The sequence below is a fragment of the Sus scrofa genome, unplaced genomic scaffold, assembly GCF_000003025.6.
Source record: "Sus scrofa isolate TJ Tabasco breed Duroc unplaced genomic scaffold, Sscrofa11.1 Contig702, whole genome shotgun sequence".
Classification (NCBI taxonomy): domain Eukaryota; kingdom Metazoa; phylum Chordata; class Mammalia; order Artiodactyla; family Suidae; genus Sus; species Sus scrofa.
In genome coordinates this window covers 19,516-91,604 of record NW_018085293.1, presented here as the reverse complement: position 1 = coordinate 91,604, position 72,089 = coordinate 19,516, and the positions used below count along the sequence as shown (strand labels likewise).

At 34.9% G+C, this 72,089-nt stretch overlaps 4 pseudogenes; 1 reads left to right on the top strand and 3 right to left on the bottom strand.

Annotated features, from left to right (window-relative positions):
• Positions 1-3,267: 3,267 nt before the first annotated feature.
• On the bottom strand, positions 3,268-4,187 carry LOC100152174 (annotated as a pseudogene).
• Positions 4,188-5,447: 1,260 nt separating this feature from the next.
• Positions 5,448-5,767, top strand: LOC100522118 (annotated as a pseudogene).
• A 20,849-nt stretch (positions 5,768-26,616) lies between these two features.
• Positions 26,617-28,371, bottom strand: LOC106504902 (annotated as a pseudogene).
• Positions 28,372-40,023: 11,652 nt separating this feature from the next.
• Positions 40,024-41,009, bottom strand: LOC106504891 (annotated as a pseudogene).
• Between the last annotated feature and the right edge of the window lie 31,080 nt (positions 41,010-72,089).

Here is a 72,089-nt window from a genome sequence, read left to right as displayed (position 1 = left end):
AGAGAGAGATAAATACCATATGATATCACTTATATATGGAACCTAAAATATAGCACAAATGCCTATCAACAAAACATAAACAAGTCATGGATATGGAGAGCAAACTTGGGGTTGCGAGGAGGGAGGGGGGAGGAAGTAGGATGGACACGGAGATTGAGGTTGGTAAATTATTACACTTAGAATAGGTAAGCAATGTGGTCCCACTCTACAGCACAGGGAACTATATCCAATCTCTTGGGGTAAAATATAATGGAAGATACCCTGAGAAAAAAATATATATGTATGCCTGGGTCACTATACTGTACAGCAGAAATTGACACAACCTTGTAAATCAACTGTACTCTAATAAAAAATACTTAATTTATGGATCTCATGATGATCCTCCCAGTTCTTTAATTTCATATTTAAAAGAGAAAAAAGTATCCATCATAGGGTTCTTATAGAGATCAAAGTTATTACATTGTCATGGGTTTGTTCTTCTTTTTTGCCATGAGGCAGGGTGAAGTGTTGTTAAGTGAATCCAGAAATTCAATTTTTAGATATTGTGAGCAAGCACTAAACATTACGCTCTGCTATTCACATAGCAAAGTTAAATGGAAGCTATGTGCAAAGATATTTGACAGAAATTTTCTCTGTCATCTGTAAACTATGAATGATTTGAGTTTTAGTTATTATTGTAATGGAGTTATTTTGATGTCAATATAGGTTGTGAATCCTAGAGTTAAAAAAAATAATAGCATTCTTTATCAGATCCCTGTTGTGTACCTTTCACATCTAACATTCTACCAGCTTCACTCTTATCCACTGAGCACTGATTATCTTGACCTTTTCCACTTCATGCTGTGTCCTACACTTGGGTTTCTATACACGATTTTCTCTTTCCTTTTTTTTTTCTTTATTTTAAGGCCATACCCACAACATATGGAAGTTCCAAGACTTGGGGTTGAGTTGGAGCTACAGCTACAAGCTTATGCCACAGCCAAAGCAATGCCAGATCTGAACATCTGAGACCTAACCACAGCTTCCAGTAATGCCAGATTCATAATCCACTGAACAAGACCAAGTCTCAAACCTGAATCCTCACAGATACTAATTGGATTATTAACCCACTGAGCCACAATGGGAACTTTTCTTACCTTCTATGCTCTTCACACTGATGTGCTTAAGGATGGTTCTATCTCATCTTTCAGGTCTTGGTGTATCCTCCTTATCAACCTAACTAGAGCTAGTCACACACACATACCACTGAACTACAATTTTCTGGATATCAGTTATCACTCTATGATTTCAGCTTCCTTTCTTTTATTTTTTATTACTCAAATGAATTTATTGCATCTGTAGTTGTATAATGATCATAACAATCTTATTTCACAGGATTTCCATCTTATATTGTCTCCTCCATCAGAAAGCAGCTCTAGGACAAAAGTGAGAAGTATTGTCTAATTCATCTCTGTCTACCTTACTCCTGTGAGAGTATCCAATGATTCATACAAGTCAGCAAATATTCTTCAAAAAATCAATGTACTTCAGTTGTTGAAGTAAACCAGCTATAATAAAAAAATCAAAAAAAGAAAAACTAAAGAAAAAAAAAAGAAAATGATTGATGATAATTAATGTGAATTTCCCATTGCACATATGCTTTTTATTTAAAACTAAAAACAGTGTTTTAAATGTTATGCCTGTTTCAAATACTGGAACAGATACTGGTATATTATATAATATATATATATATATATATATATATATATATATATATATATATAATTTTAAATAAGAAAATCATAACAGAAACACAGTCTAAATGCTTCATCTTCCCATATACCTAGTTAGGGATACAGGTGTAAAAAAACATCAGTGTCTCTCTAGTGATAGCAAGATGCGGAAGAAAATAAACATCCTTTGGATTTAGAATCTCCACTCTAGGATGTAACAGCAGCAATTATTTATCTGATAGTTAAAAACAATATAGGAGTAGAAAAAAATCTGACTAGTATCCATGAGGATGCAGGCCTCACTCAGTGGGTTAATGATCCAACATTGCTATGAGATGTGATGTAGGTCAAAGACATGTTTATGTGGCTGTGACACAGGCCAGCAGCTGCAGCTGTGATCCAACCAATAGCCTGGGAATCTCCATATGCCATGGGTGTGGCCCTAAAAGACAAACATATATTTTTGCTCTTCTTTCATAAAGGATATATAGCTTCAAGATACAGACACGAGATTCTAAAGTGCATAGACAAGAGTGACTGTTATTCTGCTTCACTAAAGGAAGAAAAACAGTAGTAGGGAATTTTGGTAATGTTGTTGACCATATTAACTAGTAAACCACTAAATTGAAATTGTATTTTCTTCCAAAAGCATACAAAAAAAAATTGGCAGCATGAAAACTGGGAAAATTCTATCTCCTAAAGAGTTTATATTTATTTTTCTCTCTTAACTTTAACCCAATTTGTGAATTTGCAAATACTGTTTAAAAAACTGTTTCTTTTAGACTCCTATTCATTCGATAATATGTATTTAGCAACTTCTAAGTGACTGGCACAGCACGAATTAATAAACATAACCCCTGCCCCTATAATGACTGCAAGATTTTCAGGGGAAACCAGAGAAAATAAAAATTAAGAAATACATTCTTTTTTCTCACATTATCATGCTCCATCATAAGAGACCCGACGTGTCTAACTGGGTCACCATGCTGTATGGTAGAAAATGAACAGAACACTGTAAACCAGCTATAATGGAAAAAATAAAAATCATTGTATTAAAATAAAATTAAATATTTTTTAAAGTCTATCTTGTGACAATTGATGTTAAAGGTATAACCATACGAAGGCTTAGAGTATAACTGAGTGGAATGTGTAGGGAAAGTCGTTAGAGAAATTTGTCTAAAGAGGAGAGTTCTTCTGAAAGTGAAGAAAATGAGATGGAGCCAGCCAAGCAAAAACTCTGGAAAAGAAGTTCCAGGAGTTAGCAGAATAAGAAAAATAAAAACCCTGAAATGAGAAAGGCTTAAATTATGCAAATGACAGGTAAAAATTGAAGGAGGGAGAGAAAAAGAGACAAAGAAAGACTGGAGCCTCTAGAAAAGGAATGAAGTACAAAATGTACTTAAGAATTAGGCAATAACCTGATTTTAATGTATTAACTTGATTTGAAATCTTAATCAGATATGTGTTATTGGCTGCTGTGTCCCAATGGATTAGAATCAATGGGGAAGGTGAGCCCTTATTGTCCTTTAGGAAAGATTTGATCTTAGCATCTAAGTTAATGATAACACAAGGTATTTTGTTTCATCCACAGTTTCCTCATGGCATTATTCACCTCTGCATTCCTCAAGGTGCAGGTCAAGGGGTTTAACATGGGTGCAACAATGGTAAAGGACACAGCCATTGCCTTGTCTATAGGATAAGTGGCAACAGGCATAACATACAAGAAAATACATGGCACAAAGAACAAGACAACCACAATGAGGTGGGAGCCACAGGTGGAGAGGGCTTTATGCTGTCCTTCAAAGCTGTAAGACTTGAGAGAGCAGAGGATGACCACATAAGAGGTGATGAGGATAAGGATGATGGCCATACACATCACCCCACTGTTGAGGATGACTAAGATGCCCAGGAGGTGGGTGTCCATGCAGGCCAGTTTCAACAGTGTAAACAAATCACACATAAAGCAATCAATGACATTTGGTCCACAGAAGGGTGTTTGACAGATGAAGAGAAGTTGTATAGTTGCATGTATGGATCCCCCCACCCAGGCCCCTCCCAGCAAGAGGCAACACACCTGAGGCCTCATGATGGTCATGTAGTGCAGATGGCCACATAGTGGTCATAGGCCATCACAATGATAAGAATGATCCCCACCCCACCAAAGAAGTGCTCAGCAAATAGCTGGGCCATACAACCTTCCAGAGAGATTGCAGTGGTTTCAGAGAAGGAGTCCACAATCATCTTGGGGGCAATTACAGAAGAGTAGGTAACATACATGAGGGACAAGGAGGTAAGGAAAAAATACATAGGTGATCTCAGACTCTGACTTGTGACCATGGTTACCACAATGAGGAGGTTTCCCAAGATGGTGGACAAATACGTGATTAGAAATACAGCAGAGTGTATTTTCCTCACCTCTGGATTCTTCATAATGCCCAAAAGGATGAATTATGTCACATTGTTTGGATTCTCCATTTACTATGGTCTGATGTAAGGGGTGCTCTCTGAGATAGAAAATCTAAAAAAAAATATTATTTGTAATAATATTATTAGTAATTATTGCACATGTTGGGCATTTTTTTGCCCTCTGTCTCACACCCTCTTGACCTACAATTTCCTCTGTCCATCAGTAGAGCAACCAACTGCTAACAATTATGCCCTGACTACAGCTTGATCCTGCTAGTCCCCCCAACAAGACCATCTCCCACCAGTGTGTCTCTTGCTTCACTTCCTGAAACTTGCTGCTATAGAAACTTAGAAGACATTATTTCATCACTCACGCACTGTAATATGAAAGAATTAATATAAATTAAGTAAGAATAAATAGGGGTCAGTGCATGAATGGTATTCAGCTGAACACAATCTTAGATTCACTTTTTTCCTTCTTTTTTCATTTTCTCATTTACTGCCTCTCTTGTTTTCCAAAATAAACTACCTACACACAAGCCATTCCCTCAGTCTCTGTCTTTTAGGAACCTCAAGCTAGAAAGCTGACTTTAATTTATCACCACACAGATCTAATAACAAAGAACTCAGAACATTTCATATAATTTCTCATTCATTTATCACATATACTTTTTGAATCCCTAGGCTGTGCTAGTTGAAGAGTCTAAAAGGCAAATAGGTAATATTCCAAGGACTCTCTACTTGCTAAAAACTATACTCTTTCCACCTACATTTCTTCCTCTCAACTGGATTATTATCATACACTGTGACTATTCAATGAGTATCTACTACATTTCAGGCAATGGAGTGTTCTAAGAGATATTTTCTTCATTTTAGAGATAATATACTAACATCTGAAATGGGTAAACAGGAGTTCCCATCATGGCATAGTGGTTAACAAATGAGGTTGCAGATTCCATCCCTGGCTTGCTCGGTGGGTTAAGGATCCGGTATTGCTGTGAGCTGTGGTGTAGGTTGAAGATGAGGCTTGGATCCTATGTTGCTGTGGCTCTGGCATAGGCCAGTGGCTGAAGCTCTGATTAGACCCCTAGCCTGGGAACCTCCATATGCCAAGGGAAGCGGCCCTAGAAAAGGCAAAAAAAAGTAAAAAAAAAAATTGGTAAACAAAGAATGACACCTAGTTTCCATGGCTAGTAAATATTGCAAATCCAGGTTTTTCTGAATCAAATAAATACCTATAGCATGCTCTCTTGTTTCTCTTATGATCAGAGTCCTTGGAAACTTGTTTTCTTTTTAATCAGCAGCATTATATCACTGGTGTGCCCCATCATGTCAGATGTGGGTGTGGAAACCAGCTCTGAGATCACCACAAAGGACTTAAAAGAAGGAAGTTATGGAGGAGGTGGAGAATGGATCAAGGCATCTGCTATTGGGAAAGCTAATGAGAAAATTATGGAGTTGGAGGCTGACAATGAGGTAGAGGAAGAGGAAGAAGGTGGGAAGCAAGAGGAGGAGGAGGAAGGTGACAGTGAGGAAGTGGATGAAATGAAGATGAGGAGGCTGAGGCAGCTACAGGCAAATAGGCAGCTGACAATGATGAGGATGACGATGTTGACAGCAAGAAGCTAAAGACCTATGAGGATGACTAGAGAGCAAAAAAGGAAAAGTTAAACTTAAAAAAAAGGTGACACTGACCTATTCACACTCCACCTCCCTTCTCAGAAGAATCCTAAACATGGTCACCTTTGGGAGTAGAGAGTCCCTCCTGCCTGCCGACAGTGGGCTGTGCCACCCACAGATGACAAGCGCTCTCTCCACCACCCAACCAAAACCACAACATCTATTTGCAACAGGGGAGGAAAAAATGTACTCAAACTTCCAAGGCCCTGATTTTTTTTTTCTTAAAGTACTTTAGAAAGGAAAATTTGTTTGCATTTTTTTACATTTTATATTTATGTACACATCATTAGGGGTCAGACATTTTTAATGGTTTCATATGACCAAGCCAGATTTCAGAGCATTCTCTGTCCTACTTCTGACTTTACTTGTGATGTGATCATGGTCATTATATTCTCAAAGGATAAAGGAAAAAAAAAAAACTTGTTACAAAAAAAGCAAAAACAACAAAACAATCTTATTCCAAGCATTTCAGTAACTTTTCTTGTGTATGTATTTAGCTATACTGTAAGTTGTTGGTTCATGTGAGATGGTTAAAAAAGCCAAAGATGAAAGTTTTCTTCTTTTTCCTTCTTTTTGTCTATGAAATTGATCTTTATTTATTTTTTTGCCTGTTTGATGTATGTGTGAAACAATGTTGTCCAATAATAAACTGGAGTTTGATTTTGCCAAGTTGTTCTAACAAAAAAAAAAAAAAAAAGAAAGAAAGAAAAAGAGAAAGAAACACAAGTTCTTAACTGTTGGACTATACCACTGAAGAAGTGATCAATGGCCTCAATCAGCTAAATATAGTCAAATGATGTGGTAAAATAATCACTTTGACAGCAAACTCTCCTCTTCCAGGAATAGTTAAGTAGAGACTGTTTGTCCCTTGATGGGAATATAGTAGAGACCATTGCTTTAAATAGGGAGATAAACTACACATTCTCTAAGCCCTCCATAAATACCCACAAATTCATTCTTTGAATTACCACTCTTATTAAACAAAGCATCCAGCTTCCTGGACACTTTTTGCTAATTTACAATATGGATTAACTGCAACCTCTCCCATCTCCATCCCAGGAAATTAAAAAAAATATCTTGGACACTCTAAATGAAGTAGAAAGGACAACATTCTTGGAATTCAGGAAAGCTTGGTCCCATTCCAGGTTGTCTGGCTAACTCCTGGAATGTGTTTTTACATTGCTCACCACTCTGGTCACAGTTCCTTCATCTGTAGAAAAGGGAGTTGTGGTTGATGTGTAGAAAAACTAGGGCTTCAAAAGATCCATGTTAGGAACCCTGTCCTTTTAAAATACAGCAGCTCAGCTTTGATATTCATTAAATGTTCATGTTTCTAAGCAAGATTTCCTTTGTGCCCTTTCATGACTTAAACTATTTTAAAACAAAATACACCAGAATAGATAACAATGCCCTTTTTGTCTTAAAATCTATGAGTTCATCGCAAATCTCTCTTGACTGCTGGTTCACATCTCAAGTATTCTGTCTGAGAGTCAAGACAGTCTCACATAAGTGTCATCCTTATATTTTTTATGACTCCCTCCCACTGTAGTCAAGCCCACCACTTACTGCCAGAGCACTCCTCAGTTTGCTTTGTACAGTGGGAAAAACCAGGGGTTCAAAGGTGTGCAAACTTGCTTTTCACTGTAGTCAAGTCACCTACTGACACATAAGATGAGGAAATCTATGTCGTCATGAAGTAAAAAATATGCATATGTTTAAATTTGATAAATTCTATAACATTATTATCTTGAAATTCTGAAGCACCTTTCATTGCCATAGTGTATTAAAGAGTAATTTTCTCCGTAGCCTTACCTTAAATATTATCATTCTTGAATATGTTAACCAAACAGTAATGTGAACAATCATGTCATGTTAATTTGAAGTAATTCAATTATTCATTCATAGAATTTCACTGATGACATAATAAATGCACTATAAGTTTCAAGATAAAGTTAAATTAAATTCAATGTAATGTCTATACAGAAATATATAAATTATACACACATACAAATCAACCTAATAATACATCATTCAGTTTGTACTATGTGCCATATATTTTTCTCATACTTTATACATGTTTTCACACAATCCTCATACCTAGTTGTGATAAAACATATTTTATGATTGAGATAATTGCTTTATTTTTCTAATAATTGCTTTGCTTAAGACTATACAGTTACTAATTAATAAAGCCCAGATATGAATATAAGAAGATAACTTTACAGCTGACATGTGTTTATTAATTCTGAATTTCTGATGGAGCTAAATTATTTAGTCAATAAAATCCTGGATAACAGTACAGTGAGAGCCATGTACTCATAGAGAGCCTCTGGCTTGTCATTTTTAAGGAGCAACAATGCCTTGTGTTCTTCAGAAAACCTATGCCAAGAGCCCATGCATCATCAACAGACTATGTCTCTAATTAAGGGCTTTTAAAGGGTTATTTCTGTTCATTAGTCTTCTTAACTCACTGTGCTTTCCTTGAAAATTAGTGGGAATGGAATTATCTACAGTAGTGCATTTTTAGCATGGAAATTATTATGCAATAGTAGATACAAAAATCTATGCTTTCTTGGAATGTTTCCAGAGAGGGGCTTAATCTCTGAACAGCTTTCTTGGTTTCACCACCACTTCCTTGAGCAAATAATCAGCATCATTTCAGCACCAACAGCAACAACTGTGAGCAGAACTAATCACAAATAAATTGTGGTTTTTCATAGATAGCAAGATGTCTTTTTAAAGCCAATTTTTTTATCATATTTGAAAATTTAGAATCACTAGCTGATTAAAATAGAAAGAAAATCAATATGTAAAGTTGAGTCTTTCCCAAAGGTGATTTAAACAGAAATAAAATTTAAGGAATTTCCTCTGGAATAAGAGGAAAGCAGAAATATATTTATAATACACACAATCACACATACACACAGATAATGGCATAAAAGAAGGGAAATTTAAGATTGTCTAAAACTACAGATTTCTCATTGTGGCTCAATGGGTTATGAACCAGCTAGGATCCATGAAGATGTGGGTTTGATCCCTAGCATAATTCAGTGGGTTAAGGATCAAGCATTTCCATGAGCTGTGGCGTAGGTCACAGATACAGCTCAGACATGGCATTGCTTAGGCTGTGGCATAGGCCTACAGCTGCAGCTTGGATTTTCCCTCTAGCCTGGAAACTTCTATATGCCACAGGTGTTCCCCTAAAAAGTCAAAAAAAACTGTTTAAAACTATCCTATACATCAGCTACTCCTTTTCCTACATTTCTAAGACACACCTCTGAAACATAAACATACTCCTTTACTTATTAATCTCATGATCTGGATAGAAACAAAAGGTAGACATAAAATATTGATAATTTGCCAAAAGAGATCAAAGTAAATTAAGCTAAAAGTAGTACATAGCTCAATGTTCTCCATCCTAAGTTTACAAATTGTTTAAAGAGACCAATAATATGAACTACTGACACATTGCAAATATAATTGTGCATGAATGTGATTAAGTTATTTCAATTATTTCAAAATAGTAGTTCAAATTAATAAGACCATAATACTCAAAACTGTTGTGAAAATCATCTCCAAAACTCAGTCTCATGTCACCTCTGTGACCTCTAAAAGCAAGTTACCTGATGGTTCCTGTAAATGTAAGGCAGAGATTGTGTAAATAAATTCTCTAGGATCCTGTCAGGGTAAGCAAAGTTCTGGCTCCACCCAGGATGTACATATAGAAACATTTATCTGCAAAAGATCCAAGAACCATGACATATTAGAGTTTCAACTTGGCAAATCCAAGCATGGAGGCAATAATATCAGGACCTGTACTTGGATCAAATCATCCAATCACTTAATGGGGAGCTGTTTTGATATACCAGAGTTTGAAATGATTAAAAAAAAATTTTAAACATATTTCTTAAGTGTCCAGGGACATATATAGAAAACAACACTTGCAGATGGTGGAGGGATTCCAAGTTCATCTAAATAGGAAAGCTTGCCAAAAAAGAAAAAATAAGTAAAAGAAAAAATGGCAGCCAGATAAGCTGCTTATAAAATCATTTGGGAAACTGTTACTGTCTTTTAGCTGTATTTGAGTTTGATTTGTAAGTAGTTTGAATCCACATCTTAGAAGAATCATCATTACAGAAAGGTATTCCTTTGAGAAACAGACCTGGACTCAAAAAAGGCAGAGTGCCCTTTTCAAAAACACAGAACTTCAAAATGTGTAGACTTGCATCGTATCAACTGCATCCCTTTGAGGCTGTGTCTCTACTGACAGAGGCACTAATCACCATACCACTGAATCCACATCCACCCCTGCAATTTTCCCAGAAGCAGAGCTTCACTGGAGCCAGGACAAGCTGATGCTCCACAAACACAAAACCAGATCATGATATTAACCATTCATTTATTCTTCCTCTTCTTCCTCTCCTTCTCCTTCCTCTCCTTCCTCTCCTTCCTCTCCTTCCTCTTCTTCTTCTTCTCCTTCTTTTTCTCCTTCTTCTTTTCTCCTTCTCCTTCTTTTCCTGTGGCACCCAGCACATGTGGAATTTCTCTAACCAAGGATCAAACACATGACAATGCTAGATGCACAGGAAATCCCCAGCTATTTCATTGTTGTTCAAAAATTAATCTTTCTTCTTCAATAGAATTGTCACACAATGACTCATCTTTCTGAATATATAGATGAAGAAAAGTCAAGAGGACTTGTTCTTGCCACCCACCCAGTACCAGCCTGAATTTTTCTATTATTTAATCTGGTATTCTATACCTATTTTAAAACTATTGTTAAAATAGTAACACCTCTAACTATAGGAGAATTGTCATTAGAAAGGATTTTAAAATGTTCATTAGCCAGAAAAAATAAGGACTAAATTTTTCTCACTGCATAACAGTATTCTCAAATAATATGTTTTTGATTTAGAAATATTGGAAGTTATAAATTCCAATCTTTTTCAACTTTCAATAGTTAAAAATAACAATGTTATACATTTATCACACACATCATGGGTTACAACTGGTTCATAAACAGAGTTGAACATACACTCCAGGAAGTCTCCTTAGAAGGCAGTGTCTCTCAGTTTTATTGACTGTGATATTCCCAGGTGATGGGCCCAACCTCTGTTCTTAGATTACCTTTACAAACAGTCTGGTCACTCCATGCTCTTTCTTATCCATTCAGACATGAGATAGGGCATTCCTCAATCTTCTTTTCACTATTTCCCACCTCTGATGATTTTTTAGACATTCGGTCCCCTTAATCTTACCCTTTAAAATATTGATTCCAGAAATACACTACCCGTTTATGTGATTTGTATGTATCTGTGATTTATATATAAAAACAAAGATTTTTTGCATATTCTAAGAAACCAACTTTACTACTTGGGGAGATATTGTCCCCATTCCAAAGGCATGTGATAGAGTAACATATTTATTTTTTAAAAATGTAAGGTGGAATAATGTACTTATTTAAACTTGTCCCTAAATGAAAGTCAACCTGTGCTTCAAACTACACAAATCTGTACACAATTATCTCCTGCACCACCCTCTTATAAGATGTTTTTCATCAAACCCACTGCTAACAAAATTATATTTTTATTTGATTACTTTTTATTATCCACCTATAACCTACTAGTTTTTAATTAAGTTCTACTTAATTCCACTGGAATTAAATTTGCATCAGTGTCATTCAAAATTGTTCATCTCATTCCCATAACTCTTTGGATCACTTTAGGCCCTGCAAAATATCTTTTGGATAAATTAAATAAGTCAAAAATTCCTAGACTGAACTGACCATGAAGTCATTCTTCCAGTAGTAAATGTTAACACTATGGGATAATAAAAGGCAATTTCCTATGGAAATAGGGCCTAATTTACTCTTCAGTATACTGTCCTTGTGCAAAAACAGAGTATCAGTCTCCTGAGATTGAGTTACTTAATTTTTTTCCAAATACCTCTTATGTCTGAGTGTCACTTTCTTTAAAATTTAATCGTTTGAGTTTCTTGATCCCATTACATTTCAGTTTTCATGATGCTCATGAAGGCTACTACATCTGCAGAAATTAGATAATTAGATGACTTTCCATGAAACAAGAGGAATCAAGAGACTGCAAGTAGCCTGGAGGTCAATGGACAGTTGAAGAAGAAACCCCCACTCCCATCAAAAAAATAATAATAAGGGAAGAACCCTTCAATGACAATGTCCACACTGTGCCAATGATTATATCTGAGTTTTGGTATTTTTCACATCATGATATCAAGGAGTATTGTGAAATGGGTAAAGGAGAGGGTACAAGCGTTTAAAAGACTTGATATTATTGCTTAACTTGAGTCTCATTTTCTTCCTGTATAATGGATTAAAATATATATCTCAATAATTGCTGCTACATTAAAATAAGTTAAAGTATGAAAATAATGTATCAAAATCTATGCCTCACAGTTGGCCTTCAACAATAGCTAGCTCATTCCCCCCATTTAATGACTAATATTTTCACTGAATTAAATGTCTCTATTAAACCAAAATATCCTTATACAACAGATACAAACATTATTTATCTAATTAATTTTTATGAAACATATTTCCTTTTTTTTTAAGAATCAAAAATAATTAGGTGGCAACTGGTCCTCAGGAAATTCCTGATTAAGGGTGCAAAGGGATATCTTAACATTACTTCAAATTATTGACAAGGCAACAAAGTCCATCCTCTGAGAATGCCAAACTGCCTTCCATTTCATTCTTCAGTTCTCATACCCTCCATGTTTCCTGTTCACAATTTACAGTTTGTACCTCATTAATCTCACTGCTCTACTGAGCTCTTGTTATAGTCACTAAATCTCAACTGTTGCCTTTAGTTTCCCGCTTCAAATCCTCCTTTTATGTTAGAATACAAATGGCATTTATTCAATATATTTCCTATTCATATCGCTTGATTACTTCAACTCCTATCAAAAAGACATAAGGAAAAATGAACTATATGTCATTTAGTCTAGATGCTGTTGCAAGGTTGAACTCACACCATCAACTACAATCTTGATTATCTTTAATAGATTAAGTGATCATTATATTACCTTCCAAACCTGGACAGTGTTGGGGAATGTTTCTATTTCTGACGAATTGATACTCTTTGTGTAAGCTTAATAAACACTCACCCCAAAGGACAGATGTACAGTGCTCTAGCATAATTATATGGTCAAATTATGGAAGAAATGGCTCTGGATGACCAGTGAGTTTGAATATTTATGTGTAGTAACACGAGTTGGAGTGTCATAGTCAGAGAAGCTTTGACTTACAAAGAGTGATTTAATAATATATATGGACCTAGTATTCTCCACATGCATAGAGGAGCATCACAGTCATCACCTGCTTTCCTAAAGTCTGCATTATGCAAACTTTTGTAGAAGTTTACTTTTACAAAAAAGCCAACATTAGTACAATAATGACTTTTTCACAAAAGCAAAAATCCTTTCCAGTATTCTTTTAGTTAGTGAAAACAGGCCCAGATATAAATCTTTCCTTCTTTTTTTATTGTTATTTCACCAATAAAATTTTTTTCTACTGTACAGCATGGTGACCCAGTTACACATACATGTATACATTCTTTTTTCTCCCATTATCATGCTACATCATAAGTAAATAGACATAGTTCTCGGTGATACATAGCAGGATCTCATTGCTAATCCATTCAAAAAGCAATAGTTTGCATCCATTAACCCCAAGCTCCCAATTCATCCCACTTCCTCCCTCTCCATTCTGGCAACCACAAGTTTGTTCTATAAGTCCATGATTTTCTTTTCTGTGGAATGTTTCATTTGTGCTCTATATTAGATTCCAGATATAAGTGATATCATATGGTATTTGTCTTTCTCTTTCTGACTTATTTCACTTAGCATAAGAGTCTCTAGTTCCATCCATGTTGCTTCAAATGACATTATGTCATTCTTTTTTATGGCTGAGTAGTTTTCTATTGTGTATATATACCACTTCTTCCTAATCCAATCATCTGTTGATGGACATTTGGGTTTTTTCCATGTCTTGGCTATTGTGAATAGAGTTGCAATGAACATGCAGGTGCATGTGTCTTTTTAAAGGAAAGTTTTGTCTGGACGTATGCCCAAGAGTAGGATTGCTGGGTCATATGGTAATTCCATGTGTAGATTTCTAAGGTACCTCCATACTCTTCTCCACAGTGGCTGTATCAGTTTACATTCCCACCAAAGTGCAGGAGGGTTCCTGTTTCTCCACACCCCCTCCAGCACTTGGTATTTGTGGGCTTGTTAATGATGGCCATTCTGACTGGTGTGAGGTGGTATCTCATGGTAGTTTGGATTTGCATTTCTCTAATCATCAGGGATGTTGAGCATTTTTTCATATGCTTGTTGGCCATCTTACTTGGAAAAAATGTCTATTCAGGTTTTTTCCCATTTTTCCATTGGGTTGGGTTTTTTTTGTTTGTTTTTTTTTTTTTACTGTGGAGTTGCATAAGTTTTGTATACTAGAGATAAAGCCCTTGTCAGGTGCATAATTTGAAACTATTTTCTCCCATTCTGTAAGTTGTCTTTTTGTTTTCTTTTTGATTTCCTTTGCTGTGCAAAAGCTTGTCATTTTGATTAGGTCACATTGGTTTATTTTTGCTTTTATATCTGTTGCATTGGGAGACTGATCTGAGAAAACATTTGTAAAGCTGATGCAAGAGAATGTTTTGACAATATTCTCTTCCAGGAGTTTGATGGTGTCTTGTCTTATATTTAGGTCTTTCAGCCATTTTGTATTTATTTTTATGCATGGTGTGAGGGTGTGTTCTAGTTTTATTGACTTGCATGTATCTGTCAAGTTTTCCCAGCATTCTTGCTAAATAGACTGTCTTTTTCCCATTTTATGTTCTTGACTCCTTTGTCAAAGATTAATTGACCATAGGAATATGTGTTTATTTCTGCATTCCCTATTCTGTTGTATTCTTCTGTATGTCTGTTTTGGTACCAGGACCACACTGTCTTAATGACTGTGGCTTTGTAATATTGTTTGAGGTCTGGGAGAGTTTTGCCTCCTGCTTGGTTTTTGTTTCTCAGGATTGCTTTGGGATTCTGGGTCTTTTGTGGTTCCATATAAATTTCTGTATTTTTCCCTAGTTCTGTGAAAAATGTCGTGGTTACATTGATAGCAATTTGATTAAATCTGTCAATGGCTTTGGGTAGTATGGCCATGGAGAAAAGCTGGAAGCCTTCCCACTAAAATCTGGAATAAGACAGGCATGCGCACACTCACTGCTGCTATTCAACATAGTATTGCAAGTCCTAGCCACAAATGAAATAAATAAAAGGCATCTAAATAGGAAGAGAATAGGTAAAACTGTCACTGTATGATCAACAAATTTAACAAAGTAGCAGGATATAAGATTAACATTCAGAAATCAGTCACATTTCTTTATACTAACAATGAAGTAGTAGAAAAGGAATGCAATAATACAACACCATTTAAAATTCCACCACCAAATAATCAATACTTTGGAATACAGCTGACCAAGGATGTGAAAGACTTATATGCTGAGAACCATAAAACACTAATCAAGGAAATTAAAGAAGATGTAATGAAATGGAAAGATATTCCATACTCCTGGGTTGGTAAAATCTTTCAGAAAGCAAAGTGGAGGAACTTTTGGAAAACAGAAGAATCTTCTATTTCTGAAATACATTACTACAGAGGAGACAAGGATACAACATCTATGACACCTTGTTCTTTAAGGACAAAGTGAATCATTAAGACTATTGATACATGTCTTATATAAAGACATAAACATACCAAAGACAACAATGTTATATTTGAAATAAAGTAGGACTGAAATTTGTAAAACCTGGATTCAAATTTTGTGGCTAAAACTCTTAATTATGTCTTTATATTGAAATTTGATAACAGAATATTTACATTTCTTTCTTCAAATGTTTCCTCAAGTTTGATAATAAAAAAAGAGGAGAAATCATTTTTATTCAAGAAAAAACAGCAAGCCATAGGGTGTTTAAGAAAATATGACCAAGTTAAGAATAATTTTTAAGTTTCTGGCTTATGATTTTGTGCCCCATAAAGAATTACAGATAGGCTGTGAATTCTTCTTTCCTCCTTTTATGTGTGTCTCTCTTTTTGACTCTGGTAAATTCATCTTGACCATAAAAATTCAGCAGTAATTCTTTCACTACCCATATGTTTTTTCCCCATGTATAAGTATTTCTATCATATTCCTTTCTTTACCACAGGCTAAGCAGAAATAAAGGAATTTGGAAAATCAAGGTCCAATGGAAAAGCCAATTTCATTCAAGCAGCATATGTATGAAGAACTTAGTAAAGCAGCAGTGAGACTGGAGAAAAATGTACTCTCCAATCATCAAACTAGGGATTTACAGGTGTTCTTTACATTGTATATCCTGAATCTATGCACAAAAATGTTGAATCCTTGGTAAAGTATATTAGAATTTATCAGCCTCAGCATTGACTAATCAACAAATGCTATTTTCCAAGACTTTTATTCTTTCAGTAGTCTGCCAAATTTATTAATTTCCTTTGATATTTTCATGATGTATAGTATCCTCCCTGTGTATATAAATCATCACTTTCTAGGCTTTGTAAACAACCTGATTTACTCTCCTCTTCAATAATATCTTCATGGCATTTTTCAGCTCCATGTGTCTCACTGTATAAATGACAGGATTTAACCTGGGAGTGAGGATTGCAAAGAACACAGTCACCAACTTGTCCACAGTGTAGGTGGCCACAGGATGCATGTAGGTGAATATACAAGGCACAAAAAATAGTACAAATACTATAAACTGGGAGCCACACATAGAGAGGATTTGCATCATCCTTCAGAGCTGTGGGATTTCAAGACGCTCAGGATGACTATGTCAGAGATGAGGAGCATGAAGAAAATAAGTAAACATATGACCCCAATGTTGGCTGCCACCACAATTCTAATCCTGTAGGTGTTGCTGCAGGCAAGTTTCAACAGTGGAAAGAGATGACACATGAAGTGGTCAATGACTTTAGGACCACAGAAGGGCAAGTTGAGCAAGAAAAGAATCTGCACAGTGATAGTGCTGGATCCCCCCAATCCAGGCCACCATGACCAGGAGCTGGCAGAGTTCATGTCACATTATGGTGTGTAGTGCAGAGGCTTGCAGGTGGCCATATAGTGGTCATAGGCCATGACAATAAGGATGATGATTTCTGATTCTCCCAGGGAATGTTCCACAAAACCTGAGTTAAGAAGCCACCCAAGGTTCTCATCTGGTATGGCAGGTCAATGATTATTTTGGGGGTGGTGACAAATGTGTAAGAGGCATCCATGAAGGACAAGTAAGTAAGACAAAGTACATGGGAGCCCAGATTGCAGGACTGAGGAAGATGGTAATGACAATGAACAGACTTGCCAGCAAGGAAAATAGGAAAATGAACAAAAAGATGATGAAAAGTATTTTCTGCAAGTGTGTATTCTTTGTGAGTCCCAAGAGAACAAATTCAGTCACATTGTTGGGAGTCTGAGCTCTACTCAGTAAGAAACACCTTCCTGGGCCCTGAATTATCTACAAAGGAGTAAAGAATGATACCTATTAATCAGGAAAGTATCATTTTCTGAATGTCTTAGCATAAAAATAGAGTAGTCACTATAACAGTAAAGCATGTCTTTTGCATTTTTACTTCAGTACTTATTTCAATCCCTTCCTATTTTCTCCATAATCATTTACATCTCTCCAGACACTTAGTATCTGTCACCTGTAAAACAACTACAGGGTGAAATTCTGTGTGTAATTTATTGGGAAAATATTGGGTTATTTAAGTGAGATCTGGATTTTCCTCTTGGTTCCAACTCCAAGTGACTTTGTTAAGGCATCTCAGAGTCCCATGTTTCTGAGTCCTCCTCTGTGTCTGTGAGCTTATACATTGTAATTATCAGATGAATCTTTTCAGCTGAGAGTTGCCATACACAGGTAAGAGTTACTCTTCCAGGAAAATTTACATTTGAACTCTCAGTTTTTACTGCAGAAATAAAGACACCATCAATAAATATCATAGACAAGCATTTTAGGGAAATGTATATGTCATTGGGAACTCCCTCTCCCTGCTACCCACTAGAACACATAGGCTATTTAAGTGAGTTTCCTCATTCACCATTTCTGCAGTGCCTGAAATCTATTAGGTCATGAGTAAATGCTTAGTGAATTGCTCTTCTTCATGGGTAAGACTAAGATTGCTTCCTAGACCATAAACAAAGGAGGAATTCAAATACTCTCCTCCTACTGCTCTGCTTATTATTATTCTCTGCTTTGTAGAAAACATAAATAAACATTTGAAAGGAAGCTGACCACCAGTTTAATAATTTCTGACACATCTTTTAGGATACATATGCAAATATTAATTGCCTCTAGGAAAGAGTATTACTGAGTCCTTTTACTTACAAGTTAATCACAGTATTTGTTATTTAGTGTTTTTATACTTCAAAATTATCTCCCACATATAATTTAATGTAGTCATATTTAGTAAATTTACAATGTCCATATACTTGGACAAAGAAACTCTTCAATAGGTGTTCAATACAATAGAGTCTATCAAGCAAAGGATGTCCTTATTTTCAAAGTTGTAAAAATAGAAATTTAATGTGGAGAGCAGAAATAGTATCCTAGGTAAGATAAGCAAAGCATTATACATATATACACAAACACATATAAAATTTATTATTTACTTTAAGTACTATTGCAAGTTCATTATTTCAACAAATATTTATTGGAAACTGACTGTATATATTAAGCAATGTATGTTTGTTCACATAAATTCCTAAAAAAGTGTCCCTATCAAATGTCTTTAGTATTCCTCCTTTCATATTTTATTGCCAAATAGCAGCAACACCTCTATCAATGATATAAATGATCATCCACTCCTTTATATTTCTGCTACATGCATTGTCATGCCTTCTTCTCCCATCTTCCCACAGCATCCATCATTCATAATTTCTGGTTAAAGGCTAGTGCATTTCTAATTGAATGAGGAGATTTGGGGGCATACATTTCTCCCAAAGATGAGAAAACATAAATATAATAAAATGCATTCTACAAAAATTATCCATTTAAAAAATAAGAGCTTTATTTTTTAATAATCCAAGATGAAAATCCTATACATATGTGAAAACAAAATACAATCACTTCCTTGCATTCTGTTATGCTGAGGTGGATTTCCTCAACATATCAGAAAAGAATACCATATATGTAAAGTAAGAATCAGACATAATTAATAAAAGTGACTTCGAAGTAACTATTAACGTAGAAATTCCTTTGTCCTTTTTCTTTTGAGTTCACAATACTCTTTCAAGGAATAAATCCTAAATGAAAACTTTTTCATTTTCTAAATTGTTATTTCCCAAATACATTTTTTCCTACTGTACAGCATGTGACCCAGTGAAGTAACAGAAAGAGAAAGACAATTACCATATGATATCACTTAACATCTGGAATCTAATATATCACACAAATGAAGCTTTCCACAGAAAAGAAAATCGTGGACTTGGAGAACAGACTTGTGGTTGCCAAGGGAGAGGGGGTTACAGATGAGGAGTTATAGGAGCTTGGGTTATAGGAGCTTGGGGTTAATAGATGCAAACTATTGCATTTGGAAAAAAAATCTAAGAGAAAAAATACATGTTCAAATATGTTCAGCACAATTATTAAGAGCTATGGTAAATTTAGAATATGCACAGAATGTTCATTGGAGAAATGGATGATTAAGACATAATTCATCTCTTTGAATAACATCAGTTTTAAATAGAGTTATTAAATACATATCACTAAGAAAAAATACTTCAAAATATTTTTCCCTAAATTATTGAAGTTGACTCTATCCTTCTTGATGCTTGACATGCTGAACAGAGATTTAAATTTTAGATTTGTGAGAGTGAAGTGTGATTATGTGATGTGTAAGATCCATGTAAACCTAATAGACTATGATTTATGATTTCCTAGAAAAAAATCTCACCTATGAACTTGCCTAATATAGCTCTATGGCCAGGGCCTCAGTCAGTTACTAGTTCACCAAGAGAAAAGTAAAGTTGTAAGATTAAAAATGTCTTCTAGCTCAGCTACAATAATTGTCTTCGTTGAGATCTAAAATAGTACTTTTGATAAGTCTTTTCTCTGGAAAATTAACAATGCTACCATGTATCCTGGTTGTCTGCAAAGTCTATGAATTTACTCAGCCTTGGCTTTTGGACCTCAGAGGTATTTCACCAAAATTAGTAGAGATCTTGCCAACAACCCCATTATCTCAAGGTAACTGAACATCAGAGGAGAATTTTTATACCCTTCCTTTGTAATTTTGAACCTCATTCTTAAGTCTACATGAAAACAAAACACCATGAGAGGAGAAAAAAAAATGACCACATATAAACTTGGATATTTGATAGTGAGTTTAAATAGGGAGTCTGAATATTTGGCATTGTATAAATTAAACACTTGGGTGGATAACTCACTGAATATTAAATTGTTATTATGCTATATTTTTAATTGATCTACCACTCATGGTCATCATAATTTTTAAATATTGTTTTCAGATGTACATTAAGTGATAATTATGAAACTTATTATAATAATGGCACTTCACACCAGATAAATTTATAGTACTTCCTCAATGTAGTTTTTCTGTGCCAACTCTGGAATTAGATTAACATGAAAATGATGAAAATAATTGCATTCTTCATTTATATTAAGAGATGGTAAAAGGCCTTTATTTCAGCCATTTAAATCTAATCTCATAATATCCCTATGGAATAGAAAAAAAATAAGTATCAATATCCACAGCTTATAAAAAGGAAATATAAGACAGTCTTAGAATACCATTTGCCAAGGTAAAATAAGAATGCCATGCACTAAATCCTGGATAGGAAACATATCTTTAAGTTATTGTTTTACAACAAAAATAGCATTACACATTTATGTTCCCACAAAATATGTGGCATATTATAATTATTTACTAAAAGAAATAAATATCAATATTTGAAATTATGTTTAATAAATTTAATTCAATCTAATTTGTTAGCATCCCCATATAGAACCACATTCACTCACCATGTTAAAATATGCTTGCTTGTATAAGAAGAAAATAAATTTTACATAACTCTGGATTAGATCTAGAGAATGCAGTCACAATGAGCAACATATGTCATGAAGGAAAAATAGTTTAAGAAAACTGAAACCACATAACTGAACCTAGTTTGACTAGACACTTCAATATTATAGTGCTGTAATAATATTGGTGATGGCAGAGGCCAAAAACAGTGTGAACGAGGATTTGAAACTATCTATCTATATTTTACTAAAGTGAAAATGTCTTGAACTTGTCTCTCAACTCTGGAATGAAAGCCAGAGTCAGATCAGAGAATTGACAAGTCATCATTCCCAACCTCATAAAAGATTGCAATCCATTCACAATGGCCCACTGAGTGCTGTTTCAAGCTTTACTTAAATAGCTACAGTGCTTGGTAGAGAGACTGCTCTAAAACCACTCTGTCTGTCTTGTTCTGCTCCCCAAGCCCTAGAATAGCACGAAATGGAAAGAGCACAGAGTTAGGTCTAAATACATGAAGATTGTCCATGAAAATCATTTTTCAATGTGAGAGTTACTAGAGCTCTACCAGAAAAGTCTGTTTCCAAAATAAAAGTAGTCTAAAATGCTGGAGAGACAAAAACACAGATTTTCAAACTTGAACGGTAAACCAGAATTGAATTAGAAATTATGTATGGATTATCTCACAGTTGATCAGAAACAATTGGAGGTACATTTTGACATCTGATAGGTTCAGGGACTAATTTCAAAAAACCAGATACCTGCCAAAATATTCTTATGGGCAGCTTCATGCATTTTAATAGGTAGAGGAACATCATCTTGGAATAACAAAGCACTGAATAGCAGATTTTGTATTGTACTCATCTGATCCAAAGACATATTATCCCATAAGGACACCCCCTAAGTTGATTACTAGGGATGGAAAAGTTTGGGGAGGTGAGTGATGGTCTCACAACTCTTCCAATTTTACTTCTAACTGAAATAGAATAAGATATAACAATATTTATGACAACAAAATATTGGCATGGGAAGAATCACAGAACTTGGAAACCCTTTCCAAATTACCTAAATTAAACTATTCATAGAAACAGGGAAATCCATTTAAGGTTGGAATAAGATGATGGTATATTGAGAAATAAAATCCATGTCTCCTGATCCATAGTATTCTTACTCTCAATCATGTTTTCATAACCAGTATATGCTGGCTAAATGTTATAACATGGAGTCCATTGATTTATTCAATGAAACATATAATGCTGGGAAGCTGGATCTTTACTACAAATGCATCTGTGACATACATACACTTTTGTATTTTGGTAACAGATTTAATTTTTCAAAAGAGTTAAAATTAATTCACAATAAATTCATAAGCTGGTAAGGTGTTTAGCTGAGAAATGCTTTCTTTTGTCACCAATGAAGTAATGATTCCTATTTTTAATATGTAAATATGTCTTATAAATGATCTCCTAAAGCAATATTCAAAAAATGGGTTCAGATTCAAGGAACTAAGTGTAAGGTCAACTTTCTAATAGTGACATTGTTTTATGGACATATTTTATGTGTGCATTTAATTGCTATTCATTTTTAATATAATAAAGTAGAACTTGTTATATAGTATATAATCAAAATATTTTTATATTCCAAACCACAATTGAATACCAGTGCCAAAGAATTCTCTGTGATAAAGAGGTCATAGGATCTTGAGTAAGAACATTTGGGCTCAAAGCTGTCTTACATGTTATATGATCTAATTATTTAAACTTTTTGATCCTTCATTTTTTCTGTAAAATAAGAATACTAGATGTTAATTTTATAATATTCTTGTGATGATGTTAGAACACTTAAAATTTTCACATTAGGTTAAACACAGTAAAACTATTTTGTGTTGTTGTTTTAGGGCCACACCTACGAAACATGGAAGTACAGAGGCTAAAGGTTGAATAAGAACTACAGCCACAGCAATACCAGATCTGAACCATGTCTGAGACTTACACCACAGCTCACAGCAACGCTGGATCCTTAACCCACTGAGTGAGGCCAGGGACCAAACTTGCATCCTCATGGATAATACTCAGGTTCATTACCTCTGAGCCATTATGGGAATGCCTAAAACTAATTTTTATAATCACTGACAACTTGTACTCAACAGAAGAATAAATACAATATAATTTTAAATATTAGGTATATCATGGGTGTGTCAAGGGTGTACTGACAATTATCTTCTTCTGTATTGTATCGCACACTATCCTAGATACCAGTAGGCCATACATCTTTCTCAGTACCAAATGCTTATACATGCTGAGATATTACATAACTATGTAATTGGAAAGGAAAAAATTTCAATTTATTACAAAAGAGAAGTGGTTCTGATGAAATATCTTTTTTCTGATATTTTGTAAACAGTTGAAATACTATGAAATTGGAATTCAGAGGAATGAAGTTCTTAATACTCTTTCTGTCTCTGATATCAGGTGGATTATTTAACTTTTTGAAACTTCATATTTCTTCATCTGTGAAATAGGAATAACCATGATAATACTTACCATGCACTGGTATTTAAGTGTCATATGAGAAGGACTTTACAATATTGAAGGACTTTATAATAATAAAATATGAAAATATAAAGGCCATAATAGAAATGAAATCTGTGTATTAGACCAGTAATTATCTGGAAATATATTCTTATTTAATAACATTCTAGTGGCATTTTTTAACCTCTGTACACATTACTATGTAGAAGACAGAGTCTAATATAGGAGTCACAAGAGTCTAGAATAGCTCTATGACTTTATTCATGGAATAAGTTGTTACAAGTCACAGATACATTAAAATACAGGCACAAGGAACAAGACAACTGTGATGTGAGAACTATAGGTAATCAAGGCTTTTTCCTTCCTGCAGAGTTGTGAGTCCTCAAGAAGCACAGCAAGACCACATAGAATACAAATAACATTACAAAATTTATCACAGGTGTCACTCCCCTATTGGCAGCAACCAAGAGATGAACAAGGAAAGAGTCAGTGTAGGCAATTGTATCAGGGGGAGAATGTCACATGTGAAGTGATCCATGATGTTGGAACCACAGAATGGAAGGCAGAAAGTGACCAGGATAGGTCCATTTCAGTGCAGAAAACTCACTGCCCAACACACCCCCAATGGGAAGCAGCATGTGGTGGTTCAAGAGGGTCACATAGTGCAGAGGTCAACAGATGGCCACATAGTGGTCACAGGCCTTGGTCACAAGCAGGAAAATCTCTGAAGCTCCCAAGAAATGTTCAGTAATGAGCTGTGTCATGCAGCCACTGAAGGAGACAGTATTTGAATAATAGAACAAATTAGCTAGCATATTGGGATTATGCAAGTGGAATGGCAGCATCTATCAAAGTGAGAAGGGCAGGAGGAAATACATCAGGGAGTCCAAAATCTTGCTGCAGATCTTAATAAGCACAATGACCATGTTACCAGTGACAGTAACAATATAAATAAAAAGTAATGCCAAAAATAGAGTTATCTGTATCTTAGGTTCTGTGTAAATCTCATTAGGATGAATTTAATCATATTCATCCTGTCTTCCTTCATTTCCATGCTGCCGATGAATTTAGAAGTGGGGAATTAAGAGGTAAAGACAATATCAATGGCAAGGTGATAAATTAATATTTTGGCTTTTCAGATAAGTCCAAAGCATTTTAATCCTGTAAGTTATTTTCTTTCATGGTGTGCAAGAGAAGAAACATGCTAATTTTTCTGCTTTATAAAAGGAATAACTTTGAAAACTGTTTATTTCAGTTTATTACAAGGATGCTTAAATCTTTCACCAACACCCTCTGACAATTGGCCTTCGGGCCTTTGATGAAGGATATTCAGGCAGAGGGAGTGCCCTAGTATCTCAATCTGCAGCAATTTAAACATCAGAGTATCATCTCAGTGGTGCATTAAGTGAACAAAATAGAAAGTTAAGAGAGAGAATAATAGATTTATGGAATTTTTGGTTTTTAATTTTAATTATTTCATTTTATTTTATTGGTTTTTTTTAGGGCCACACCATGGCATATGGAAGTTCCCAGGCTAGAGGTCCAATTGAAGCTACAGCTGCCAGCCTATGCCACAACCATAGCAATGCTAGATCCAAGCTGCATCTGTGGTCTATACCAGAGCTCATGGTAATTCCAGATCTTTAACCCACTGAGGGAGGCCAGGGATTGAACCAGCATCCTCCTCATGGTTCCTAGTCAGATTCATTTCCACTGCACCACAATGGGAATTGTGTTTTGTTTTGTTTTGTTTTGTTTTTTTCAGATCTACAGAATTTTTAAATGTGAACATAATGATATTGTAGGGTGCTGGGAAACAATGATTATTCAATATTTATTCTTATGATAAAGGAAATAATACTTCCATCTCACACTATACCTGAAAATTTTTATCCCAAGTGTGTTAAATATGGAAACGTGAGAAGAAACATTTTAGAACTTTAAAGAAAATTAGAAATTCAGGGCAGGGAGGGAATCTGATAAGGACATGCAAACATCTTTCACCCTGAATCAAGCTTCCTCTCCTCTGCATCACAGCATAGGTGGTGAATCCTTGTTCCCAACCACATTCACTCCAGTATGCAGATGTCAGCTTCTTCAATTCTGATAATTTTGAAGATTTAATTCACCGTATCAGATTCTTTTCTGAGTTAAAAAAATCTAGAGTACTTTTTATTACCTTTGCTTAAGAATAAATGAAACTTTATTCAATATGTGTCTGGCATTTATTCAACATTTGTCAAATAGTTAGAGGTATTAGTATCACTAAGCACACTAAGTGATTCCAATTACAAATTGACAAATGTATGAAAGCATATTTAATGCCTTAGTTTCTCTATGTTGTGGATTGAACACACAGAAACCTTAAAAAGTAAACTTTATATCATATTTTATTCCCAAACTGCACAGAGCAATTGGAAACAGAAAGACACTTTTGATTCATCAGTTATCAAGGTTATACAGTTTACAGAGAATCAGATAAGTGCACATGAAATCTTCTGTACCAAAAATTTTAAACATTCACTGCATTTAAAAAAAAAAAACTCTACCTAGATAGTTTAAAGTAGGCAGACTCTGGGACTATATATGACAAAATGACTTAAACATGTATTTCAACTATTAGAGGAATTGATTGATTGATCTAGTTGAACAGAATGGGATTGACTTATTCAATTTTTCAATATAAAACATTATCAGAATACACAAAATCAATCATATGCTACCATCACTTGAAAAATTTAACAAAATTCATTCCTCATGGTTTTACACTCAGTGGTGATCATATGCTGTAAAATTTTAAAATAATTAATTTGACTAGGAGATTTATTTTTAACATTAGATTAATATTTTATAATCATCAGAGTTTTGAATTTTAAAATCTCACTGTGACTAAAATGAAACACATTCCATGAGGTCATGCTTTTCTGTGCTTGGAAGTTGGCATATCCCACAAATAGAACTTGAAATAAAACCAAAAATCACTGTCCACTAAAGAATCTTAGAACAGTATGATTACACATATAAGAGATTAAACCCACACGATTCTCCTTTTCTCTAAAAACTAAAAAATATTTCATTTAGGTAAAGATTCATTTATGTAGCTGTTTCAGGAATATGAAGTATAATTAAAGCAACAGAAATAGTTTTCTAAATGTCAAAACTGATAGGAAAATTATTCATTGATTCTGTGAAAGAATGAGTATCACGTTTTGTATGAAAGATGCACCACTCTTCCACCTAAGGTCATGATTCTGTTCCAAGGTTTTCTCAGGGAATTTTTCATTTCTGCATGTCTCATGGTGTAAATTAAAGGGTTCAACATGGGAGTGATGAAAGTTAAAACCACAGTCATGAATTTATCAACAGGAAGCGTAGAAGTAGGCCTGGCATACAGGAATATATAGGGAACAAAGAATAAAATTACCACAGTTATATGGGATTCACATGAATAGAAGTCTTTGTGATTCACTTTCAAACCATAAGTTCTAACAGAATGTAATATGACCCCATAAGAAATCAGGAGAATGAAGAAGATGACAGTGCAAATTCCCCCCCATTAGCTATCATAGAAAGTCTAATGAGGTGGGTATTGTTGCAAGCAAGTTTCAATAATAGGTACATATCACAGATGAAGTTGTCAATGACATTGGGGCCACAAAAAGGGAGCCAATAAATAAAGAAAAATTGAACCAAAGAATGTAGAAAGCCTCCAGTCCATGCCACCAACAGCATGAGAACACATACCCACCAATTCATGATGATCAATTAATGGAGAGGTTTACAGACAGCTATATATCTGTCCTAGGTCATCACCACCAGGAGAATGACTTTAGCACCAGAAAATAAATGATCTATAAAGACTTGAGTCAGACAAGCATGGGAGGAAATAGTCTTTTTCTCGTGAAATAAGTCAATGAACATTTTGGGAACAATGGTAATTGAATAGATAGTATCTATAAATGATAAATAGGCCAGATAAAGTACATGGGGGAGCCTAGTGACCAGCTGGCTGCTATGGTCATGACAATAAGGAGATTGCCTACTATGGTCACAATGTAGATGAGTAAGAATGTGACAAATAGAATTTTTTGCACCTCAAGTTTTGTGTGAGCCCCAGGAGGACAAACTCTGTCACATTGTTCCTATTTTCCAGGTGTTTGCCTGAAGGTGTTGATAAGGTGTCAAAGGCTACAAACAAAAGGGTCAATAAAGAATTTGAGAAGATTGCAAGATTTTTGTCAACAATGTGATGACTTACTCAACAATGTTTGCTCCACAGGACCTCACACAGAGTAGCTCTTAAAAAAATGGGGCATTGGTATCTACTTTCACAAGTATGGCAGTCATTTTCTCAAGTTTCTTGCTTCAACTAGAATGATGAGACCTCAGTATTCCAACTGGGTGGTACATGTGAATGGGCACATCTGTGAGATGATCTACCAAATGACAAGCTGATTCCTCCAGAATATCTCTCGCAAAAATAGGATTTTTAAACTTTATGTATCATATCTTTTTCTTTTTTTGAGTGCATTTTGACATTCTGAAGTCTACCACAAAAACAATCTCATCCCCAAGGAAATATTTATATATCTATGTAAGTAATGCCTAAGCATGGAGGCAACTTATAGGCTGATATTTAGCTAGCAGCCTTTCTGAGGCATTATGAGCTCTAAAACTTGAGGAGTAAGTCACCCACAGCAGTGAAAAAACTGGGCACATCATGCATGCTCATTAAATGCTTCTTAAATTTTATTTGAAATGGAATTCAAAACTCATACTGATAACTATTCCACATTGACAAATAATAAAATAAAATAAGTAGATCTATACTATGCCAAATTCAACAACATAAGGCGGAAAAACAATCTATATGTTACGCAAGGAGTGAAATACCAGGAAACTCAATCTGCAATGCATAGGATATTACACTGAAATTTTGAGTTTCAGGCCAGATCATTTTGAAACCTCTGATCACAGTTCATGCCTAATTATGTTTCTTTTTAATTGTCTATACAGTAAAACCTGTTTCCCATGTAACCAATAGCTTTGATTTTAATTATTGAGCAGTGACCATTAAAATGATGCAGCAAAAATTTTGAGGTTTTAATTTTAATAAACACTCAATCAGCTCATTTGATTTTAAAAAGATAAACTTTAAGAAATACTGCATTTTCAAGTCAATTTATTTGTAATAAAGGAAAAATGCTATCTGTAAAGTAAACATAGTTGAATAGACTTTAGGGAAAAATATACAAAAACACCCATCAGGGATGGTGCATTGACTATATTAGATATAATTTCTGTTGGTTCTCTTTCTTGTACTTTAAAAAAAAATATTATAAGAGTGGCCCTAATTTCTTTCAGTGTACTTTTTGAGAGCTTGTGTTCTAAAATCTGGTTGGGAATTTGATCCTTAGCTTACCAACTGTGTGACCTGTGTAAGTTAGCTCAACATTGTTCCATAATGAGATATAATGCTATCTAACACAGGGGATGGTTTAGGCATTAAATAGGATAATGCAAATAAAGATCTCCAGAAACTATGTGACAAATAATGTGCACTAAATAAATTCAAAATATTAGTTACAATTTTTTATTTTTTATTACCCCAAAACATTATTTTTTTTCCTATTGCACAGCATGGTGACCCAGTTACACATACATTTATACATTCTTTTTTCTCAAACTATCATTCTCCATCATAAGTGACTAGACATAGTTCCCAGTGCTACACAGTAGGATCTCATTGCTAATCCATTCCAAAGGCAATAGTCTGCATCTATTAACCCCAAGCTCCCAATCCATCTCACTCCCTCCCCCTTCACCTTGGTAACCACAGAAATGCAAAACTACCATGAGACACCACCTCATGCCAGTCAGAATGGCCATCATTAGTAAGTCTACACATAACTAATGCTGGAGAGGATGTGGAGAAAAGGGAACCTTCCACCTATACTGTTGGTAGGAATGTACATCAGTACAACCACTATTGAATACAGTATGGAGGTACCTCAGAAAACTAAATATAGAACTACCAGCAACCCCATTCCTAGGCATATGTCTGGACAAACATTCAGTGAAACAGATACATGTGGTCCTATGTTCATAGCAGCATTACTCACAATAGTCAAGACATGGAAACAACCTAAATGTCCAGTGACAGATGAATGGATTAAGAAGACATGGTGCATATAGACAATGGAATACTACTAATCCATAAAAAAGAGCAAAATAATACCATTTGTAGCAACATGGATGGGACTAGAGACTCTCATGCTAAGTGAAGTAATTCAGGAGAAGAAAGACAAATACTGTGTGGAATTACTTATATGTGGAATCTAATATATGGCACAGATGTACTTATCTACAGAAAAGAAATGAACTCATGCATATTGAGAAGAGACTAGTGGTTGCTAAGAGGGAGGGGAAGGGAGTGGGATGTACTGGGAGTTTGGAGTTAGCAGATGCAAGCTCTTGCATTTGGAATAGATAAGGCATGAGATTCTTCTATATAGACCAAGGAAATATATCTGATCAATTGTGATGGAACATGATGGAGGATAAGTTGAAAAAAAAGAACGTGTATATATGCATAACTTGGTTACTTTGCTGTACAGCAGTAATTGACCAAACATTGTTAATCAACTATAATTTTTTTTTTAAAAGAAAAAAGTTCTGGAGATGGAGAATGGTTATAGATACACAATAATTTGTTTCACATGTTTTACCAAAACTAAAAAAAAAAAAAAAATTCCAAAAGAAATAAAATATCTACACAGAATAAGAACAAAGATATCATGCACAAGATTACAATTTGTAAAGCTTTATCATAATAAGGCTTAATATTATCTTCTAGATATTAAAATACAAAGTAAATAATTGGTGGAGTCCATAAACTATGAAAAAATAATCTAAAAACTAATTTTTGAGGACCATATATATGTCATGTTATATTATGTTATGCTATATTTAGTCTCCATTTCAGTTTGCATTTAAACAATTCTAACACAAAATATTTGAAAAACTTATTGTCTTTGTATTTATTCCAATAGTATTTTATAAAAATAGAGAAAGTATATGCACTATATTATTCCTGGAATTTCTGGCATAAAATATTTGAGTTCAAATTACAAGAGCTGCTTCTTAAGAAAGATACATAATTCATTTTAAGTAACTATTTTGCCCTACTTCCATAACAGTGAAGAGTTTCTGTGAATATGATGCCTGGGTTTCTATTTCCTCCTTGTTCCAAATCCAATCTTCTCCATTTCTATCTTTGGTCCTCAAAGATGAAGTTTTAGTTTGATGACTATCAGGCAGGCTCACCAGCATATCAACACTGCTGTGACTACATACAGAAAAAAATCAGGACACCTTTTGTCACTGCAGCTGGGAGGGCTTTGTCACATAAGGATACATCTCTCTACCAGTAGTAAGCATGACCATCTTCTCAAAGTTTTATAAACTTTTTTTCAGTTTGGGTTATAGACTTATCCATAGTTGGCTTCAATAGTATGTATTTGATGTGATGTCATCAAATTTTAAATCTGCCATTGAAAATATATATCAAGAAAAAAATTTAAACTGCATTATTATGTTTAACTGACCAAATTAATTAACCAAACTTTAATAATATTTTAGTCAATAAAATATAGACCTGGATAATTAACAAAAAAGTCTTTACTTTGATACTTTAAAATATTTATATGAGTATTTTAATGTGGTTCATGCCTGATAAGCTAACAGCAATTATTTTACTTCATAATGGTAACATTAATACCCAAGAAGAAATCATCTTCCAGGTAAGAGAAAATTTATCTGGGCACTTAATTGACAATGAGCAAAAAATCTCTGCATGGAGATGTTAAAACAGTTTGTCCCTAAGGCTGCTTTTTCAAGATTAAATTCACTGAGAAATCATGCTCTAGAGAACTGAGCCCTTCCATATGTTATTTGCATTGTTTACAAATTGTATATATTCAGAGGCTTCTCCTGGACAATTGGTACAGTGGAATTAAATGGAAAAATATTCTAACCACAAAGAGAATGTCATTTATTAATAGCAAAGACATGTTTGTGTGAATAAGAATATTCATTTTCAATTAATCAGTATATATTTGATATTCTCAAATCCAAGATGGCACTGAATGAAGTACAAGATTAAGTCTTTGTGTTTGGCAGACACTCTTAATGAAATTATTGCTAATCAATTTACTAAAAGTTTACAAAAGTTTACTAAAAGTTTCCACTTAAATAAATGTGCATACAAAATGCCAACTTAGAACTTTGTCCAAAACAAAAGAGTGTTTTTTAAAAAAGAACTGCAGAAGGACTATATAACTTATCCATTCTAAATTTCATAGTTTATACCTACAAACCCCCAAATCCATTACCTACTGTACAACACATGGAGCTATATTCAATCTCTTAGGATAGAACATGATGGGAGATAGTATGAGAAAAAAAAAAGAATATATATATATTCTTTTTTTCACTGTGTTATACAGCGGAAAGTGACACAACGCTCTAAATCAACTATACTTTTATAAAAATATACCAAAAATAATTTAATAAATAGATGATAAAAAGAACGACAGAAATAGGTAACGTACTTATAATTTGAAAGAGACTCAATAATTAGTTGTTAAATTAACTCAAGAAGGAAAACATATTAACTTAATCCAGATGTCTTTTATGTTGGTATTGCAGGTCCTTAAATCTGAATCTCCTTACAGATGTTCTAACAAAACATACAATACAATAGAATTGACACATAAGTTCACACATAAATAACACAGGCAACATAACCAAGACAATAAGAATATATAAATTTAAAATTAAGTCTAAAGAGGCAAACATCAAATTCCAGCAGAGAGATCTCTTGAGCTTAAGGTCCAGGTCTGAGCGGAATGTGAAAAAAATTCTAGGGAGTTCCCTTTGTGGTGCCATGGTTAACGAATCCGACTAGGAACCATGAGGTTGTGGGTTCGATCCCTGGCCTTGCTCAGTGGGTTAAGGATCCAGCATTGCTATGAGCTGTGGCACAGGTTGCAGACACAGCTCAGATCCTGCATTGTTGTGGCACTGGCATAGGCCGGTGGCTACAGCTCTGATTAGACCCCAAGCCTGGAAACCTCCATATGCTGCAAGAGTGGCCCAAGAAATGCCAAAAAGACACATGCACACACACACACACACACAAATTCTAAAAGATTGTAGGGAAGAGGTGGGTAAGAAACCTAAAGAAGAAAGACCATTTACATAATCACACATAAAAATGTAAATCATACTACTTTTAAGTCATTAAGGAAAAAGGTCTGTGATCTGGCAAATCAGAATGTACCTAGAAAGAACTTAAAATTGTGTAAGAGCTCAAATGATGTTTTCAAGAAGGCATAATTTCTGGGAAAGTCGAGAATGAATAGAAATGGAAGATGCTCTTTGTAGACTTGACAGTAAAGTGAAAGAAGGTAAAAAGAGCAGATGAAGGTCACAACAAAACAATGGCAAAAACTAAAGATACACCAATCCTTCTTTTCTTATTTAAAAATACAATGCTTAAAAATATCCACATAACTATAAATCTTGTAATACACCCAATTCAATCCTTTGCTTATAGAAAACTTACTGCATGATTTCAAAATGAATATAAAACAACAATTAGTGAAATTCCATACAAAGCTATGGTAAAAGGAAACCAGAAAGTGAGACTAATAGCAATTCAACCCATGATCATTCCCAAACAACCAGAAACTAACTAAATAAAATTGTGTTGGATTTTGAAGAAAATATTTTCTGATTCAGATACTTGTATGAAGATTTATTGGTGTACGGCCTAGAGAGTGACACCTATAACAAAATCATGCAAGCAGCATTGTACAGAGGAAGAAACTAATAGGAAATACAGTGGCAAAAAAACCCTCAGTCAATATAAGAAGTGACAAACTAAGAATGGTCACCAAGATGTTGCAAATCAAGGCTAGTTGCTAGAAATTTTTACCATTACCTCAATCAATAATTAGATGGAGGAAAATATGAAGTATGATGTACCATCTCTATCAAATATGCAAAACTTTAATCATAAGGAAATTTATCAAATTTGGATTGAAAGACAGATTGAAAGATATCCTATGAAGCAAATTGAGATAATCCTCAAATATTAATAATACAACAAACAGCCACAGAAGTACTGAAGAGCAAGTTAAAATAAAGAGATATAGCAACAAAATTCAGTGCATAATCTTGGATCTAATCCTAGATGAGAAAAAAATTCCTGTAGAGTGCATCATTAGAATAGTTGGTGTCATTTGAATATGAGCATAAATTTGGTAATAATATAATATGGTTGTTACCAAATTTGATATTTCTTTGTATCTATGAAAGAAAATGCCTTTGTTCTTATAGTATATACATGTTGATGTATTTAGGAGTAAAGAGTTATGATGTCTAATTGAAGAGATGGAGAATAGCCAAAATGATCTTGAAAAATAACTTTCTAATTTCCTTATTCCTGCTAAACACAGTAACCAAGATACAGTTATTGGCACAGGTCAGAAACATGGATCAGTTTCCATGTCCAGATAAACTTTATATTTATGATTTTTTTTTGGTTTGCTTTTAGGGCCACACCTGTGCACATATAAGTTCCTAAGCTAGAGGTCAAATCAGAGCTGCTGCTGCTGGCCTACACCACAGCCACAGAAATGCCAGATCTGAGCCACATCTGTAACCTACACCACAGCTACCAGCAATGATGAATCCTTAACTCACAGAGGGAGACCAGGGATCGAACTTGCATCCTTATGGATACTAGTCAGGTTCAAAATCCACTGAGCTACCACAGGAACTTCCTGATCAATTCATTTTTGACAATGGTGCCAAGAAAAGTCAATGGGGGAAAGAATATTTTTTTTAATGAATGGTGCTAGAATAATTAGATAACCACAGATAAAGAATAAAACTAGATTCCCACTACTATGATGTAAATGTTTGGTGTCCTCAGAATGCATATGTTGAAATCTTAATCCACATAGGTGATGGTATTAGTAAATGGGGCCTGTGAAAGATGAGGAGGTCATGAAGATGGAGCCATCATAGATGGGGTGATTGCTTTTATGAGAGAAATCCCACAGGGCTCCCAAATACCTTCTGCCAACTGAGGGTAGAAGCAAAGTCTGAATGTGGAAGACATCCCTCACTAAACACTGTTTATACCTGGATCTCAGAGTCCCAGCCTCCCAAACTGTAAGAAATAGATTTCTGTTGTTTATAAACTACTCAGTCTGTGGTATTTTGTTATAGAAGCCTGAAAAGACTAAGAAAACTATCTTACATCATATATAAAATTAACTCGAGATGTATCAAAAGTCAAAATATAAGAGCAAAAACCATTGCTTCTTGGTATAAAATACAGGAGTAAACATTAATAATCTCAGATTAGGCAATTTTTTTTAAAAAATGACACCAAAAACATAAACAACAAAGGGAAAAGTAGACAAATTGAATGCCATTAAAAATAAAACTGCTAAAGAAAATGTGCTATGAATACACAACAGAATATTACTTAGTTATTAAAAGGAGAGAAACAATGGCATTAGCAGCAACTTTAGATAGACCTAGATAATATTATGCTAAGTGAAGTTAATTAGACAGTTTGACACCAACATCATATGCTATCACTTATATGTGGAATCTAAAAAAAAGGATACAATCATCCTCTTTGCAAAACAGATACTGACTCACAGGCTTGAAAAAATTATGGATTCCAAATGAGACTGTTTGTGGGGGGATGGGCTGATGGTTTCAGATGGAAATGCTATAAAATCTTGTTTTGATGATCCTTTTACAATTATAAATGTAATAAAATTCACTGAGTTAAAAAAAACCGCTGTGCTTCAAAGACACAGTTAAGAAAGTGAAGATAACACAGAAAATGAGAAAATATAGTTAAAAACCATATATCTGATAAAGGAAAACTCAATTTCTTTTACTTTATCAAAGGATTTGAACCAACATTCTCTGAGGAAAACATAGAAATATCCAAAAATCATATGAAAAATAGTTCAACACCATCAGACATTAGGAAAATGCAAATCAAAACCACAATGTTATACCACTTCACACACACTAGGATGGCTAAAATTAGAAAAACTCTTTAATCTTAAAAATTCTTTGTAAATAATATTAAATTTTTACTTTGAAGAATGATATCCATTCCTATCAGGATCCTGACATTCAGATGGGGATAATTTTTTTCAAGCCAAGATTTTTCTTTTTACAGACATGCCTATGAATGCAGAAGTTCTGGGGCCAAGGAGCAAACCTTCACCACAGCAGTGACCACACCAGATAATTAACCCATCGAGCCACCAGTGAACTCCATGGATGATCATTTTTAATGAAATTTTTATGGGAAAATACCACAGTTATCCCCATTGAAGCTAAAAATGAATTCAGATTTCCCTTCTCACAGTTGTTACCCATGTTTTCCTATATGAAGTAATGCAATAGTATAATAATGAGAAATATGATATAAAGTATTTGAAGAAAGAGATTTGAAGGAAAAGTCATTAATATGATAATCATTGTTTATCTAGCAAATTCAAGAGTTAACTGAAAATCTATCATATTAAAATATAAAGTTGTCAAGTGATTGAATTCAAAATTACACTGAATATTCCAATAAAATTAAATTTTAAAAATTAAACATATATATATTTGTCAGTATATTTCTTGAATACTAGTCATAATTATTTATAAAATAGAATGCAGAAATAATATTTTCATAAACTCAAACCAAATTACTAAATATAAGAAAATAAAGGAAAATGTGAAAGAACTATATGATCAAAACAAAGGAATTACTGAAGAATATCAAAGACATAAAAAAATACTATGTTCTAGTTCCCATACAGAAAGATTCAATGTGGTCAAGACATCAATTATTTTCCTAATTATTTAGACATTTAATATGTTGTCAGTCAAAACCTTAGGAGTTTCTATGACTTTAGTAATTATTCTCACACTAATGTGTGAAATATCTTTTCAAAAGAGAAAATGTTGCTTTTAACAAAACTGTTGAGTGATAGGCCTCTTATCAGATCTTAAAATCTACATACAAGAACTAAAATAATGGAGTAATGTCTTAGGAATAGTCAATTGATCAAAGTAAAATATTCTGGAAATAAATATACAAGTATTTGGACATTATGTATAGTAAATATGGCACATTAAATTAGAGTAGTAGGTTAGGTTTTTGGTAAATTTGTTAAAAATACTGATTTTAAGGTAACAAAACCATTTATAATGTAGATATAAATTCTTTACACAAGCACACACACTTTTTTTTTTCTAAAATGTCCCATGTACATAAATGTATACATGTATTTAAAGCTTTAAATTCTCATTACTCTAGGAGGTGGATCTGAGAAGATATTGCCATTGTTTATGTTGGAGAGTGTTGGGCCTAGGTTTTCCTCTGAGAGTTTTATAGTATTTGGTCTTATATTTAGGTCTTTAATTCATTTTGAGTTTATTTTTGTGTAGGGTGTTAGGGAGTGTTCTGATTTCATCATTTTACATGTGGCTGTCTAGTTTTCCCAGCACCACTTACTGAAGGGGCTGTATTTTCTCCATTGTATATTCTTTGTCATAGAATATTTGACTGTAGTTGTGTGGGTTTAATTCTGGGCTTTCTTTCCTGATCCACTGATCTACATTTTTGTCTCTGTGCCAGTACCATATGGTTCTGATGACTGAAGCTTTCTAGTATAGTCAGAAGTCAGGGAGCCTGATTGCTCTAGCTCCATTTTTCTTTCTCAGAATGGCTTTGGCTAGTTTGGATCTTTTGTGCTTCAAAACAAAATTTAAAAACAAAAATAAAAAAATGTGATTAATTAAACTTAAAAGTTTCTGCACAGCAAAGGAAACATGAAATGAAATGAAGACAACCAAAAAAATGGGAGAAAATACTTGCAAATGAAGTGACTGACGAAGGATTAATCTCCAAAGTTTATAAACAGCTTCTGCAGCTCAATACCAAAAAAAAAAAAAAATAAATAAAAAAATCTAAACAGACAATTCTCCAAAGAAGACATACAGATGGCCAAAAAACACATAAAAAGATATTCAACATCACTCATTATTAGAGAAATGCAAATCAAATCCATGATGAGGTACCACTTTACACCAGCCAGAATTGCCATTATCAAAAAGTCTACAAGCAATAAGTACAGGAGAGGGTGTGGAGAAAAAGGAACCCTATTACCCTGTTGGTGGGAATTAAAATTGGTGCAACCACTGTGGAAAACAGTACAGAGATTCCTCAGAAAACTAATAATCAAATTATCATTTGATTTAGCAATCCCACTCCTGGGCATCTATCCAGGGAAAAACCATGACTCAAAAAGACACATTTACTCCAATGTTCATTTCAGAAATATATACAATGGCCAAGGCATAGAAATAACCTAAATGTCCATCGATAGAAGATTGGATAAAAAAAAGTGTGGTACATATACACAGTGGAATATTACTCAGCCATTAAAAGGAAAGGAATAATGGCATTTGCAGCAACACTGATGGACCTAGAAATTTTCATGCTAAGTGAAGGTAGTCATACAGTGACACACCAATATTGAATGCTATCACTTACATGAATAATCTAAAAAAAAGGACACAGTGAATTTTTGCAGAACAGATACCAACTCACAGACTTCAAAAAACTTATTGCTTCCAAATGAGACAGGTTGTGGGGTGGGAGGATGAGCTGGGAGTTTGGGATGGAAATGCTATAAAATTTGGTTGTGATTATCATTGTATAAAATTCAATGAGTAATAAAAAATAAAGCTTTAAATTCAAAGATATAAGTAAAGTAGAAGAAAATGTTTATTACTTTTTATGTAAAATTTAGGTAAAAAGGTATGAACTATAATGATAGTGATTGACAACATTAAAATAAAAAGTATAACACTTACTCTAAAAGCACTACATAGGAAATTTTTTTTGTTTTATACTATACTATAATATATAAAACCTTTCTTAAATCAGTAAAACATTTTGAACATGTCAATTACCTTAGACAAAATATATGGAAAAGCAATTCATAAAAAAATAGCAATGGCAAAATAATTCACTATAAACTAAATAAATCAAATTGTTGTTTTAAAATGAAATATAAATTTGATTATAATATAAAATTACAAATATTTTTGAAGATTGATGTTCAGTAAGACTGTGGGAAAGGACAAAATATATATAAAGACAGTTATTAAAATATATGAAATAATGTTTGTGAAAATTTTGAAATTTTAAGAGCGCTAAAGACATAACTGAGTACAGAGAGTAGAAAGATCCATTGTCAATTGCCTCTTTGCAATTTCAATATAAAAATTCCAATAGCTTTTTTTTTAACATCACAAACTGAATTAAAATGTATATGGAAAAAATGCCTTAAGTTAAGCAAATCACCCCATAAAAAACACTAATGAGAGATTTGTCCTGTCAGACTTGTTCACTTATTTTTAATAAGCTAATTTATTATATGAGTGATTACAAGTTTAGAAAATTGATTAGTTGACAGTAATGGATAAGCCACTACTAATTTCAGACATAAATGAAAGCTCAACATGTGAAAGGATGGACAATTTGGTAAGTGAATCTTAGACAATCACCTACCTCTATTAGGAAAAAAAAATAGCACATTTACTTTAAAGTGTATGCAAAAATTAATGTTTGATGAATTAAAATTGGAAATTAGAACATATGAAATGTTGAAATCTTTAGAACACAATATAGATTTATATTTTTTCTGATCATACAGTAGAAAATTAAATGTTAAGAAAGATATAGAAGAACTAACAATCCACATAAAAAAAATTTGACTACATTTAGAAGTTCCTATTCATCAAGTGATATGATAGAAATGTAGAAAGGAAGAACCACAAACTGAGAAAAGACCTTTGCAATGCCTAGGTTAAAAAAAAAACCCAAAAAAACAAAAAACAGAATCAGGAAAGAGGATTTCTAAAGAATCATTAAGACAAAATCAGAGACTCTGTCTACTTTGTGAAGAATGGCAAAAATACACATAACAACCAGTGAAGAAAAGCCTGAAAATATGTTTATAACTTGGATTAGTGTGGTTTTCTATCCTAATAATCAAGATCTATATTCCATTTTCCTCATCAACTACATCTCATATAACAAAACTGCTTATTGATAGTGTCTTTAACCACAGTATCTTCTCCCTTCTAAATACCCTGAACTGTAAATACATGAACATTGACCTAAAGAGTGGATATCATTTATTTGGGTGGAAAGTAAAATTTCAAAGATAGCTTGTTTTCCACTTTTTAAAAGATAATTTACTTTCTTCTAAAGTCTGATTTTAATATAAACTAAAAAATATAAAGTCATAAGATAAACTTAGTTTATTTTCCTTGTAATAGGATGAATAACTCTGCCCTCTGTTGAACTTGAAGAATTTCTCTACTAGATTGATTCTATCCTCAATGTACAATTTATTCTACTCTTTGATGCTTTTTTAAAATTAAAGCAATGCATCTCTACAGCATCCATTGATTTGAATAAGTCATCCATTAATAGAATTTACTGCCTATTTGTTGTCTCAGGATTAGTAACAACTGTATTCAGTGTGGGAGAAATACTCTTATTCTACCTACAGATAAATCTTGATGCCAAAGCTTTTCCATGGAATTTTTCTTCTCCAAGTTTCTCAAGGTGCATATTAAAGGGTTCAACATAGGAGTGATGACATTATAAACCACAGTTACAGATTTATCAATGGGAAATCTAGAAACAGGTCTCACATACATGAAAATACAGGGAACAAAGAAGAGGACCAGCACCATGGTATGAGAATTGCAGGTAGACAGGGCTTTGTGCCTCCCTTCCTGACTATGAGCTTTAAAGGAATTCAGGATGACTCCATAGGACATTAGTAGAAGGAGAAAGATGGCCACACAAATTGCTCCACCATTGCCAATACCAGTGAAACCTGCAATGGAAGTTTCAGTACAGGCAAGTACCAGCAGTGGGTACATGTCACAAATGAAGTGGTCAATGATATTGGTGCCACAAAAGGGGAGGCTGTGCACAAAGAGAAGTTAAATCACCAAGTGCATACAACATGAAGCCCAAGCCACCACCAGTAGCAGGATGCACACCTGTCAATTCATGATAGTCAAGTAGTACAGTGGCTTAAAGATGGCCACATAGCCAACATAGGCCATCACCACCAGAATGAAGACCTCAGAACCACCAAACAAGTGCTCTAGAAAGAGATTCCCATGCAAACTGGGAGGGAAATTGTCTTTTTACTGCAGAGAGTCTGTAATCAGTTTTGGGGAAATAATCATGGAATAAACCACATCCATGAGTGACAGATAGGCAAGGAAGAAGTACATGGGAAAGCCCAGGGAGGGACTGGCAAAAAAAGTCACCATAATGAGCAGGTTTCCCAACATCATCACAAGGTAGATGAGTGAAAACAGGACAAATAATACTTTCTGTTCCTCAGGCTCCTGAGTGAGGCCCAGGAGAAAAAATTCTGTTAAATTGTTACTATGTCCCATTTAAACTTGTATAAATGTTATTTCAAAAATGAAAGCTCAGGATACCCAGACCTGTAATGAGATTGTGAACATGACTATGAATATAGCTGTTATATCATGGAGCACATCTTCCTTCTTCTACAGTGGTTTTCACACAATTAACACCTAATAAATATCTATTGAGTTCTTCTCCCAATGAGCCCATTAAAACTTCATTTGGGAGTTCCCATTGTGGCTCAGTGGACCTGACTAGTATCCAGGAGGATGCAACTTCAGTCCATGGCCCTGTTCAGTGGATTAAGGATCTAGCATTGCTGTGCTCTCTGGTGTGTGTCACAGACTCAACTCAAATCCTGCGTTGTTGTGGCTATGGCATGGGCCAGCAGCAGCAGCTCCAATTTGACCCCTAGCTTGCCTAGGCTAGGAACTTCCATATTCCACAGATGCGGCCTTAAAAAATTGAATTTTCTGCTCTGTTTCTCCTTATATGGTTTCATTGGGGCTGCAAGCAAGATGCTATATCTCTATGTCTTAGTGGATCTTCTATAGCGAAGCATAATCAAAGGGCCAATAGGCAGTCATACATTTACTGGAAACTTCCTGAAACTGTGTCAGTTCTTGGCACAGAAGACAGCAATGACCCTCCAGAAACACACTCTGATGGTGACAATAAACTCAAAATTTGCATAGTCAGTCTTCCAAGTTGGTAGCATTTGCAGTGAGTACCTTTACAATATGAACTGAGGTAGCACCTGAAATAACATCTTTTCTGGAATAATGCCATTAAAACTATGATAAACCACTATTATATACTCAATCTTTCATGTCTCAAAGGCTATTTCATCTTAATGAATCCCTCATTAAAGTTCAAGACACTGGAATATTAGCTGTATCAAATAACAACAAAATTATTTAGCACACTGTTCCCTATATCAATTACTTGTTCTGACTCTTTGACAATCAGATTTTTAAAGAGTTGTAGTTCTCTTCATTTAATTTTTACCTGTCTGACAACACTTAACACAGATACAGTAAGTACATAGCACATGTCAGGATATATTTTTGAATTGAACTGACTCATGATTATCACCAACTATTGCATTAACCGATTAGCAGCTAGTATTTATTTTCAAAACACTTGGGGTGAATTAGGTAGTGAGGGAGGAGAAAATGGACACTAAAAAAAGAGGCAGATGATAGTGGAACATGGTTTTATTTAAAATTCTTAGATACTGAGAGTGCTCAAAAAAATAGGATTTCAGTGCCCAGATTCAGAAAGTAGCATACTCAAGGGGAAAAACCCAAAGTCAGTGTAAGAAATCATGGACCTGAGTTCTTTTTTATGTGTAATCACTAGGCTATCTTAGTTTACTCATTAGAAAATAAAGAGATTGATGTAGGTGATGTTAGAATACCTTCCCATCTAACTATACTTTTTAATGCAGCCCCAGCTTATTCTACTCTGATAATACTTTTTCTTTATTCATATTTTTCTAATTTAAAAAAACTTTTCAGATTTTTCATCAGTACCAGAAAAAAGCTAGCAAGCAATAAAGGGATTTGACAACAGAAACCAAATAACAGCTACAAGGCTCTCATTTAGGGTATTCCAATTTAAAATCCCAAACATCCCAAACATAGAGTAGAATGCAGTGATGAATCATGCAGGCTCTGGAGCTGCACTGCCTGTGTTGGAAATTCCATCCTCATCACACACTACCTAGGTGACCTCAAGCAACTTAATAAACCACTTTGTGCCTCAGTGTCCTCATTTTTAGAATAGGGTACCAATCACACCTTCCTTTTAGGGTTGTTCCTTTATTGCAAGTAAAGTACCTAGACCTATCCCTAGCACCTGTAAAGGCTTAATAAATGATAAGGATTATTAATGTCTTTGAGTGCTTCTTTGTGAGCATTGCATTAGAACAAATCATATGGATTTTGTCAATTTGATAAGAATTATAGACAAAGCCCTAGATTAAGAAAACATTATGCTTATAACTCACAAACCCATATTTGGGCATAGGATAAGATTGTAAGCCTTAGGAATTAACTTTACTATTGTATACTAGTATATTATTTCCTTGTAATATAATATACCTTGACTAGAATAAGGTAGAATAATAGAGAAAAAAATTAGGATATGAAATAAAAGAAGACTCAAATCAGGAAGGAAAAATTATATTTAAGAAATGGATACTCACAACTCATAAGAACATTAATGTGGTAATTCATGTTACATTCTTTTTTAAAAAAAATCTTCAGAATTTTTTTTAGTGAGGATGTACTGGAAGCTCAATCCCCTTAGGCTTCCAGGGGTTACTCAAGAGGCTTCTTAGGAAGTCATAACAAATAAGCACAGAGCACATCTTAGTAAAGAAAAAAAATTCAAAAAGAAAAAATAAATGCTTTGATTCCTAAGAGATCCTACATCTAATGGTAAGGACAAAATTACTCAAAATAGAACCATACACCTATAAAAACAAACCCAAATTTTTGGGTTAGTCACTGCTCAGGAAAATTACAAAATCACCAAACCTCAAATGTAGACAAGTCAATTCTGTCCAAATGTATTTGGTAGAGTGAGAAATGTGCAGGAAAAAAAAATTCATGCTTTCTTTAAAAGCCAGCTGTGATAAACATTAAATATGACTCATTCACATAACTGCTCCTATTTGATTTGGGAGTTTTATCATTGGTGAAGCTATATATTGATAAGGCACACCTCTTGGAGAACAGCAGAGCATAATATAGTCTATATCTTTTTTTTCACTCCTTACTTTCTGCAGCCTCTTGCATCCTTACCCATAATATCCATCAATGTTGACTTTTACCAGGATAAGTCTTCTATTAGACAGTTATATATTTGTATGTAGAAATTAGCTATTTTATTATTTCCCATCATTTACATCATCAAAAATATAATACTATAAAATCTGTTAGTATTGCTAGGCTTTCAACTTAAACCACTAAGTTAACATATCCCTATTTTTAAAAATATATTTTAACATAGTTTCTTAAGAATATGGCTTTTTAAAAAGATACATTAAAATATAAAAATAACATTGTTCTTTACAATTGCAGTTTTATGTCTCTTTAAGTTAGAGTAAGCAAGGTACTGCATTGAACAAGAATTTCTTTATCAATGTGTACAAACATTGTTGCTCTCATAATTTTAAAATATTCACATAAAAGCCCATATCAAGTTGCCAAAATAGAATAGGCATATAATACTTTATATTCTAACAAACTTATTATGATACACAATTTAAAAATCTCTAATTTAAATGTCTAAAATAATTATTATTGCTTACTTTTACTATTATATACCAAATTACTTACTACATATTAACATATCACACAAAGTATAATAGCCCATGAACCAAGATTATAAATCCAGTATCTTTTATGTTATATATTACATTTTTTCTGTTATTTGGCAAATTTATTGATAAATATCTGTAAGTTTTTGTTTTTGTTTTTTGCTTTTGTCTATTTAGGGCTTTACCTGCAGCATATGGAGGTTCCCAGGCTAGGGATCTAATCAGAGCTGTAGCTGCTGGCTGACGCCACAGACACAGCAATGCCAGATCTGGGCCACATCTGCAACATATACCACAGCTCACAGCAATGCCAGATCCTTAACCCACTGAGCAAGGCAAGGGATTGAACCTGCAACTCCATGGGTCCTAGTTGGATTTATTTCCACTACACCAATATGGGACCTCCCAAAATCTGTAATCTTTTAATAATAAAACCAAATACATTTTGTACATCCTGGTTAGTTTCCGTGTTTTCCTAGCCTAAATTCCTCAATTCAGACTTCATTCAATGAAAATATAGGATATTGAAGACATTAGCTGTGTTTAAATATATCATATGCGTTTTCAGTGATTATCCTTTGTCAATTGTTTTAAGAACTCACTTCTTGTGTTTTTCCTTGGCCCAAATGCTTCTTTTACTGAAGGTAACTGCAGATACCTTGCGTCTATGTGTGACCATAGAACACACAGTAATGGATGGCTAAGCAGTAGATCTACAAATAATTTCAAGTGGCCACAATTTCTATATTACCATGCAGGTTCCCAATCACCTGAATCATTTGGATTTCTACAGAACATTCTGACATGAATACCTAGAATATAAAACATATAGAGCATAAACATTTACTATGCAAATATAGTTGGACATTTTCACCTGCTGCAAAAATTTCTTCAAAGAAAAACAAAGCTGCTGTTTGTATGACTGTAAAAACTGGCCTAAATAGTGGAAACTAACTTGACCAAGCCCACTATTCAGTGGTAAAAAAAATTAACACTGAAATTAGTTACTTGAATTTAGTATTCTCAATCATTTACAGTAAGGCAATTAAAAATTGTCTTTCCCTGGTTGAGGATTTAGGATAACATTCATATTTATGGCTGTTAATCTCTATATATACCTAACAGGAGAAATGGTGTATAACAAGAGAAATACTGGGATTTTAATTGCCTGGAAGAACCAAAACTGAGTGTTCTCACAGGTATCAGTAGAATTCTTCAGGCTTTTAGTCATTTAAATAGCTTATTCCTAAGACGTATTCTTTCTTAATTAAAGGCATGTCTCTGCCCCTCCCCAGCTTTATCTCAGAAAATTAGGAAACTTCCACAAAGTTCCGGAAGTAATGAATGAAATATTTGCAAAGAAAATATCACAACAACAACAAAAAAATCTGGAAAACTAGATACCAATTGAGAGTAAATCACAATCTGTGCAATAATGTGAGTTTTGAGAAATCTCATGGGCCATTCTATCAGAAAAATAATAATTATTCCATTTATATGTGGAGATACAACTTATGACTTTTTATCATAACTGTTTTAAATGAAATAGAATGTAAGCTCATTATAGATTAGTTTATCAGAATACTTGGAACAAATTCAAGGAAAGAAAACTTCTGGACAGTTTTCTTCCCTAGAAAAATTTCTAGAGAAAAAAGATTAGGATCTTTGGGGAAATAATAGTAATAAAGAGACAAATATATGAAAAATCTGTAATTTGAAAAGGAAAAAAATAAAATGAATAGTAATTTATGAATCTCTTGTTATGGAAATCATATTTCAGCAGAAATGAAGGGAGAAATATATCCAAAAATATATCCAACAAAGTAGGTCCATGCTCTAGCTGTGCAAGTATCTGCTCAAGATACTCTGATGCTCAGATATAAAGAGCTTTGGGACTGAGGAGGTTATGGAAGTAGACAGTCAATTTTTTTTGCTTTTATTTTTATTTTATTTCTGTATTTTGGCTGCAATTGCACCATGCAGAAATTCCTAGGTTAGGGATCAAACCAGAGCCACAGCAGTGACAACTTGATATACCATGAGGAAGCTCCAAAGCCAATGCCTTTAATCATAATGTATGAGTAGATAAATTCTTCCAAACAAGCAATTAATATGGGAGAAGAATAGTGGTGTGCTTTTGAGAAACACTCTTTGGATTTGGGTCACAATTTAGTCTTTTGAATATTAAGCCTATAAATCAGATTCAAAGTGTAAAAATACTACTCAGTAAGAAAAAAAATTACTACATTTACTAGAAGTAATTTCTACCTCCTCTGAGATTCTTAACCTTTTAATTTCTTTTTTATTTTACATTTATATTTATCTTTTTTTATAACTCAAATGAATTTATCACATCTATAGTTGTATAATGATCATAACACTCCAATTTCACAGGATTTCCATCCCGTAACCCAAGCACATCCCCCAACCCACAAACTGTCTCCTCTGGTGAACATACATATTTCAGCATCTGTGCATCAGCATCTGTTCTGCAAAGAAGTTCAGTATGTTCTTTTTTCAGATTCTACAGGTTAGTGAGAGCATTTGATTTTGGTGTCTCATTGTATGGCTGACATCCCTTAGCATGATAATGTCAAGGTCCATCCATGTTGCTAAAAATGCTGATATTTTGTTCCTTTTAATGGATGAGTCATATTCCATTGTGAATATGTACCACATATTCTTGATCCACTCTTCTGTCGATGGATATTTAGGTTGTTTCCATGTCTTGGCTATTGCAAATAGTGCTGCACTGAACATCGGAGTGCATGTGTCTCTGCGAGTCATGGTTTTCTCTGGATAGATGCCCAGGAGTGGGATTGCTGGATCAAATGACAGTTCTAGTTTTAGTTTTCTGAGGAGTCTCCATACTGTTTTCCACAGTGGTTGCACCAATTTACAATCCCACCAACAGTGCAGTAGGGTTCCTTTTTCTCCACACCCTGTCCAGCACTTCTTATTTGTAGACTTCTTGATGATGGCCATTCTGGCTGGTGTAAGGTGGTACCTCATAGTGGTTTTGATTTGCATTTCTCTAATATTGAGTGATGTTGAACAACTTTTCATGCGTTTTGTGGCCATCCATATGTCTTCTTCAGAGAACTGTCTGTTTAGATCTTCTGCCCAATTTTTGATGGGGTTGTTTGTTTTTTTGGAATGGAGCTGCAGAAAGGGTTTGTAAATTTTGAGATTAATACCTTGTCAGTTGATTCACTCGCAAATATTTTCTCCCATTCTGTGCGTTGTCTTTTCATGTTGTTTAGGGCTTCCTTTGCTGTGCAGAAACTTTGAAGTTTGATTAGGTCCCATTTGTTTATTTTTCTTTTTACTGTCATTACTCTCTAAGAGGTGGATCTGAGAAGATGTTGCTGTCATTTATGTCAGAGAGTGTTTGGCCTATGTTTTCCTCTAAGAGTTTTAGAGTGTCTGGTCTTATATCTAGGTCTTTAATCCATTTGGAATTTATTTTTGTGTATGGTGTTAGGGAGTGTTCTAATTTCATTCTTTTCCATGTGGCTGTCCAGTTTTCCCAGCACCACTTATTGAACAAGCTGTCCTCCTTTGTCCTAGATTAGTTGGCTGTAGGTGCGTGGGTTTAATTCAGGGCTTTGTATCCTGTTCCACTGATCTATATTTCGGTCTTTGTGCCAGTACCATATATGGTTTTCAGGATCGTTGCTTTGTAGTATAGTCTGAGGTCCTGGAGCCTGATTCCTCCAGCTCCATTTTGCTTTTTCAGGATATCTTTGGCTATTCTGGGTCTTTTGTGCTTCCAAACAAACTTTGAACTATTTTGTTCAAGTTCTGTGAAAAATGTCCTTGGTAATTTGATAGGGATTACATTGAAGCTGTATATTGCCTTAGTTAGCATAGTCATTTTGATAATATTAACTCTTCCAATCCAAGAGCATGATATGTCTTTCCATCTATTTGTTTCATCTTTGATTTTTTTCCTCAGCGTCTTATGGTTTTCAGAGTACAGGTCTTTTGTATCTTTAAGTAGGTTTACTCCTAGGTATTTTATTCTTTTGAATGTGATGATAAACAGGATTGCTTCTCTAATTTCTCTTTCTGCTCATTCATTGTTAGTGTGTAGCAATGCTGTCGATTTCTGTGTATTAATTTGTATCCTGCGACTTTGCCAAATTCATGGATGAGATCCAACAGTTTTCTGCTAGAGTCTTTAGGGTTCTCTAGGTACAGTATCATGTCACCTGCAAATAGGGATAGTTTTATTTCTTCCTTTCCAATTGGGATTTCTTTGTTCTCTTTTACTTCTCTGATTGCTGCGGCTAAGACTTCCAAAACTATGTTGAAGAGTAGTGGCAAGAGTGGACATCCTTGTCTTGTTCCTGATCTCAGTGGGAATTCTTTGAGCTTTTCACCATTGAGAATGATGTTCGCTGTGAGTTTGTTGTATATGGCCTTTATCATGTTGAGGTAGGTTCCCATCATGCCCATTTTCTGAAGGGTTTTTATCAGAAATGTGTGTTGGATTTTCTCAAAGGCTTTTTCCATGTCTGTTGAGACGATCATATGGTTTTTATTCTTCAGTTTGTAAATGTGGTGTATCACACTGATGGATTTGTGGATACCAAAGCACCCTTGCATCCCTGGGATAAATTCCACTTGATCATGATGTACAATCCTTTGAATGTATTGTTGGATTTGGTTTGCTAGTATTTTGTTGAGGATTTTTGCATCAATGTTCATCAGTGAAATTGGCCTGTAGTTTTCTTTTTTTTTGTGGTGTCTCTGGTTTTGGTATCAGGGTGATGGTGGCCTTGTAGAATGAGTCTGGGAGTATCCCTTCCTCTGAAATTTTTTGGAATAGTTTCAGAAGGATAGGTGTTAGCTCTTCTCTAAATGTTAGATAGAATTCACCTGTGAAGCCATCTGGTCCTGGACTTTTGTTTGTTGGAAGTTTTTTAATCACAGTTTCAATTTCAGTTCTTGTGATGGGTCCATTCATCCTTTCTATTTCATCTTGGTTTAGTCTTGGAAGATGGTACTTTTCTAAGAATTTGTCCATTTCTTCTAGGTTTTCTGTTTCATTGGTGTATAGTTGCATATAGTAGTCTCTTATGATCCTTTATATTTCTGTGATGTCTGTTGTTACTTCTCCTTTTTCTTTTCTAATTTTATTGATTTGAGTCCTATCTTTGTTCTTGATAAATCTGGCTAAGAGTTTATCAATATTGTTCATCTTTTCAAAGAACCAGCTTTTCATTTCATTGATACTTTCTATCATTTTCTTTCTATTTCATTGATTTTGGCTCTGATTTTTATTTCTTTCCTTCTGCTAACTTTAGGTCTTGTCTGTTCTCTCTCAACCTGCTTTAAATGTGAAATTATCTTGTTTATTTGAGGGTTTTTTGTTTGTTCATTTGTTTGTTTCCTGAGATAGGCTTGTATTGCTATAAACTTTCCTCTTAGATTGGCTTTGGCTGCATCCCATAGGTTTTGGAGTGTCATATCTTTTTTGTCATTTGCTTCTAGGTATTTTTTTAATTTCCTCTTTGATTTCTTCAGTGATCCATTAGTTGTTTAGTAGCATGTTGTTTGTCTCCATGTGTTTGTGGTTTTTGAGGTTTTGTTTTGTTTTTTTCATTTATTTCCAGTTGTATAGCATTGTGGTTGGAAAAGATGCTTGCTGGGATCAATTTTCTTTTATTATTATTATTATTTTTAATAGTTATTTCCCTAATACAATTTTTTCTACTGTACAGCCTGGTGACCCAGTTACATACACATGTACACATTCTATTTTGCCACATTATCATGCTCCCTCACTGAGTGACTAGACATAGTTCCCAGTGCTACACTGATGATTCTCATTGCTAATCCATTCCTAAGTCAATAGTCTGCATCTTTTAATCCCAAGCTCCCCAACCACCCCACTCCCACCACCTCTCCCTTGGCAACCACAAGTCTATTCTGCAAGTCCATGATTTTCTTTTCTGTGGAAAGCTTCATTTTTGCTGTTTATTAGATTTCAGATATAAGTGATATTATATGGTATTTGTCTTTTTCTTTCTGACTTACTTCATTCAGTGTGAGAGTCTCTAATTCCATCCAGGTTACTGAAAATGGCATTATTTTGTTCTTTTTTATGGCTCAGTAGTATTACATTGTGTATATATACCACATCCTCATAATCCAATCATCTTTCAATGGACGTTTGGGTTGTTTCCATGTCCTGGCTATTGTGAATAGTGCTGCAATGAACATGCGGGTGCATGTGTATTTTTCAAGGAAGGTTTTGTCTGGATATATGCCCAAGATTTGGATTGCTGGGTCATATGGTATTTCTATGTATAGATTTCTAAGGTATCTCCATACTGTTCTCCTTAGTAGTTGTACCAGTTTACATTCCCACCAAGATTTTCTCCACACCCCCTCCAGCATTTGGTATTTGTAGACTTATTAATGATGGCCATTCTGACTGGTGTGAGGTGGTATCTCATGGTAGTTTTAATTTGTATTTCTCTAATAATCAGGAATGTTGAGCATTTTTAAAATGTGCTTGTTGGCCATCCGTACATGTTCCTTGGAAAAATGTCTATTCAGGTCTTTTGCCCATTTTTCAGTTAGGTTGTTGCCTTTTTTGTTGTTGAGTTGTATGAGTTGTTTGTATATTTTAGAGATTAAGCCCTTAGTTTCATCATTTGAAACTATTTTCTCCCATTTTTAAGTTGCCTTTTTTTGGGGGGGGGGGGTTTTGGTTTTGTTTTTGTTTTTTTGTTTGTTTTTTTTTTTTTTTTTTTTGTTTCCTTTGCTGTGCAAAAGATTGTCAGTTTGATTAGGCCTCTTTAGTTTATTTTTGCTCTAATTTCTGTTGCTTTGGGAGATTGACCTGAGAAAATATTCATAAAGTTAATGTCGGAAAATGTTTTGCCTATGTTCTCCTCCAGGAGTTTGATGGTGTCTTGTCTTATATTTCAGCTATTTTGAGTTTATTTTTGTGCATGGTGTAAGGGTGTGTCCTAGTTTCATTAACCTGCATGTAGCTGTCCAGGTTTCCCAGCAATGCTTGCTGAAAAGACTGTCTTCTTCCCATTTTATGTTCTTGCCTCCTTTGTCAAAGATTAATTGACCATAGGTGTCTGGGTTTATTTCTTTGTTCTCTATTCTGTTCTATTTTTCTGTATGTCTGTTTTGGTACCAGTACCACACTGCCTTCATAACCTGGGCTTTGTAATATTGCCTGAAGTCAAGGAGAGTTATGCTTCCTGCTTGGTTTTTGCTCTTCAGAATTGCTTTGGCAATTATGGGTCTTTTGTGGGTCCATATAAATTTTTGTATTGTTTGTTCTAGTTCTCTGAAATGTGTCATTTGTATTTCAATAGGGATTGCAATGAATCTATAGATTTCTTTGGGTAGAATTGTTGCAGAAACTGCAAAAACCGTGGCAGTGGAAGGAGACAAACAGCACTCGGAGATTTGGAAAAGCAAGGTTTATTCAGCACTGGTGCAGGCTCAGAGGAGTCACCTCCAGAGTCTGAGCACCAGATCGTTGTTCTCAGTAACTTTTATATACTACAAGGTCTTGATTTTCCCATGTAAGCATCCTGGGTCTCTCCCCTTCCCCAAGAAGACATTGTTCCTCCCTAAGAAACTGAGCAAGCAAGGTTACAGAAGAAGAACTGATAAGCAATGTTGGGTACATGGTTAGCAGGGCTGCTGGCTTGGACATAGGGCACACAGTTGTTACATTATTACAAGAAGGGTGGTATAGTGATGAGCATAGCTGGAAAGGCTTGCAGCTGCCTTCTTAGCTAAGGGGGGGTTGCTCTTTAGTTAAAACTCTATTTCAGAATGGCCATTTTTGCAATATTAATTTTCCAACCCAGGAGCATGGAATATCTTTCCATTTCTTTACATCTTCTTTAATTTCCTCAATTATTGTTTTATAGTTCTTTGCATATAAGTCCTTTACCTCCTTGGTCAGGTGTATTCCCCGGTATTTGATTTTTTGGTGTACAATTTTAAAAGTTATTATATTCCTTTTTAAATTTTTCATTGTTAGTATACAGAAATGTGTCTGATTTCTGAATGTTAATCTTAAATCCTGCTACTTTGCTGAATTCGTTGATCAGTTCCAGTATTTTTTGGGTTGAGTCCTTCGGGTTTTCTTTATAGTATTACATCATCTGCATACAGTGAGATTTTTACCTCTTCTCTTCCTACTTGGATTCCTTTCATTTCTTTCATTTGTCTGATTGCTGTGGTAGGACTTTTAGTACTATGGTGAATAATAGTGGTGAGAATGGGCATCCTTGTCTTGTTCCAGATTTTAGTGGGAAGGCCTTTCAGCTTTTCTCCATTGAATATTATATTTGCTGTGGGTTTGTCATCAGTGGCTTTTGCTATGTTAAAATATCTTACCTCTATACCTACTTTGGTAAGAGTTTTTATTGTGAATGAATGTTAGACTTTGTCAAATGCTTTCTCTGCATCTACTGAGATGATCATGTGGTTTTTGACTTTTCTTTTGTTCATGCGGTTTATGATATTGATTGATTTGCATATGTTGAACCATCCTTGTGCACCTGGGATGAATCCCACCAGGTCGTGGTGTGTGATCTTTTTTATATGTTGTTGGATTGGATTTCTAAAATTTTGTTGAGAATTTTTGCATCTATATTCATCAAGGATATTGGCCTATAGTTTTCTTTTTTGGTGGTATCTTTGTCTGGTTTTGGAATTACGGTGATAGTTGCATCCTAGAATGTCTTTGTGAGTGACTCTCTTCTTCAGCGTTTTGAAAAATTTTAAGGAGGTTGGGTATAATTTTCTCATTGTATGTTTGATAGAATTCACCTGTGAAGCCATCTGGTACTGGACTTTTATTTGTAGGGAGTGTTTTTATGACATATTCAATTTCATTTCTAGTGATCAGTCTGTTCAGTTGATCTATTTATTCTTGATTCAGTTTTGGCAGGCTCTAAGTCTCTAGAAAGTTGTCCCTTTCTTGCTGGTTGTCAAATTTGTTAGCATAAAATTGTTCATAGTATTCTCTCATTTTTTTTGTATTTCTGTACTATCAATTGTGACTTCTCCTTTTTCATTTCTTATTTTGTTTATTTGGGTTTTTTCTCTCCTCTTCTTGGTGAGTCTAGCCAGAGGTTTGTCAATTTGAACTACCTTTTCAAAGAACCATCTCTTGGTTTGATTGATTTTTAATTGTTTTTTAAACCTCTATTTTACTGATTGACCCTTTGATCTTTTTGATTTCCTTCCTTCTGCCGATTTTAGGTTTTGTTTGCTCTTTTTTTCTAATTCATTTAGTTGGTGGGTTAAGTTGTTGATTTAGGATTTCTTTTTTTTTTTTGAGGAAGGCCTGTATTGCTATTAATTTCCCTTTGAGCACTGCTTTTGAAACATCCCATAGATTTTGAGTGGATGTGTCTTCATTATCATTTGTCTCAATGTATTTTTTTAATTTCCCTCTTGATTTCCTCATTGGACGATTGATTTTTTAGTAGCATTTTGTTTAGTCTCCATGTAGTAAGTATTTTCTCACTTCTTTTCCTGTGGTTGATTTCTACTTTCATGCCATTGTGGTCAGAGAAGATACTTGAAATAATTTCTATACACTTAAATTTGTTGAGGTTAGCTTTGTGCCCCAGTATGTGATCAATTCTTGAGAATGTTCCGTGTACACTTGAAAAGAATGTCTGTGCTGATTTTTTTTGGATGTAATGTCCTGAAAATGTCAATTAAGTCTTACTTTTCTAATGTGTCCTTTAGGATCTATGTTACCTTATTGAATTTCTTTCTAGAGGTTCTCTTCGTTGATGAGAGTGAGGTGTTAAAAAATTTCCTACTATGATTATATTCCCATCAATTTCTCTTTTTATATCTATGTTTTAGGTATCTGAGTGCTCCTATATTAGGGGCATATATATTGAGAATTGTAATATCCTCTTCTTGAATGGATCCTTTAACCATTAAATTGTGTCTTTTTTCTTTTTTTACGGCCTTCATTTTAAAGTCTATTTTGTCTGATATGAGTATTGCAACTCCTGCTTTCCTGTTTTGTCCATTGGCATGAAATATCTTTTCCCATCCCCACGTGTCCTTTGCTCTAAGGTGAGTCTCTTGAAGGCAGCAGATGGAAGGTTTTTGCTTTTTTATCCAATCTTCCACTCTGTGCCTTTTGATTGGAGCATTCATTCCATTGACATTTAAGGTGATTATTGATAGATATGTATTTATTGCCATTTTAAACCTCGTTTTCCAGTTGATTCTATGTTTCTCTTTTCTTCTTTTCTTTTTTGGGTTGGATGGTTTCCATTTATTTTATGCTTGAGTACCTTTCTTTTCAGTTTTTGTGAATGTAATGTTTGGTTTTGATTTGTGTTTGCACTGTTTTTGAACCATGTTAAGCCCTTCCTATATCTGCTTACTTTTGCCTGATAGTCATATAGGCTCAGACACATCATTAAAATAAAAAAAAAGAATTTATATTTTCTTACTTTGCTTCCTCAGTTTGTATGATTTTGATGTCTTTTTTTGTAACATCTTCATATATACATCTGCATGCTGGCTTATTTAAGTGATTGATTTCCAATTGTCATTTCCTCCATCCTAATTCTTTTTCTTCTCTTTTTTCCTCTCTCTTTTTTTTTTAATTTAGAGACGCTCTTTCAGTATTTCTTTTATAATGGGTTTCATATTGCTGTACTCTTTTAGCTTTTGTTTGTTGGAGAAATTCTTTATTTCCCCTTCTATTTTAAATGATATTCTTGCTGCATAGAGTATTCTAGTTTGCAAATTTTTTCCTTTCATCTCTTTAAATATATCTTGCCACTCCCTTCTGGCCTGTAGTGTTTCTGTAGAGAAATCAGGTGATAGACTTATTGGGGTTCCCTTATAATTAACACTTTGCTTTTCTTTTGCTGCTTTTAGAATCCTCTCTTTATCTTTAACTTTTACCACTTTTTTAATAATATGTCTTGGTGTGGGCCTGTTTGGGTTCAGTTTGTCAGGGGCCCTCTGTACTTCTGGTATCTTGATATCAGTGTGCTTTAGATTTGGGAAGTTTTCAGCCATAATTTCTTCAAATATATTTTCAATCCTCTTTTCTTCTTGTTTTCCTTCTTCATGTCCTATTATGTGTAGATTGGCCTGCTTTATATTATCCCATAGGTCTCTTATATTACTTTTATGTTTTTTCATTTGGTTTTCTGTCTGCTGTCCTGACTGGGTGATTTCCATTATTTTATCTTTCACATTACTGATTCATTCCTCTGCATTTTTCATTCTTCTCTTTATTGCCTTAAGCTCAGTTTGTATCTCTGCAAATGAATTTTCTTGTTTTTCTTGGCTCCTCCTTATATTTTCTAGCTCCATTCTACAGGAATATATATTACTGTTAATATCCTTTCTTAATCTTCAGTATTTTCAATACCTTGCTTTTGAACTCAGTGTCTGTCAGACTGCAGAGGTCTGTTTCATTGTTTCTGCTTTAGGAAAATTCTCCTGTTCCTTTAACTGGAAATGGTTTCTGTGCTTCTTTATCTTGCTTGTGTTTTTCTTTTTCTGTGAGCTTGGAAGCCAAACTGTAGTCTTCTAAGGCTACTTCTATACAAGAATACCCCTTTGTATTTTTTTTGGGGGGTTACTATTTATTTTTGGTGTGAGAATTTGAATATTTTCTGTCTCTTTCTTCAGTGTGAGCAGGCTGTCGTTTCCAGGGTTCTCAGTGTGATTTCAGGGAGAAGGAGGCAATGGGTAGGGCCAGTAGTCAGTGCCTGGTCATTGGGCTCTCAATAGCAGCAAGGACCTGCAGGAAGGTGGCACAGGCTACTCCTAGTTGCAGGGCACTGGGAAGTGGTAATAAGCTCTAGGCAGATCTTGAAAGTGACCAGAACATTTGTCAGTAGCAACAGCAGTGTGCCTGAATTCCCAGTGGAGTGAGAGCAACAACAGCTTGTGTTTGATTGCACTGCCCTCCTCTGAGGTGATTAGACCCACAGGTGGTGCCTGTTCAGGGACCCCTGTTGGCAGCAGGCTATGACCACCTCTAGAGTCAGTGATAACTTCAGTGGTTTATTCCTGCCACCTATAGACCATGGATGAATCAACCCCTCTCAATTAGCCCACATATGAGGTATTGTAAATGGAGATCCCACTGCTAGATCCTCTGCAGCCTGAGTCTCAGCACCAGCATTTCAGGCTGTGGTGTCTGGGCCAGTGGTTCAGATGATCTGTGTGGCTCTCACTCTGCTTTGCTGTTCTCAGTCCTGGTGCTACCCTTTTCTCGGCAACTTAGAGGTTCTGCTGACTCAGCCAATCTTTCCTCAGTTAGGTGGCTACCCAGGAAGTGGGTTCCTTTTCTCCTTCGCAGCTCCCTCTTGGGAATGCTTGTCCTGTCCTTATTCCTTTTCTCTTTTTTCTTTTGTTCTACTCAGTTATGTCAAAAGTTTCTTGCCCTTTTCGGAGGTGTAAGTTCTGCCAGCATTCAGTTGATGTTTTGTGTGAGTAGTTTTACATGTAGATGTGTTTTTTTATGTGTTTGTGAGAGAATGTGTGTGTGACCTCTTACTCCTTCACCATCTTGCTCTGCCCCACCTCAAATTTCTTAAAGTTACCAAGGTTTGATTTGTAGCCCAGGATGTGATCAATCTTAGAGAATGTTCCATATGCACTTGAGGATTATGTATTCTGTTGATTTTGGATGGAATGTCCTATAAATATCTATTAAGTACATCTGGTCTGATGCTTCATTCAGGGGCTGTGTTTCCTTATTGATTTTCTGTCTGGATGATCTGTCCATTGCTGTCAGTGGGGTGTTAAAGTCCTCCACTATGATTGTGTTATTGTCAATTTCTCCTTTTAATGTTGTAGCAGTTGCCTTATATATTGTGCTGAACCTAGGTTGGCTGTGTAGATATTTAAAATTGTTATATCTTCTTCTTGGATGGATCCTTTGATCATTGGGTAGTGACCTTCCTTGTCCCTTAAAATATTATTCATTTTAAAGTCTATCCTGTCTGTTTTGAGTATTGCTACTCCAGCTTTCTTTTGATTCCTGTTTGTGTGGAATATTTTCCTCCATCCTCTTCCTTTCAATTGGTATGTCTCCCTAGAAATGAAGTGGGTCTCTTGAAGACAGCATATATATGGATCTTGTTTTTGAATCCATTCAGCCAGTCAGTGTCTCTTGGTTGTAGCATTTAGTCCATTAACATTTAAGGTAATTATTGATATGTATGTTCTTATTGTCATTTTATTAATTGCTTTGGATTAGTTTTTGTTGCTCTTTTTTCATCCCTTCTTCTCTTGTTCTCTCCTCTTTTGGTTTGATGACTCTCTTTAGTGTTGTATTTGAGTTGATTTTTCTTATTTGTTTGTGTATCAGATTTAGATTTTTGGTTTGCAGTTATTCTGAAGTTTTGATATAACAGTCTATATATATGAGATTGTTTTAAGTTGTTGGTCTTTTAATTGCAAATGCATCTCCAGTGTCCTGAATTTGTACCCTCCTTTTCTCACAATTTCTGATTTTGGTGGCATAGTTGTGCATGGATGATTTTGTACCTTTACTGTATATATACCTTTACTGTATATATAGTGAGCCTTGTCATTTGTGGCATTTTTGTTTCCTGTTGCTGCCTTTTATTTTCTTCCTAGAGAAGTTCCTTTAGTATTTGTAGTAAGGCTGGTTTAGTGTTGCTGAATTCTCTTAGCTTTTGCTCATCTGTAAAACTTGATTTATCCTTCATATCTGAATGAGAGCCTTGCTGGGTAAAGTAATCTTGGTTGGAGGTTTTTTCCTTTCATCATGTTAAGCATATCTTGCCACTTCCTTCCGGCCTGCAGCATTTTCTGCTGAAAAATCTGCTGATAACCTTATTGGGATGCCATTGTATGTTATTTGTTTCTTTTCCCTAGCTTCTTTCAGTATTTTCTCTTTGTCTTTAATTTTGGTCAGTTTGATTCATATGCATCTCAAGTTATCCCTCCTTGGGTTTATTTTATATGGTACTCATTGTGCTTCCTGGATTTGAGTGAGGGGTTCCTTTCCCATGTTGGGGAAGTTTTTGTCTATTATATCTTTGAATATTTTTTCTGTCTACTTTTCTCTCTCTTCTCCTTCTGGCACCCCTATAATACAGATGTTGGTGAATTTAACATTGTCCCAGAGTTCTCTGAGACTCTCTTCATTTGTTTTCAATCTTTTTTTACATCCATAATTTCCACTAATCTGTCCTCCTCCTCGCTTATTCATTCTTCTGCCTCCTGTATTCTACTGTTAGCTGCTTCTAGTGAATTTTTTATTTCAGTTATTGTATTTTGCATCTCTTCTTGTTTAAGTTTTACATCTTGTGCCTCTTTGCTCAGTGTTTCCTGTAAGTTATCCATCTTTGCCTTCAGTTTACTTCCAATGTCTTGTATCATCTTCAGCATCAACAGTCTAAAGTCTTTCTCCTGGATGCTGAGACTCTCCTGATCACCTAGCTGATTTTGTGGGTTTTTTTTTTTCTTTCTCCCTAATCTGAGTTATAGTTGTATGTCTTTTCATTTTTATGGTTTTTTGTGTGGTGACCTATTTACAGATAATAGAGTCATAGGCTTTCTTACTTCTGGTATCTGTGCCCCTTGCAGCTGAAGTTGGTATGGGGGCTTGCTGTAGGCTTCCTGATGGGAGGGAATGATGCCTGCCCACTGGTAGGTGTTAGTTATTCCTATCCTATGGTGGGTGGGGCCCTGTCTTTGGTGAGATTAGAGGTGGTCATGTGCCTAGAGGGTCTTTAAGCAGCTAGTTTACTGATGGGTGGGCCTGTGATCCCACCTGGATTGTTGTTTGGCCTGGGGCTTCTCAGCACTGATGGGTGGGGTCAGATTTTCCAAAAATGGTCACTTCCAGAGAAAGGCATGCTGCTGAATATTCCTAAGAGCTTTGCTTCCAGTTACCTTCCCCTACAACAAGCCACATTCACCCCTGCTTTCCCAGTAGGACCTCCAAGAATTGCAGTCAGATTTGACACAGATTCCTATGGAGACTTTGCTTTGCCTGGGACCCAGTGCATGTGAATGTCTGTATGCACCTTTTAAGAATTGCATCTTCATTTCCCCCAGTCCCATGGAGCTCCTGCCCACAAGCCCCTCTGGCCTTCAAAGCCAGATGCCCTGGGGGCTCTTTCTCCCAGTGCCAGATCCCCACACTTGGGAGTTTGATGTGGGGCTCAGAATTCTCACTTGTGTAGGTGAGTCTCCATGAAACAGTTACTTTTCAGTCTCTAGGGCTTCCAACCTAGGAGGTATGAGGTTGCTCATATTGCATAATTGCCCCTCCTACCTCTTGATGTGTCCTCCTCTTTGTCTTCCAGAGTAGGATACATTTTTGAAAGTTTCCTGTCCATTTGGTTGAAGATTGCTCAGCATCTGTTTGTAAATTTTGTTGTTTTTATGAGAGAATTTGAGCCCAGTGCTTCTATTCCACCATCTTAATCCCATCTCCTAAACTACTTAAACTTTAAAGATAAATTTTCCAGCAGGAAGGAGACAAAGCACTGCATGTTAAGTAGCATATGACTTTATTGGGTGATATAACTTGTGGCCATTCTGTAATTGAGGTATAGATCATAGTGCAGGAAACATTGTAAGTGGTTAATACTGTGATCTATATTTCTGCGTGTTGATCTGGCCCAGTTATGGTCTTACCCCTGGGAACACACTAATATTAAAGTAGGTGGATGGAAATTCACTACATTAGGGAGTGACACCTCTGTCAGTGGAGAGTCAGCCTCAAGGGCTCAACTAGAATGATGTAAGTCTGTGCCTTGTGTTAGCTACTCAGATGGCTCATAGCCTGAGTCCATCACCCAAAGGGGAAGGTTGCAGCTCTAATGTAACTTCTAAGAAGCTGAGCAAAATCTATTTCTACTTTGATGAAGACTGCACTCAACTAGGATTCAAAAAAAGACCTGAATGATTTGGTAAATGCTGTACTTGGATGCCTTTTAGCAACTGTCCTTAAGCCATCATGAGATTTATTTTAATCTTTTGCCTTGACTAAGATTATTTATTTTTATTTTGCAAAATTTTCTAGTTGTTCTTAAGTAAATTCATCTTCTATTATTAAAATTTATAACCTTTAAAGTATACTGTGTTGTCCAAAGTTAAATTGACCCTGCTTGTCATTGTTTTTTCTAAATCTTTCAATATGTTTTCTTAAGACTCATGGACTCACTGAATCTAACATGAAGGAAATATAGAAGGAGTATATTTTCCAGAAATAAGAACATTCTTTTACATTTCAGATTTAAAGATTAGAACCAGGGATTTAGAAAATGAACACAGGAAGCTCCAAGTCATACCTGAAATTTAGAATACATAGAATTTTTGTGATATAAATCTTAAGTATTCTCTACTCTCACTTCAAGTAAGAGAAGATAGAAATAAAAAAATAATTATTTGTTCATATCTATCTGTATGCCAAAAACTGGTCAAATTGTTTTATGTGCCCTTATATTCTCCAAGTAGCAGCAAAGTCAATAAGAAATTATGAGACAAATTGATAAAGTATATTTACAAGTCATATACCAGTGAAAAGCATAACTTTCAAGTGTAATCAGATTTCTCTTGTCAATCTTAAAAAAATATAGTAAAATAAGTAATAGGCAAAATAATAGATTTTCCAAAACTGTCTTATTACATATAATCAAGCATATAGAAATATGCTAATTTAATACACAATTAAATACATTCAAATTAAATGTCCAACCAGACAATGTTGGACTAATCCAGGAACTTTCCAATGCCCTGGATGTGGTCATAAAATAAAAAAAAAAAAGAAGAGAGAATGTGCTGTTATTGATAGCACATGTTGATAAAAAACATTGATATAAACAAAGCAGATATATATGCAGTGGTCTCTAAAGTACATTCTAAAGGGGAAAGTAAGAGGGCATTTTGTGCTAGGTTGATAAGAAGTAATTAAAAGCAGGATATTATATGTCACACCCCCCAAAATCATATATAAATGAATTGTATTTGGAAGAATGCCAACAAAACTTGCATTTGTACTCTGTGTATGGGGAAACTGCATTTTTGGCAAGAGATATATTAGCAATCCCCTTTTTTTAATGTGCTCTTTGGTCAAATTTGAAAATGTATCACTATTATGTGTTATCATGTAAAAGTAAAGCTTGTTATTCAGAGTGGCATATTCTGAGCCGTAATAACTGCCCTGTGATGTAAATAGTAAGGACAGCAATATTTGGTGAGTGTGGGAACAGTAAGACTCAAGAGCATAAGTAGGGTCAGCTATAGAGGTGAGTATGAACTCAGGGCTTTTTAATCCCATAATAAATCATCACAGTGCCTTTAAGTACAGGTTCACTGACTCTCTGGATGTTTTCCAAATAAAATCTGGACAGAGCTCTTCAAAAAACATGAAAAATCATTTGCAGTTTATATCAATTTAGAATGTTATATGAGTTCCTGTCATGGCTCGGTTGAAATGAATCTATCATCCACGAGGATGCAGGTTTGATCCCTGGCCTCACTCAGTAGGTTAAGGATACAGTGCTGCCTTGAGCTGTGATGTAGGTTGCAGAAGATATGTCTCAGATCACACATGGCTGTGGCTGTGGTGTAGGTCAGCAGCTACAGCTCCAGTTTGACCCCTAGCCTGGGAATCTCCACATGTTATGAGTGCAGCCCTAAAAAGAAAAAAAAGAATGTTATAGAAATATTGCTACTTATCTATTTCTGTATATTTATACATATATATCCATATAAAGATAGTCACATATGTATAATTTGCATAACATACCTACATGTCTATGTAGATATAGAAATATAAACATATCAGAAATATATATATATATATAATTAACACACATTAGAATGAAACATCATAAGAATAGTTTTTAATCTATAAACTACTGTATTTCAGCATCTAGAATAAAATAAGTGCTGAAATATTTTTGAGTGAATGAGAAGAACTGAGAAAATATCCTGTAGATACAACCCAATAGTGTCCCACACTTTACTATACTGAAATGCAAGGAGGTAAAGGGAAGTCTGAATTCTACTATATCGCTGACAAGTCATCGTGTCTAAGCATATCCTGAAACTCCTGTAGTTAGGCATGATTTCTATATTCTTATCTCTTACACCCTCCATTCCAATACCCGTTACCTAGCAGTGCCCCTTTCTTTGAGGAGAGTCTGCACAGCTTTTATTTCCATCATCTCACTTTAGAATGTAGAATACCCCTAAAAATGTTCTGAACTTTCTATCCTTCCACAAATGCATTGTATGAATTAGATACTCACATTATAAGATTCACTTTCTCTGAATATTATATAAAACTAAGTTAATCTCCAGTACAAACCTTAACCACTTTTGAAAGAGTTCATGCAGAAGTTAGGATGTTTAGTTGCTGTCTTTTCTTCCCAAGGCAATTTGGATACTCTTTACTCAAGTGAGAAAAAAAATCCTAAAATTCTCTTTGATTATCTAGAACCAGGATGTCTTAAATCTCACAAGGAGACTTTGCTTCTCACCTACATGCCAAAAGGCAGACTAAGTTGATCCAGATTCATCCCTCACTTTCTGAAATCCACTCACACACAATTTGTCTTATCACAGTATGTAGAAAAAATGGTGGCTTATTGAAAAATAAATATGTTTCTGTGGGTTGTAAATTACATATTTTGACTGGAATAAGAAATTATATTCTCCTACTACCCAAGACTTGGTTTCTAATACTGTACTCCAATAGAAGGAATTAGGCTCTCTTGAAGAAATGACTAATTTTAGGTCTGGGTCAGGGAATGTAAAGATGAACAGGGGCAGCTAAGAATGATAGAAAGTATGGAAGTGCTAAGATAAACCTCCCCACATAGTGATGAGGACATGACAAAGGGTCGCAGGAGCCAAATGAAAGACCCCTAAAATCCAAAGATGGAAAAAAAATCAGCAACACAGTGTATAACAGAGAATTGAGATATAACTCAAAACACAAATAAACATTCATGAATTATAATGATATAAATAATTGAATAAATGACAAAAGAATAGGAGGAAATAGATGAATTAATTTTAAATGATTTATGTAAATACTCTGTTCTCAAGTGTGAGCTGAGCACACACTTAAAAATCCTTCTATGGAAAGAGAGAATAGAGTAAATTTGCAAAGGAGAATTATGACAAGTAGTACCTCATTCAGGTTATCAAGATTAAGATCAACAAGGACAATTCATATTGAGAATATATACCCACTTATATGATGTGATAAAAATGGTACTTTTTCTCTGTGGCCTTTCTTTCAATAACCCGTAACCCCAGTCTAATCTTGAGTAAAATAACATACCTAAGTGGAGGGGTTTTTACACAAAATCTGACTGGTCCTCCTCAGAACTATCAAGGTTATCCAAGACAAAAAAAATCAGAGAAAACATCAATTTCTGGAGGAGCTCAAGAAAACTTAACAACTGAATATAACGTAATTCCTGGATCAGATTCTTCAGGAGAAAAATGCATCAGTAACAATGAACAATCTGGTTAAAGTACTTTTTTAAATAGTGTAATCAGAGTTCCCATTGTGGCCAGGCAGAAATGAATCCAACTTTTATCCATGAGGATGCAAATTTGATCCCTGGCCTTGCTCAGTGGGTCAGGGATATGGCTTTACCATGATGTGTGGTATAAGTCACAGATTTGGCTTGGATCACATGTTGCTGTGGCTGTGGTATCGGCTGGTAGCTGTAGCTCTGATTTGAACTTCCAAATGCTGTGGGTGTGGTCATAAAAAGCAAAAAACAACCCCCCCAAAACAAAAAAGCAATAATGATGGTTAATTTGTTGTGACAAATGCACCATACTAATATAATAACATCGGAAACTGAATGTGGGGTATATGGAAATTCTCTGTGCTATTTTTACAACCTACCTGTAAATATAAACTAGTTATAAAATATAAAATTAATTTAAAAGAACAACTTAATTTAACATTGCTCACATATTATTTCTGTTGTAGCATGCACCTGATACTACTTATTTTAATGCTGAATAATATTCCATTGTATGGATACCATGTTTTGTTTATCTATCCCTGTGCTGTTGGAGACTTAGGTTCCTCAGCCATTTTGACTGATCTGAAAAACTTTTTATGAATATGGGTTTACAAATATCTCTTTAAGTCTCTGCTTTCAGTTCTTTTTGGTTTATACCCAGAAGTGGAAATGCTGGATCATATTCTAATTTTATTTAAAATTTTTTGAAGACTGCCTCACTGACTTTAATAGTGGTGGCACCATTTACAGCCTCAGGAACAGTGCACAAGTGTGATTAATGATGTTGGGCAACTTTTCATGTACTTATTAAACATTTGTACATCTTCTTTGGAAATACAACTATTCAAGTTGTTGGTCTATTTATTAATTGGGCATTTACATGTTACTGAGTTGTAATAATTCCTGGATATTCTGAATATTTTCTTCTTATCAGAGATTTGTGTTTCCTCCAATTCTGTGGTTTGCCTTTTCTCTCTTTTCGCACTTTGATGCTTGGAAGCTTATAATTTTGATATCATCCAATTTACATGTTTTTATACTGTCACCTGTGTACTTAGCATCATATTTAAAAATTTATTGCTGAAGTTCCTATCGTGGCTCAGTGGTTAATGAACACCCAACTAGTGTCCACGAGGATGTGGGTTAGATCCCTGGCCTTGCTCAGTGGGTTAAGAATCTGGCATTGCCATGAGTTGTGATGTAGGTTGCAGATGTGGCTCAGATCCCATGTTGCTATGGCTGTGGTCTAGGCCAGCAGCTACAGCTCGAATTAGATCCCTAGCCTGGGAAAATCCATACGCCATGGGTGTGCCTCTGATGACAAAAGACAAAAAAAAATCAGTGCCTAATCTAATGTCCTACTTTCCTCTCTAAGTTTTCTAAGAGTTTTATATTTTTCACTCTTAGATTAAGTTTTGGTCCATTTTGAGAATATTGTGTATATGGTGTACTTCAAAGGTCCACCTTAATCCTTTGCATGTGCATATCTAGTTATGCCCACTCCATTTGTTGAAAAAACTGTCCTTTCCTCCATGGAAGTTCTTGGAACTTCAGTAGAAAGACATTTGACCATTAACATGATGGTATATTTCTTGGCTCTTTATTGTGTTCTATATGCCTGTCTTTACAGTAGTACCACACTGTTTTTGAATACTATGTTTTGAAGCATGAAGGGTGAAATCTCCAACTTTGATTTTTCAAGGTTACTTTGCTTGCAGATTCCCTTGAGATTCCATGTTAATTTTTCAGCTGATTTTTCCCAATCTCCTAAAAGGGTCCTTGGGGTTTTGACAGGGATTGTTTGAATCTGTATTGTTTTAGGTATTATTGATATCTTAAAACATTAAGTTTTCTAGTGCATGAGAATGTGATATATTTTAGAACAAATAGTGACTCATAGGGAGAGGTTTACTTTAAGGAACAGGCTCATGTGATTATGGAAGCTGGCAAGTGCAAAATCTGAAGGAGCAAAGTCCTGATTTGAGTCTAAAGGCCAGAAACTGCTGTATGCTAGTAACAGACAATGTCCCAGTTCAAGTTCATTGTCAGGAAGTTGCTGTAGAATTAGGAAAAGCTAATTTGCCAGTATGCAGTCCTTCAGAAGAAAGGGCTTATGTTTCAATTTGAAGGCTCTCAGGCTGAAAAATTATCTCCTACTCAGGGGAGGTCATCCATTTGTTACTTTCAGACTTTCTGCTGATTGGATGAGGACTACCCACAGCATAGAAGACAACATGATTTGCTCAGTCCAGCAGTTAGAATGTTAATTTTATCTAGAACAACTACAAGACACAACTGAAAGCAATGTTTTGGTAAATATATCTGTGAATCTTGTGGCATAGTCAACACAAAACACTGGCCATTACAAATCAATGTCATGCCATTTTAGTACCTATAGGCACCAAATTTTGTCATAGTTAATCTCCAAATAAGGACAACACTGAAGTCATAATTCTGCCTAACATGGCACAACTATCCTGTGTACCAGTGAAAATGCACCAAATCTTTCCCCTCTAAGTAGGTAGAGTCCTTGATATCATAAAACTGTAAATACTGTGATGGAAATTACAATACTTAAATACCATGAAAGTTAACATCTTATTTTTTGTGATATAGTAATAAGATAATAAAGATATATATGTATATGCATACCTATATAACATATATGTGTGTTTATATGTGTGTATGGGTATATATGTGTGTATATATATACATTGTTATTTGTATAACACATACACAAACATATTCATAAATTAAAGAGGACATAGAACATAGACATAGAACATGTAATTACATTTCTGTAACTGGTCACATAGTTGTAACTGGCCTTTATAACTAATTCCTTCTTTTACACACTCATTTTGCATTCTCTGTGCCTTCAGCAACATCTAAGTTGACAGTGATCTTTGTATGGTGGGGGGACATAAACCTTTATTGCTGAAAAATCTGGGCTTTTAATAGTTCTGCCTGGATTGGGTTGTCATAGTTCCTATGATTCTTAGTTATCATACATGGTGATACTAAAAGAGGCTCTATAGGAGTTCCTGTCTTTCAGACATAGTTTTCCTCATCACAGCTGAAAAGTAGTAGTGCAGTTTCCCCCTGTAGTAAATATCAATCACTCCTACCTTCAAAATACTTCATTTGCCTCTTGATTCAGAGGCAGGAGTGTTCTAAAATGGTCAGGCAGAAGGCTTAAATCACAGTTCAAGATAAACTTTCTGTGTTTCCTGGTGGAAGCACTTCTCCCTTTGGAACTAAAACCTCTAAGTCAGCAGAGCATAATATCTCCCTGTTCCTGGAAATAGGAAGCAACATTTTTACTAATAGTTACTAAAAATAGTCATGAATGGTCCTACTCCCATTTTTATACTTAGTGCTGCAAGACACAAATATTTTCATATATTTTGTCCTTTCAGAGAAGTACATAAATACACATCTTCCTCATTTTTTTTTTTTGGTTACCAATTATTGTCATGTTCCTTCCATATCCCAGGACATCCAGCTAAATCAGTGGTCAAAAATCATGAATCAGTATATATTGCACATCTGGACATTTCTCTTTCCAAGAAAAGTCAACAACTAGGTGCACTACTTGAACTTGTACCCTTTGGGAGAATTTCCATTAGTATTGACCTTTAGGAATTTTCCAGAATGGGGCTGCAGCACTGTAGCTTTCCACTTTCAGATTATTGTTTGTTTGTTTGTTTGTTTGTTTTCTTTTTAGAGCTGCACCTGTGGCATATGGAAGTTCTCTAGTTAGGGACAGAATCAATGCTGCAGCTGTGGCCTACACCACAGCCACAGCAGTGCCAGATCTGAGCCCCATTTGCAACATACACTAGATCCTTAATCCACTGAGTGAGACAATGGATCAAATCTGCATCCTCATGGAGTCAGGTTCTTCACTCACTGAGCCACAACAGGAACTCCTCCTCTTTCAGGTTATGCCTGCTTATCATTGTGGAACTATCTGTAAACAAGTCCTTAGTCTTTTCTTCCTCTGTCAACTAACTGTAGGCAACTCCTCATGGCTTCATAGGTGCAGGCAGGGAGAGAACAGGGAGTATAGGATGGGTCAAGACTGACCCATAGGATAGGGTCAGTCTTGAACAGGGAGTATAGGATGTGGCAAACTTATATTGTTGCCACTTAACAATATAAGTTTGCCTTCAGGTCTTACTTGTGCCAGTCCATTTGATGATGGAGCACTGTTGTGCATGCCCAAATTTATTTCTTTAATGGGTCAGATAAGAGCAAGTTCATGATGGGCAGCCCAGGTTATATGGTAAATTGGTAGCCCTAGTGAAGGCAGTCAGAATCTACTAATGTCCAATAACAGGCCAGGTGCTATTTATTAAAAGGAGAATGTTTAACTGCAAAAGGTGGCAAGCTTTGCTCCAAAATACTTTGCTCCAAAATACTAAGTGCCTGCAGTGCAGTTTGCATGTGGAGACTTGCCAAATGCACTGGCATCCCCATTTGCCACTAACATACCAAACACCATGGACCCACTGGATCAGAGAAGCTTGCATGATATCCTACAGAGATTTTTTTCCTTTCTTTTTTTCCCTTTTCTTTGTGAGCCATTACAGAGCAATTCATGGATGCTGAGGGCTCTGATACAAATTTATTTTTCATGATTGTGATGAAAAGTGTGTGTTCTAGAACCTCTCAGGGTAGCTGAGTTTATCTTCAAAAACAAATCCATTCTGGTCTTCCAATCACTGTATGCCTTTTTAATCTCTTCCTCTACATTAAACCAAAGCAGGACTTACATTTCTCAGCTGCTCACTGTGGACAACCATTTGGTTCATGTGTTAGCCACCACCAACACAGAAACTTTTAGAGACCTTCTTATTTCCCCCAGTATCAATGGCAAAGTCAGAATCTCTTCTTAGTGAGTGCCAATCAATAAATCAGGCCTGATCAAAACTTATAATTTTTCTACAATTATCCTGTATTTTTGTCTTATACATTAGAACACTCAGGCAGTTATTTGGGAGTGTAGTGCAACTTCCTAATATATCACATTTTGTATCTCACTTATTTCTATTAAAGTATAGATGATTTACAGTGTTGTGTCAATTTCTGGGGAACAGCATAGTGACCCAGCCATATATAAATGTGTGCGTGTGTGTGTGTGTGTGTGTGTATACATACATATCTTCTTTTTGCCATACTATCTTCTATAATGTTCTATCCCAAGAGATTGGATATAGTTCCCTGTGCTCTACAACAGGATATCATATAATATATAGTTATCTTTTGCTTTTTAGGGCTGCACCTCTGGCATATGGAAGTTCCCAGGCTAGGGGTCAGATTGGAGCTTCAGCTCCTGGCCTCTGCCACAGTCACAGCAACACCAGATCTGCAGCCTACATAACAGCTCATGGCAACACTGGATCCTTAACACAGTGAGCAAGGCCAGGGATCAATGAGCCACAGTGGGAAGTCCCTGTAGGACCTAATTTTTATCAGCTTCCTGGTACCTGTGTCTAGTTACAGAAGTAGAAGAAGAGGGGGTTGAATGCTATTGTTGTGTGGGTCCTGAGGAGAACCAGCATGGTCTTTCATGGCAACAATTGCAGGGTAGGGCAGGTCATTACAGTTTCTTCAGGCAATGAAGGGTTAATCCTTTAGCCTGAGAGTGAGTTGCCATGCCCACTGGGTGTGAAGAGGCCTTGTCCACTGTCAAAGAATGCTCATCCTTTCTCTGTTACTTCTCCTCAATTTCTTCAAATATTCAGTGATAAAAGCCAGAATCTAGATTTAATCCAAGACACTTTTTCTCAAGTCTACATCTTATTTTAAGTTCTTTTTTTATAACTCCAAAATATTTCTCCAACCCTTCTTTATCTGCATTTTAGTTTGGGTTTCCTATAATGCAGCTGCTTGGATGGAATTTTTATGAAAGTAATTTATAAGGGGAAGGGTTGGGGGAGCTGCCTATTATGGGGGGAAAAAAGTGTAGTCTCCGTTAGTTTGGTTCCAGCCTGGATACATGGGACCTCATACTTATAGTATATATTACAGTATTGCCCAGGTTTCACCCTTAGGCAAGGATACCAGTTCCTTTTACTCCTCTTCAGTCATTAATTGGACATTGGTGGACCTTCAGATGGTGAGCCTAGTCACCAAGTGAGGCAGTTTCAATTCTCTCTTGTGCAATTTTCTGGAAACAATGGGACCTGTGAGCTGTTAGCAGCCCAGACAAACAGCAGATAATCCTGGGGGCACTGGTCTAGTGAATGAGATTTGACCAGGCACAGCAGTGTCGACAATAGTCTCCATCATCTTGTACTACTAATTAATTACATTCACCTTACTACTCTTTTGCTGCCTGCCTTGTCCTCTTCAATTTATTCTGTAGCTAGAGTCATCATTCTATATCTCAAATATAACAGCATCCTTTGCTAGCTTAAAAAAACTACCAAAATTTTCTTCGCTCTACTTAGCTTTGAGCCTTTAACACAATTATGAGAGCCTTCTTGGACTTCCCTGTTCCTATCTCTCTATCATCATATTTTGCTATTTCCCCTAGCATGTTACCTGGCACACAATGCACATAACTCAAATAAATAGTTGATTTGACAACCATAGCTGTATCAAATTTATCAGGATTTCTGCATTTTTATTTTCACCTTCTTGCCTTGGTTATATATTCCATCTCCTAGGAATATCTTTGTCTAAATGATACCTATTCATTCTATTGATCTTTATGTCCTTTGCATCCCCTTTTTTATTCTTTTCACACTTGAATCTTTTCTGATTCCCCAGGACATTGTTTTGTGTCCCTAAACATACTTTCATAGCACTCCCCTGTGCTTCTACTATCTTACTATTTATAACACTGTATGGTATTTCTCTGCTTTATTTTGGAGTCTCCCAGTGGTTCTAAGCTCTGCAAAGAAATCATTTATATTACTCTTTACTCACCACTGAAGCCCTGGTGACTATGAATGTACTTGATACATTCTGTGAGTTTAAGAATATCTGTTACTTAATGAGGAAAGGAAAAAAAAAAGAATGGAATATATTTACCCTGAAATTTATTTGTGTGTATCAGAAGCTACAGATTTTTAAAAACAGCTTTTCATAATTAAATGTTACCAAAAAGGAAACTAATTAAAAGGTGAATGGAACAAAAAACATCCCACATTCAGAAAATGATGAAATCTTGGTAAAAGCAAGGAGAATACCAAAGTAAACTCTTTGTTCATCTGATAAAATACTTGATTTCTATTTCTTTATTTTTCCCAGTTTAAGCAAGAGTAAAAACAAATGTGGTTTCCCAAAGAAATACAACTAGAATTCTTATGGTTTAAAGGATATGAAGGCAGAAAAAATGTCCTAACCTCATTCTTTTTCTGCTCCATATTTCATTACATGCATGTATCTTCCTTATATATTTATTTATCTATGCAATATTTATCAGATACTGTTCCAGATATTGCATAGCAAATATTATGACACTGGTAGAAACTGTTGTTAGCAGGTAGGCAATTTCTTTATAAATTATGACAATTTATTTAATTAATTGAAATTCCCATTTGTCAATACAATATATTTGAAACATGTCTCTGATATATTTTCAGCATAAGACTTTTACACAATTAATACAATAGGATTCAGAATGCAACAAAGAATGTTGAAAACATGGTATAATATTTATTACTTTACTTCTTAGAAGTTAAATATCCCATTGCTTTTATATTCCTAGAGTAGTTTCACATCACATTCTTACAGCTAACATATTACCATAACTATGATATATAAAATTAGCAGAGTTTTTAATGAAAACTATTAGAATTTATCTATATATGATGAAATAATATATAGTCTATGCAATAATATATATTTAATATATAACATTAAACATAACAAAATGCATGGGTATGTTATGTAGTATGTATTTATCTTTCTCTTTCTCTTTCTTGTTCTGTGTGTGTGTGTATTCAATATTCTTATTTGGAGTTTTATTTTTTTTGTTTTTTTTCCTCATCTGTAAAATGGGGATATGCCTACCTCTATGGATTGTTTTAGAGCTTACTGCTTAATATCAACATGTGTTGTATTTCTTTATTTTTTCATTAAAATTAAAGCTTATGAATCTATATACATTGATTAGGATGGTAAAACGAAGCTCCAATTTGGTAAAATGTTCCAAATATTCCAAGATTTATCCTGGGGTAGGTTTTTCTTATTTTTCTTACACTCATTTTTTTCTTCTTTCCTTG